General features: G+C 41.8%; 1 protein-coding gene and 1 long non-coding RNA gene across 3 annotated transcripts; one reads left to right on the forward strand and one right to left on the reverse strand.

The window, feature by feature from the left end:
• Window positions 1-5,078: 5,078 nt before the first annotated feature.
• Window positions 5,079-58,891, forward strand: MICU2 (mitochondrial calcium uptake 2). 2 transcript variants are annotated; one of them, XM_027557586.1, is made up of 12 exons: window positions 5,079-5,297; window positions 27,178-27,322; window positions 36,727-36,758; window positions 36,857-36,932; window positions 41,521-41,568; window positions 42,676-42,758; window positions 48,513-48,578; window positions 49,952-50,049; window positions 53,385-53,556; window positions 56,109-56,217; window positions 56,657-56,814; window positions 58,281-58,891. In XM_027557586.1, exons 1-12 carry the CDS (start codon window positions 5,094-5,096, stop codon window positions 58,380-58,382), a joined length of 1,293 nt encoding a protein of 430 aa, XP_027413387.1. In that variant the 5' UTR covers window positions 5,079-5,093; the 3' UTR covers window positions 58,383-58,891. The 2 variants fall into 2 exon arrangements, with proteins under 2 accessions (XP_027413387.1, XP_027413388.1); XM_027557587.1 differs by lacking the exons at window positions 36,727-36,758; window positions 36,857-36,932.
• Window positions 42,983-58,281, reverse strand: LOC113902392. The gene is made up of 2 exons (XR_003513808.1): window positions 58,124-58,281; window positions 42,983-43,431 (listed from the first exon to the last, which is right to left on the reverse strand). It is a non-coding gene; the product is annotated as an uncharacterized LOC113902392 (long non-coding RNA).
• Window positions 58,892-60,948: the final 2,057 nt, after the last annotated feature.

The raw sequence follows: 60,948 nt of genomic DNA on the forward strand, positions 1-60,948 counted from the left end.
ATAATATTAACAGTTTTAGAGAGAGCAAAACATTCACTGCATCTTTAATAACAAAATTAAAATTTTATAAGTACTATATCATGTTTAGATGATCATTTAAATTTTTATTATGTGAAACTGTTAACATTTAGTTGTAAATATGTAGATTTAGGAAACAAACATACACAAATGGGGGGAACATGCTTTCACAAGTTCTCAGCACAGGGGCACAAATCACTGTGTGGAGACCCCCGCCTGTGACAGGCACCGGGAGGGGCTGTGTCTGCATGCCTAGGGCATGGCACTCTGCTTGGCACGTATTCCACACTCAGTATTATTTGCCAAATGAAAAAGCAAAGCCACTCTGGAGTGGCATACAGTGAGAATTTTAGAACTGGAAAAATAAACGGAAAGTAATCTCCTCATTTTCCAACCAGGAGACGGAGGTCTAGGAAGGTTAAGTCGCACGGCTAATGGGAGTATGGTGAAAGAAATGTTTGAGGAAGACTGGTCTGACATAGATCTATGGGATGCTTCAGAGGAGAAAAAGAGGAGAAGGAACAGCCTCTGGAGAGACGCCGGCGAGCATCAAAGCCCGCGGTAAGGAGAGCGCGAGCTGGTGATGGGGAGGGAATGAGAAGCAGAGGAGGATCTGAAAGACGTTGAAAATGCAACTCTTGGCACAGCTTTTTCACTGTCAGGAAGATTTAATCTTGACCTATTTCTACACATGCTGGTATCAATCACGATACCCAGATATTTTTACCCACGGCCCCGAACCGCACAAAAAAGACATAATTAGCGATTCTTTTGACTCATCGAGGGCCTCTGAGGATGATTCATGCCTTCTGCTACACAATTATCTACCATAAATATAGATTAACCTCTGTCTATTCCAAGCAATCGCTCTTTATAATGTCCATTCAAATGCTGTTTACTCTATTACTATAGGACTGAGTCCAACCTCCTTCATTTATCTTTTGAGACCCTCCATATTTTTTTCTCCTCCGCCTAAGATAGTCAATCTTCACACCCATTATTCTATAATATAACAGTAAATAATCTTTCAGAATCAGGATAGCAGTTTTTGTTTATCTTCCCCACACATGCTAGGATTAAAGATGCATTTGAGTTAATAACTTCATATTTTTAAATGGAGATATGATAGAACAAATGCCTTCAATAAGAGGAGCTAGGTGATCTCTTTTGTTCAAGGCCAGCAACCCAGAGAAAATCAAAGTCTGGTTGTAGGCAGGAGGGAAGATAATTTAGAGAGGCCCATGGGACAGTGGGTGAGAAAGGCCAGGAAGAATGTGGACAGGGAGAAAACAATCTCCAGGCAGAGTGTCTGAGCTGCAGAGGAGACCAGGTGGTAGGGATACCAGAGAGGAGGCATGGATACTCTGAAGACAAACGTGTAGAGGGGTCAAGAGAGCTGACCACTGGTCTATATATTGGTGGAGATTATTGCATGACCCCCTAGCAGCTCTCAAGCCACTCCAAGGCAGCCTTAACCAGCCCCTGGGCCCCAAGCCACCCACTGTATCTACCCTACTCCCAGGCTCTCAACCTGGTACTCCTCCAGTATCGGAGGATTTGCCTATCCAAACACTCTGGCTTCCCGAGTTCCATACTGAGTCACCTAACCTACTTCCCTGGACGCCTTCCTCGCTGCTCACACCTACCATCCTCTTCCTCCTCTGCTCAGTACAAGAGTCCACGGCCACCCTGCCCTATTTAGAAATTCAGGCTTGGTCTCCTCAGTGAAAGAAACCCCCCTTGAGCACAGTTTTTCTGCCATAAAACTTTTGTTCCTCCTACCAAAAAAGGAACACAGAGGAAGTGAATTAAGAATATTTTGAGGACTTCCCTGGCAGTCCATTGGTTAAGACTCTGTGCTTCCACTGCACGGGGTGTGGGCTGGATCCTGGGTTGGGGAGCTAAGATTCCAAGTGCTGCACAGCACGCCCCGCCTACAACCACCGCCAAAATTTTTTTTTTAAAAGAATGATATTTTGAAACAATGTTTATGCTCTGTTTTTCTCCAATTTCCATTTAAAATAGTATAAACTTGATAGCTTTAGCAGCAGGCTTGTATTTGGGGATTGGTATATAAACTACATGGTTGAAAATACATCCCCGCCAAGGACTTTCTCTACAGCTGGTGAAGAAGAAATGAACAAAGCTGGAGCCTGAAAAGACCAATACATTCAATGTGTTCAGACAAATGTCGGCAGCTGCCAGGGAAGACTGCATACTTAGAATGGTTAGTCGGCTAGAGATTGGCTCTATTATAAGAACGTGTTTCCTCTGCAGAAGAAAAGTTTGAATACACTGAGTCTTAATGAGAGTTCTAGAGGTCTGGGCACATAATGCCAAAAAAAAAAAAAAATCATCATCATCATCATAATCACAAAACACAGTTTTTCAAATAAGTTGAAAGATTTTCAGCAAAAGAAAACAAAAATTAAAAATGAGGTTTTTGTCCTGGAAAATAAATTACACAAAGGGAACAATATATTTCTGTATGTTTGACCCCCAAAGAATGGAAATTGGCACAACAGAGCTTCATTTGCCCCATTCACTCATCACTCAGTCCCATATTCCTTCACTGAATGTCTAATATGTGCTGGACATTGTGCTCTGTGCTGAGGATACAGAAAAATAAGATATCCTCGCCCATGAGGATGTCAAATTATGGCAGAAATACAATGTTTTTAAACACACCAAATGCTCTAGGAAGATAAGAGCACTTACTTGGGGCTTGGGGGCATTACTATGTAACATGCCAGCTTTCACTAAATGTGTAGAGGAACTGTGAATTAGGCAGCACCTTGGAGGCTTCCCTGGTGGGGAAGAATCCCCCTGCAATTCATGAGACCCAGGTTCGATCCCAGGGTTGGGAAGATCCCCTGGAGGAGGAAATGGCAACTCCAGTCTTCTTGCTTGGCGAACTCCATGGACAGAGGAGCCTGGCAGGCCACAGTCCATGAGGTTGCAAAAGAGTCAGACATGACTGAGTGACTTTCACTCTCATACACATAACTACATTTTGTAACTGTGGCTCCTAGAAATCAAGCATAAACTTTAGTATATTCAGGATGTACAAATATATCCTAGAAATCACACAATTACCACTGGACAGAAACAAGCTAGACATCAATGATTCAGAAAAGCAGGACATATGCTTTTCTGAGAGCTACCAGAAAGCTACCAGAATTTTCAAGAGCTACCAGAATTAGCAGAAGTGAAAACCAGCCCAGAGGTCTGGTAGGAGTCAAAAGTCAGGTAGGGAAGAGCAGAAAGATCCCGGGTTAGCCAGCCCAGCCATCTGGACTCATGGACATTCGGTCAAGCTCATTTGTGATCAGAAGGCGGAAACGAGCCAAATCTTCAAGAGGGTCAGCTGACACACGTGGTGAGTCTGCAGGGCATTTGTCTAGTCGCTCCCCTGGATGGCTCATGTAACGCCCCCGTCCCAACCTCAAACCATGAGACAGTTGTTTACAGCTGAGAAAACTGAGACTCAGAGAGTTTAGGTAATTCGTCCCAAATCACAGTGATGATCCTGGCAAAGGCAGGAAGCAAACCCTGTGGTCTGGCCCACACAGCTGTGCACTGCGAGTCCCCTCCACTGCCCGCCTTGGGAAGGACACAGAAAGTGGTTCCAGCAGCTGGAAAAGTGAAGAAGCTCCAACTGCAGATCAACTGAGACAAGCTGGCAAAGGAAGAGGGAGCAAGAACCAAGGGCGGATCACGACAAGAGGATCCAAGGAATTAAGTGGTCACATTAGATTTAGTGTGACACTTGTTCTTTGTTTTTGGTTTGGGGTTTGTTTTGCATAACTTCAAGATGGCAGTGATTATGCGATGAGGAATCCTGGCACCTTTGGCTGTGGGCCAAAGTTACTGCATGCCCAAGTAAAGCTTCTGATGGCTCAGGGACATTTCAGAGGCTGAACCAAGTTTATTAAGTAAATCTACTCCCAAAAGTAAAGACCAAAGAATGGAGGATCAGAGACTACAAAACAAAGCCAAGTAATCTGCCTCAGCTAAATCATTTCTAACGAGCAGGGCCAGGACTGAGATGTTGCCCTAAGGCTGCCCTTGGACCCAGGGAAATACCTGGGTCCCTGATGAAGGACACGTGAGGTGTGCAGCGTCTGAGTCCGGGCCAGATAGGGTAATAGACATCATCAAACACTTTATTCGGAGAGTTCAAATTCAACACTCAGCAAAGAGTGATTGCCTCAAGTCAAGAGAATGACTCTGGGTGTTCATTAAAAACTACTTCATCAAAGTTACACTGCTGGGGTGGGACATGATTTAGCAAAAACCGAAAAGCAGACAAGAATGTAAGGACAAGAAGGATGAAAACAAGACGGGAAGACACTTTTTGGTTTGTTTGTCAGTTTTGCAAGATGAAAAATGTTCTGGAGATGATGGTGGTGTCAGTTGCACAACATGAATGTTCTTGATGCCACCGAACTGTGCGCTAAAAAAATAGCTCAGATGGTAGTGGCATGCATATTCCACCACAGCTGAAAAATACACGTTTTTAAAAGCTTGCTTGACTGCCACAGACAGACAACAGAACACAATGTTTCTTACAAGAAACAATGTTTCTGAGGCCCGGAGACCTGTGCGGAGCCTGCAGAGCTTGGGCGGCTTTCCGACTCAGGAGATTCTGGACAGCGGCAGGCAGGAGGTAGAGCCCACCCAGTCCCCACGACCCGCAGGGCACGCCCCTCCGCTCACAGCACCGCCTTAATCACGCCCACCGGGAAGAGGCTCAGTCTCACTGCGACCACCGCCGCCGCCCCAGACCACAGCCCCCCATCCCCAACTCGCGACCCCAGGCCCGGCTGGGTCTGCCCGGACGCGCACGGCCCTCACACGCTTCCCGCCGGGCCCTGTCCCTGCCCCGGAGGCGTGCCCAATCTATCTCGGACACGCCCCCGTCCCCGCACCGCCCAGTCCCCGCCCACAACAAGGTGCGCAGGCTCGGGGGCGGGGCGGAGACTGCCTCGGTCTCGCGACAACGCGGCCAGGCGCGAGCTTTCGGGACGCCGTGGGAAGCGGCGCGAGCGCCGCCTCAGAGCGCTTCCGCAAAGATGGCGGCGGCGGGCGGTTCGCGGCTGGCGGCCTGGGGCGAAAGGCTGCGGCGGGGTTTCGCTGCCGGCCGGCGGGCCTGGCCCGGCCCCGGGCCCGTGGCGGCGGCAGTGGCTGGCGTGGCCGTGGCAGGAGCAGGAGCGGCCTGGTATCACGGCCGCGTGAACGTGGCGGCGCCCCAGGGCAGCCTCACCGTCCTAGCTCAGGTACGGGACGGGCCCAGTCCGGCAGCCCCGCCGCGCCCCTCAGCCCTCGGGCGGCCGGAGGGTGGGGATGAGCAGTGGGCGTCTGGGGTGGCCCTGGGGCAGCCGTCTACCCGCGGGGACGTGGGGGCGTGTCCGGTGCAGGCCTCCCCGTCCCCCAGGACCGCCAGGTGGTCGAGCTGTGCCAGCAGTGAACTCTTTAATAATGAAAGCGTGCGCCCCAAAAGTTGGTCGGTTCATGATTCCTGGTTTTGTGGTCAACTGTCAGGAACATTGCTGCATGTCATAAACCTGTGTGCTTCCAGGGGCTCTAAGTACAAAGCTAAAGACGTTTCTTCTAAAACTGCGGTGTTTGAAAGTAAAGGTCATATTCCCTGGTTCCGCATTAATTTTCCACGTAAAACATTTGAAGCTTTAAGAGTAAAGTTTGTATGTGAATACTTTTGAAAATTAAAAGCAGTAATCTTTTTCTGTGGTTAGACTTACATTTTTTCTTTCTAATGGCCTTGAGTTCTGACGGACTCAACAGTCAAGATTCAACAAGAGAGGAAAGCTGGCCTTGTGACTTAAAACTAAATATTGACAGTATTTTTACTTGTATTAAGATGCCACAAAGTGAATACGTGCAATAACTCTTCCCCCATCCTCATACTATTTCTGATCCCAGGAGGAAGAATCTAACAGCGTTTTATAGCATTTTTGTTCATCCTGTGTCAAGCAATTCAGTTACTGTTCATCTTTGGTTTCTCTGCTTCTGTTTCATCCCTTTAGTTCATCCTGTTTAATTAATCTTCCCAAGAGTGTGACTTTAACCACATCTTGTACCCTTCTTCAGAAACCGTTAGTGCCTCATGCTCCTAGGATAAAATCCACATTTTTAAGTTTTGTTATTCAAAGCCCTCTGTAGTCACAGTCTGACATCGGGCTTCACCTGCCTGTTTCCTCCATCCTTGGAACAAGGGGCCTGTCCATCCCTCTGCTGCCCCAGCTGCTGCTCTGCTAGCCGCAGCACCACCACCAAAGTGACTTTGGAGTCACTTGTCTAGAACTACTGAGCTACACGTGCTTTTGACACAGCTGCTGCTGCTGCTGCTGCTAAGTCGCTTTAGTCATGTCCAACTCTGTGCGACCCCAGAGATGGCAGCCCACCAGGCTCCCCTGTCCCTGGGATTCTCCAGGCAAGAACACTGGAGTGGGTTGCCATTTCCTTCTCCAATGCATGAAAGTGAAAAGTGAAAGTGAAGTCGCTCAGTCGTGTCCAACTCTTAGCTACCCCATGGACTGCAGCCTACCAGGCTCCTCCATCCATGGGATTTTCCAGCAGTATGTATTATATAATTATTTTACTTAGTATGGCAAGGTGGTAAATCTTAACATGGTTTTAAAATAATAGTCATGATGTCCTTCATTTCTAGTCATCACACTAAGTGATTTCTCCAATAAAAATAGTGAATTTATATCCATTTGCTTATGCACTTTTCCAGTTTCCATTGTTACCCGTGCTTGCAGTTGTGAGGGTTAGTCAGGAATTCAGGCTTGAATTCGAGGTCATGAAATAGCAGATATGGAATTTCCCTTCTTTCTTCTTTCCACAATTCTTGAAGTGCTGCCTCTGTGCCAAGCAGAATGCAAGGAGCTGGAAATTCAAGACACATTTCAAGTGCTCACAGTTTAATGCAGGGGGGAACTTTAATCTAGGGTGAGGGGGTGATAAATGCTGGTGCTCTGGGGGCATCTGGAAGAGCCCCGCACACAAGCCTGGTGTCCTGAAGTGGTGGCCTGTGGGATGAACAGGGTTCGCAGGGCAGGGAGAAGGGGGTGAGCATTGCAGGCACGGGGACAGCATTGCAGCGGTCTGGAGAGAAGGATTGGACTGGTAAGACCTGGGCTGTAGATGATGAGGTTCAGAACCAGTGGCGGGGTATCAGGTCAGAAAAAAGTTTTTATCTAGAGGACAGCAGGCAGCCATCCTGGAGATTCCTAACCTTCATGGTTAGGAATGGTCCCCTGAGAATACAGGCCTAGAATTTAGGGAGTCTGGGGCTTCCCTGGTGGCTCAGACATTAAAGAATCTGCCCGCAACGCGGGAGACACGGGTTTGATCCGAGGGTCAAAAAGATCTCCTGGAGAAGGAAATGGCAACCCACTCCAGTATTCTTACCTGGAAAATCCCATGGACAGAGAAGCCTGGAGCGCTGCAGTCCTTGGGGTCACAAAGAGTCGGACACGACTAAAGCAACTTAGCACATGAACTTAAATAGAAAAAGATGACATTTTTGTTTTCAATGATCTATAAACTTAACATTTTCTTAAATTGTGAGTGTAGGCAACTAGTTGAAGAAGTATTAACAGTAGCTGACTGTCATCAATAGCAATCTCAGATATTTTCCTATTCTGATACCATTGTTACAGATATCTCAACATAACACTTCTTTGATATTAGAGTGCTTATTCAGCCTGCCACTGTCTTACGTTATTTAATGCATAAATCAAGAATTATGCACATTGCAGATTTGGCTTTCATCTTTGGAAAAAGAGTATGGAGACTATTTTGAAGGGAGTGGATTGAAAGCGAGTTCAGAAACTTGCAGTAATTCAGGAGAGAGTTGGTGATGGCTCAATTAGTGGATGACTTGGAAAGAAATTTAAAGATAAATTTGCAGAGTCTCAGTTGCTGGAATCTTGTGTGAAATGTAATTGTTTCAGCAAATAATAACAGGTTCACTCTCCACCACTATCCAAAAGTAGAGCATTCCTTTGAAACCTTTTGTAAGCTGGAATGGTGTAAAATCAAAGAGCAGTTACCTTAGACACATCTTGCTCACGGATACATGAAATAAATGGAGCTGAGTCACAGATGTTCACAGACACAGTTCGAGCTCTGGCATCTGATGCTGAGATGCTGAGTTCAGTTCCAGGGAGGAAGCTTGGCGGGACCACTCTTGCTGCCTGGGATGTGCACTGCCCCTACGATGGTTCACTGAAAAAGGCTGAGCACTACTTTGGATTTTTGCCTTTTTTTCATAAAAGCAAAAATCCTCTTCAGATTTTTTTTGATTAGCAGATACGAGTACCAGTGTAGGTCTTTGGTGAAAGTGAAGTGGCCTGAAGCAGAGGACTCCTGCAAGAATCCTGTACCAATGATGACATCTGGGCAACAACTTATTATTGGCTCTTTTAGAGATCCTCCAGAGTATGTCAGCCTACCAGTCACATTTATGTAAGCTGCTTCCTCCGAAATACTTTAGTATATTTGAAAACTGTTCTAGGTTTCTAGAAATACCCTCTTTAAGTATTGTTGTATTTGATTCTGGCATAGTAAAGTGAGATAAGACATGATAGAAGGGAGAAGACAATTATTTTATTATTCCAAGCCATTCTGTTTTAAAAGGATAGAAGTCCTTAATAAGCCTTGATATGTTTAAAAAAAAAATTCACACACCCCCGTTATATATATAGTTACCTCATGGGGAAAGCAGTTAGGAACTCTAGAGTTTTTGAGTTGCAATGGCAAAATTATTTTCTTCCTGCAGGAATTTCAATAATATATAAAAGTTTTTAGTTTTTATTGTATTTTGTTTTTGCAAACTAGAAACAATATATTGGTAAACCAGAACTGATGAAAACAAATCTCCATATCACTGAGTAAATCTCTAGTGACGTGTAAATCAGACTTAGGGTAGAACTTGTCTGAATCATTTTGATATTATAAATGCTTATAATAAGGCCTAAAACTGGAAGGGGGAGGAGAAAAAATAAAGTAAAAATTCATTACAGTTCGAAGTTGACAACAATTATGTTTTATTTGTTCTAACTGATTTTTTGATCGAATATTTCATTTATCCTCTATAAATTTTTACACTTTTTGGCCTTATAATTTTCAATTTATATGTGATATTGAATATGTTTCCCTGACTTCATAGTAGGATTTTGGGGTTTGCTTTTTAATGAAAAATTTGTCCACTATGCTTAAAGTAAAATTATTGTGTATAACAGAGTCCATTGTTGTCGTGCTTAGTTGCTCAGTCCTGTCAGACTTTTTGCAGTTCTGTGGACTGTAGTAGCCTGCCAGGCTCCTCTGTCCATGGAATTCTCCAAGCAAGAATACTGGAGTGGGTTGCCATGCCCTCCTCCAGGGGATCTTCCCAACCCAAGGATTGAACCCAGGTTTCCCACATTGCAGGCGGATTCTTTACCATCTGAGCCACCAAGGAAGCCTTACCTAGTCTGTAATACTGTATAAATGTTTTCTATTCTATGTAAATCCAAATTCCTTATTCTGTAGATTCATACGTGTCAGATTCCATTTGATATTGTTTATTTGTATTTATAAATTCTTGGAAGCTTTCCTCAACATTTAATCTGTTATTCTTTTATAGAACTTACCGCTTTCTGAAATTGTTTTATTGTTTCTTTTGTCTGTCTTAGAAGGATAGCCTCTTATCTTTTTCATCTTTGTATTCTTAAATGCATAAAACATATGAATGCATAAAACATTCACAATTATATAATGTTTGTCCAAAGAGTGAATAAATGAACTACACTTTGTAACAAAGTGACCTTGTCTAACTTTGGTTTGATTAGCCTTTGTAGAAATAATAGACAAGCAGTATCCAGAAATGTATAGATTCAGCTGAGTTACTAAATGTCATGTGTATATTCGGTTACACACTTAGGGTTATAGAGATACATGCCATGTTCCCAGTAGGAAACCTAAGTACATAGGAAACTTTGCTCTATTCTGCTAAATCCCAAGGGCCTAGAAAAGAGTCTTGTGCATAGTAGGTATGCTAAGTATTTATTGAATGGGTAAATGAGCTGATGAAATCTATGAGACAGTAATAGATATTCCTTTGTCTCAGAACATTCCACCTGTTACTGTGCATGAGATTTAATTTTTAATTCATATTGTTAATACTTAAACCTGTCTTTATACAGCAAGCTTTTGTCTGGAGCCATCACATTAAAATATCAAAATTAATTTTAGAATAAAATAAAATGCATTTCCATCCCAGTTATTGAGATCCTTCAACTTGTAAACCTCAAGCCAAATAAATTTGTTTCATTAATTTATTTTGACTGTGCTAGGTCTTTGTTGCTCCTCACAGGCTTTTTGTAGTTGTGGTGAGCAGGGGCTTCTCATTGCAGTGACTTTTCTTGTTGAGGAGTCCTGGCTCTAGGACAGGAGGGCTTCAGTAGTTGCGGGTCCCTGGCTCTAGGGCACAGGCTCAGTGGTTGTGGTGCACGGGCTTAGTTGTTCCAAGGCTTGTAGGATCTTCCCACACTAGGGATAGAACCCACGTTCCCTGGATTGACAGGTGGCTTCTTAACTACTGGACCACCAGGGAAGTCGTAAATTATTTTTAAATTTGGAAAATAACCCTGACCTAGACTAAAACCAACTTTATCAATAAACTATTTTGATGTTAAATGTATGGCACACATTTTTGTATATTATTGATTACACTGAAGATTTACATACAACAAGATCTGTATCTTAACGACTGATTCATTTCCTCTTAGGGAGAGAATGGTTTGGTTTACAAGGTCAGTGTTTCTGGAAGAGTCAGCGTCCTAAGGACCTGGTTGTGGCTTGGGCTCCACAGGTAAGGGCAGGTGGCTGGCATAAGAGAGGCACATAAGAAGTCTGGGCATAGAAACAGAAGGGGAGATGGGAGCTGGACTGGAAGGGTAAATTCCCTTACAACCTTTGATCTCCCTGCCTCCCACCCGTCTGGAGTCTGGTAGATTGTTACAGGCTCAGGCAGTCACACGCGGTTGCTGTGGCTTAGGCAGGGGCCAGTGGAAGTGATGCCCAGAGAGGAGGAAATGAGAATGCAGTTCCTCCCACTCCCAGTGTATTGGCAGCACTCCAGGAAGGGGCTTTTTGCATTATCCTTCAGTTTTAATTGAGGTGTAGTTGACATAAAAATTGTATATATTTAAGGTGTACCACTTGATGTCTTATTTGTATACACTGTGAGATGGTCAGTGCTGTCAAGCTGATTAACATCCATCACCTCACGAAGTTACCATTGTTGTGTGTGGGTGTGTGGTGAGAACACTTAGATCTACCCTCCTAATAAACCTCAAGCACACGATACAGTATTGTATGTACAGTGTAATATATGTGTATTGTCATGCTGTCCTTTAGACATCCAGGACTTAGCCTGCATAACTGACACTTCATACCCTTTGACCAACATCTCCCCATCCCCCCAGCTGCTGGCAACCACCATTCTGCTAAGTTCTATGAGTTTCACTGCTTCAGTTTCACAGATAAGTGAGCTGTGTGGTATCTGTCTGTCTGTATCTGGCTTATTTCACTGAACTTAATGCCCTCCAGGTTCGTCCATACTGTTACCCTTGGCAGGGTTCCTTATCCAAGGCTGAAGAGTGTTTGTCAGCTTGCGGTATGGGTGTGTATCAGTATCTTCTTTACCCATTATCTGTTGATGGAAACTTGGATTCTTTTCATACCTTGGCTCTTGTGAACAATGAGCAGTGACCTTGGAAGCTCGGATTTCTATTAGAGATACTGACTTTAGAAGTGAAATTGTTCATTTTTTGAGGAACCGTCTTACTTTCTCCACAGTGGCCTCACAGTTTACAGTGGTGGTCTAGGAGGGTTCCCCTTTCTCCACAGTCTCACCAGTGCTTATCTCTTGTCTTTTTGATAATAGCCATTCTGACAGATGGGAGATAGTACCTCATTTTGGTTTTGATTTGCATTTCCCTGATAGTGATTTTGAGCACTGCTTCTTATATCTGTTGGTCTTTTGTAGCTAGGTCATCTTTTCAGAAATGTTAATCAGGTCCTTTGCTTGATCAATCAGGACTTTGGTGTTTTGGTTTTTGCCATGGACCTGAGTTGCCTGTGTATGTTGGATACTAACTCATCAGATGTGTGGTTTGTAAATAATTTCTTCCCATACCATGGGTTGATTGTTTCCTTTGCTGTGCAGAAGCTTTTTACTTTGATGTAGTCCTGACAATTTTTGCTTTTATTCTCTGTGCTTTTGGTGTCATACCAAAAAAATCATTGCCCAGACCAAAGTCAAGAAGCTTTCCCTCTGTTTTCATCTCATAGTTTTCGGTTATTACATTTAAGTCTGTAACCCATTTTGAGTTAATTTCGAGTTAATTTTTGTATAAGATGCAGGATGAGGGCCCAATTTACTCTTCTGCATGTGGCCATCTGGTTTTCCCAACACTTTGTTGAAGAGACTGTCCTTTCCCCGTTTCATGTTCTTGGCTTTCTTATTGAAGATGAGTTGACTGTAAATGCGTGAATTTACATCTCTTTCTGTTCCAGTGGTTTATATGCCTGTTTTTATGCCAGTACCATACTTTTCAGCACCTGCCACTTCTGGTTTTATTACTGTAGTGTTGTAATAGATTTTGAAATCAGGAAGTGTGATGCCTCCAAGTGTGTTTATCTCACTCAAGATTGCTTTGACTTTTTCAGGGTCTTTTGTGGTTCCATAGGAATTTTAGGGTTTTTTTTTTTTTTCCTATTTCCATAAAGAATGTCACTGGGATTTTGCTGGAGAGCTCTTTGAATCTGTAAATCCCCTAGGTCTGTTGCAACTGAGAGAGTGAAGACAGACAGTTGAGCTTTGGGTGTGCTGATATAGGGGAGTTGTTGCTAACCTTGAAAAAAGGCATTTCAGTGAAATACTGGAGGCAGTTTAATTGGAGTGTGTTGAGGAGAGACTGAAGTAAGAAAGCAAAGAAAGCAAATCAGTTCAGTTCAGTTGCTCAGTCGTGTCCAACTCTTTGTGACCCCATGGACTGCAGCGCTCCAGGCCTCCCTGTCCATCACCAACTCCTGGAGTTTACTGAGCTCATGTCCATCAAGTCATTGATGCCATCCAACCATCTCATCCTCTGTCGTCCCCTTCTCTTCCTGCCTTCAATCTTTCCCAGCATCAGGGTCTTTTCCAAGGAGTCAATTCTTTGCATCAGGTGATAGAGATGCTTCTTTCTAGAAGTGTTGCTGAAAGGGTATTAAAAGAAACACTTGCTGGGACAGTGATGTAATTAGGAGGCAAAACCTGGTCCAGCTCTGACTGTGGGGGAATTAGAGGTGGACATCTTTGAGGAAGGAAAGAAGCTCCTGGAGCCCAAGCCCAGGAAGAAAGGTCAGGCTATGAGACGAATTTTCCTCCTTCATCCTAACAGGGAGGGGAAGCATAGGGTGTGGCTAACCTAGCAGCTGGCTACAGACCTGATGGTGAACTGCTCTGGAAAATCAGGAGGTAGAATCAGGGACACTGGGTGGTGGATCAGAGGGCTCGTAATGACTACTGCTGGAGAGGAAGGCTGTCCACAGCGGAGGGCGGAAGAGATGGGTTCACACACTCATGAAGAAGAGAGCTTGGGCCAGTGGCCACAGACTTCTGATGGCTTGCCTTTGGTGGATTTTTCCTTGTAGCTAAAAAATATTACCTAACATTATTTTTAAGAAGGCTTGGTATTATGAGTTTAATGTGGATAATATATTGCATCATGGCATTAAATTTTAAAATTAAATTCTAAAATAGTAATAGAACATCAAAGGTGGTTTTTCTTTGATACTATTTAGATTCACATTTTGAACTCATTTTGTGAGTAGAGCCTAAAACAAATGGTCACGCATTTTAAATAAATAAAAGCAAGGTGTGTGGATCTTCATGTTCTAATAGTCAGAAATATGTTAACTTGGAAAGCAGTTTTGCAGGTATTACTAGATGCAGGACTCCTTTTCTGTTGCATATCAATGAATATTTTAAAAACTCAAATAATGTAATTAATGAGATGGAACTATTAATATTTTAATTTGCTATAAGAGCTCTAAGCAATTTGTAAAATTAAATTGGCACATTGAAACTATCACAGTATTGTTAATTGGCTGTACTCCAATATAAAATAAAAAGAAAAATTAAATTGGCATTGCTTTATTTTATTTCAAGTTGTCTGACTATATTTGTGGTCATTATTTTTGTGAAGTGGGAGGAAAGGACATTAGTAAGATCTTAGCAAGGTAGAACAGGAATATATTGGCATCTGCTGAGACTGGGATGTATTTGTGCACAGTCCCTTGGATTTAATGATGGTGCATTTAAAACTGGTTATGCCAAGGGCGATGAACTTGATAGCAGCATACAGAGGTTTAATAACCGTGAAACACTATAAGCCTAATGAAGACGAAAGCTTTCTTGCAACAGTAAAGCAAGAATGCAAAGAAGTTTTTATACTTTATTGCCTCAGGTAAAAATGTGTCTGGAAACAGATAAGTGATGACACAGCTTTGATGTTAATAAACCCAAATGGAAGTCAGAAATCAAAGTGTGTAAGTGGCCAGATTATGAAAAGAGAGATGACAGAGTTATACCCTGTGATTAGATGTAGTTTGTGCTTTGGGCAAAGCTATTTGTCCTGCACGAATGAGAAGCTGTCTTTCCTTCCTTCCTCGTGGACACTGTCCCTGTATCCTACTGTAACTCTTTGGAGGTGCTTTTCGGGGAGATGGGGACAGAGAAGGCAAGAAAGGAAGGAAAACAAATTGTAAAAGCAGAAGCATTTTTAATCTGTCATTTTGCAGTTATGTTTATTTAGCTGAACCTGGAAGTAAAAAATTACTATTTACTCTCATTCTATGAAGCATGTGTTCTGGTAGATAATGTGTTCAAATTAATGCTTTTGCTACTGTAAGTTTTGGAGCTTTATTAATTGTACCAGTGCACAAACATATCCGAAGCCATCAATTGTAGCAGTATATGAACTTAAAAGTTACATTTTAAAAAGTAATAAATATTTGGTAGCATAAATGATAGCAAATATATTCTCTTAGTAATCTGCTCTCCATTAAAAAAAGTTGTTAAATGTTTCAGATTATAAAGAATTTCAATATAGAAATAATACTTAATGGAACCCCTGGAGGAGAAGTGGCAACCCGCTCCAGGATTCTTGCCTGGGAAATCTTGTGGACAGGGGGCTATAGTCTGAGGTCACAACGAGCTACACACAACTTAGCAACGGAACAACAGCAAATCCTATGTTTAAGCATACCCTGGTGTATATAGACATTTTTCATTGACATCTGTAGAAGTTTCATGAACATGGGGTATTGCAGAATAAAATTTGTGATTTCTGTTCATTAAGAAATACGATCTTACAAGATCTTTAGTTTGTCCGTATGTATACTGTATGGTCCAACCAGTCCATCCTAAAGGAGATCAGTTCTGGGTGTTCTTTGGAAGCACTGATGCTAAAGCTGAAACTCCAATACTTTGGCCACGTTATGGGAAGAGTTGACTCTTTGGAAAAGACTGATGCTGGAAGGGATTGGGGGCAGGAGGAGAAGGGGACGACAGAGGATGAGATGGCTGGATGGCATCACCGACTCAATGGACATGGGTTTGGGTGAACTCCGGGAGTTGGTGATGGACAGGGAGGCCTGGTGTGCTGCGATTCATGGGGTCACAAAGAGTCGGATGCGACTGGACCGAACTGAACTGAACTGATCCTGTATGGTTGGTGTGTCCTATACTAGCAATTGTGTACCTTCAGTGTTTCCTGTCACATTAAACTTTAACACAACATAGTTAAATTTTAACACAACATAGTTCCAGGCGTCTTCCTCCTAGGTCTTCATCAGGGGGCTGCTGCGTGCCCGAAATGCAGACCATTTTTAAAGTTAGAGAGAATGAACCTTAAGTAGGAAAGCACAATGTTTTTTCCACAAACTTTTGTAGATATTCCCAAGCAAAGTATGATGGGCTTAACTTCTCCGCTGTTTGGGAAGATCAGTCATGTTTCTCTTTTGCTGGTGTACACAATTAGAAGATTATGCATAATAAGAAATTACAAATGAGTTGGTTTCTATGTTTCTGAGTGTGTGCAATGTATAAATATCAAGAGATTAAATCACACTATTAGTGTTTTAAAGACGGAATCTTTTCCAGTTTACATTTGTTGCTAACTGACCAAATTAGAGCCAGTTCAGATCAGAAGCAGGTCCCTGATAGGGTTTCTGCCTCTGTTCAGACCCACGGTCCTGGGGAGTTCTGGGGCCAAAGTCAGGTCGGGAGCCTCTCTGTGGCTGCTCCTGCCCTGGGTTCCAGGCTGGGATGGACGCCCCTGAGCTGTGGCTGCTGAGGAAGAAGTGTGAAGAGCTGACACCTCCCAATGGCTCACCCAGTGACAGTTCTGCCTGCGCTGAAGTGAAAGGCTTAGCTCTTTGTAGTGCCTGCTTCACACTTACCAAGTGAGGTGCTGTAATGTGGAGCCAGGCAGGATGGTTCTAAGGAACAGTGTGCTATAACCAGGGAAGAGGATATAGGAGTTACCTACCCTCTCCCAAGCACGGACACTGTTTTCACATATAATTTCCAGGGGCCTCGTGCAGCAGGAAGCATGGTTGCAGTGTGGGGTATGAGCCTCCGCTCTAAATGTTTAGGTTACCTGCTTGTTCCTTCTAGGTTATTAGTATTTGTCCTTCTTTACATCACAGAATGCTTTGAGTGTTATATTTAAAATTACTTTCAAGTGAACTGTTTGATCCTGTCCCTGCATTCCTCTTTGGTTTTGGATGATTCTCTGCTCAGATCAAATAATTTGCATGTTAGCTCTCCTCTTTGAACAGTCCTTCAAAGTGTGCTGACTGTACATTCTCTAGCCCAGTGTACTGTCTGTTGGCCCTGTTATGCTGGCTCATCTGCTAACGTCTCTGTAAACACACAGATGCCTCTATTTCCACATCCCTCTCCTTGAAACGATAAAGACCTGTCACCCGAGAGTGTCTTCACATTTATTCTCTTTACCCTTTAGCACCCAGGTGAAGTGGGTCATTCAGGATCTCAGAGCCTGAAGAGTCTACTTTTGGTTTCATAGTAACATGTTTAATACTGGTAATAATACAACTATATAAAGTCATTAGTAAAGGAGTATCTAAATAGCAGCCATAAATATTTAGAAACTGATTTTTTCACTAAACAAAGTGGCAAAGTTATCCAAATCTTTGGATATTCAGAGCAACTCTTTGGAATTTCACTAGCAATTTGGGTTTGGCTCTTAGGGTTTCCTGAGTCTTTTCAGAACTTCAGGCCATATTTGAGCCTGTACGTATATGTCCCTTCCTTTTCTCTACTCTGTTCCCACATTTAACTAGAATTATTCTCCTGATTATGAAGAGTACAGGAGTAAGTTGACCTGCAAATAAATGTTAGAAGGGCACAATACCCTTTTTAACTACCCAGGTGCTAGTTCTCTCCATGCCTACCCTTAAAGTATGTATGTGACAATTTACAATAAACGGTAAGTTTTCATTAGTTTTGTTCCTCATGTAAGAATCTAAAAGTCTCAAGGGTCAGGATAAAGATTATTCTTTAACATGCACCCAAAGAGGGACTTCCCTGGTGTTCCAGTGCCTAAGACTCCGCACTCCCAATTCAGGGGGCCTGGATTCCATCCCTGGTCAGGGCACTAGATCCCACATGCCGCAGCTAAGAGTTTGCATGAACGAAGATCAGAGATCTTGCGTGCTACAACTAAGACCTGGCGCAGCCAAATGATAAATGTTTTTTCAAAAATAAATGATGTGTTCTATGTTTATACTTTACAGATACAAAGCAGAGTTTTAATGAACATTAAATTAATTTGCAGAACTATGTAATCACATCTGTGCATTACTTTTCCTTTTCATGTCATGTAATCTATGTATTGCTTCATTTGCTGGTGATTTAACTTATCAACAAATATAAGTGACATGTGTCTTAGTACTTCTATTGTTAAAGCAGTAACTTTACCTGTTTTGCCAGTGCTTGGTAAAATGTTCACCTCATCCCCTGCTCATTTGTTACAAATACATTTTAATCAAAACTTTATCTTAGACACATTGTATTATGTCCACTAACTCCAAGTGGAAGCTGAAAAAAATCCATTGCAGTCTAAACCAAACACAACATAAAACCTGAAGTCCACTGGATCATTCAGATTTATGGACAGAAAGTGTGCGGCAGCTGGAGCAGCCGGGTTTCAGAGCCTCTGTTTCCAAGATTCCATGACTTCTACAGCAGCACAGAAGACACATTTTAAGTCCAGTTGCCACTGCCACCAGCTGTCCACAGCTCTGCCCCTGTGCTCCTCTGATGAAGGCATCTTTAAAATCTATAGTCACTAGCAGTATGTGGTAATTTGTAGTTGTAATAAAAGGAAACAAAGGGTCTTTATTTCTGTTGTGTTCACACTTAGGTGCAGTTGTACATGATAGAGTACATACCTAGTTACCCAAGGATAGCTTAATAAATTGTTAATACCATGATGCTGGGAAAGATTGAAGGCAAAAGGAGAAGGGGGCGACAGAGGATGAGATAGTTAGACAACATCACTGATTCAGTGGACATGAATTTGAGCAAACTCCAAGAGACAGTGAAGGATGGGAAAGCCTGGCCTGCTGCAGTCCATGGGGTTGCAGAGTCAGACAGAACAGCAACTGAACAACAGCAACAGGATTTAAACTATATTAGCACAAAACCCTTTTGCCTGTTGGTTCAAGGACTGAAATCTATTTTTTAATTACTTTTTGAACATCACACTTGGAGTGTGGAATTGGTTCCCGTTCATAAAGATTCATTCATTTCTGGCACACTTTTTTTTACTATTTAACAGTATTAACCACATAGTAGACACTGGGAACACAGAAGAGAGAGAGCCTATCCTTGAAGCAGGCACACAGGGGCAGACACTCTCTGTCCACAGAGTTACCAGTCTTCAGTGAACGCTAGCTGAGTTCTGCATGCGCACTCTGAAAAATACCTCACCCACACAGGTGCTCGGGGAAGGACTCTTAAGAGGAGACAACCTGAACGCTTAACAAATAAGAGAAGGATAAGAAGCAATCACATGCTTACCTTTGTGAAGTTTCTTAATCACAATCAGAAGCCAAGTGGTTACTTCATCTGTCTCCTGGAAAGAGCTGCAGTTTAAAGGTTTTTGAAGCTCATCAGAGGGAGCCAGGTAACAACAGAAACTCGGGACGTACCAGCAGACCCAGTCAGTTTCAGGAAAGTGATGTTGGCAATGAGCAAAACTAGGGTTGATGCTTTAAATTAGTGAGGTATTTGTTTTGTTCAAGGCCAATTCATAAAAATAATAATGTCAATGGAATTTTAAGATAAAAGTGTAATTTTTGTTTTTAATAAGAAATTGCAAATCTGCCCCTTTGTTAAAGCTTTCATTATTTTTCCTTTTACCTGAAGGTTTTCCAAAAAATCTGTTCTTTTTGTTTGGAATAAATATGTATGCAAGCAACATATTGCTGTTTGAGGGGTAGTGGTGGGTGTTTTTTAATCCATTTTTTTTAATACCAAATTTTGTGTAGGGTCAGGTTATGGGCTTAAGGGACTTGGCGGTAGAAAAGCAAACTACCATTGTGTTGACCCGCAAGCTGTAGAAACCCACCCTCACTCTGTGCTGCTGTGAGCTGAGGAAGTGTGGAGCAAGACAGTCTTGCTGGGGATTAAGGGTGTGGGACTCTGAGTGGGTCAGGGAGAAAGTGGGGGCATGGTGGAGGAGACTACGAATGACTCACTTTCCTCCTGAAATCCCAAACTATAAAATACTTAGAGCTACAGACTGCAGCTATTCCCGTGAAGGGATGGGAGAGAGTCCTTCAAAGAGTCCTTTAATCCATCCTCCTTGCTCCACACTGTGTGCTGTAGGATACGGTCTCCTCAGTGTTGTCACCCTCGTGGTCACCTCTCTTTCTGACTCAGCCCTCTGATAACACTCTGCCCAGGCTTACTTAGAGTTCTCAGTTTTGAGGAGATCTTTTTGCATGAGTGTGCAAGGTTCCTGCAATTAGATCATAGCTCATATCACAAAAGGTTCCTTGTTACATGCTACTGTACTCCTCGGTTGCCCAAAGAGAGGTCACAACCCAGATAAATTTACTGATACCAGACCAACATAGTAGTCTTCTATTTAAATTTAATTAAATAATAATGAAAAATATTACTCTGGTGCATCTCTCTCTCCTTTTTTTTTTTTTTGGTTCCCTGTGCTATACAGTAAACCCTTGTGGGTTATCTGTTTTATTCATAGCAGTGTGTGTAAGTGTTAATCCTGTACTCCTAAGTTATCCCTGCCCTCTTTCCCCTTTGGTAACTATAAGTTTGTTTTCTATGTCTGTGAGTCTGTTTCTGTTTTATAAATAAGTTCCTTTGTGTCACCTTTTAGATTCCACCTATAAAGGATAGCATATGGTATTTGTTTTTCTCTGTCTGACTCACTTCACTCAGTATGACAGTCTGCAGGTCCATCCATGTTGCTGCAAATAGCATTTTTCATTCTTTTTCGTGTCTGAGTAATATTCCATTGTGTGTATGTACCACATCTTTATCCATTCCTCTGCTAGTGGGCTCTGGGTTGCTTCCATTTCTTGACTGTTGTGAATGCTGCTGCTGTGAACATTGAGCTACATGCACATCTCTCATTTGAAAAAAAGTCATAAAGTCATGGCTGATAAGTAACACTGGGAAAGTAACTATCAGAGATTGGGATTTGTCATTGTGGGGCTTTCACGTTTGCTAAACGCTCCTTTCATACTTCAGTCCAGCTCTTACCCCACTAGAAAGGGGCTGATCATTCATGTGTCACTTTATACACGGCTTGGTTGTAGGAGATGTGTGATACTTACTAAGTAAGTTGGTGTTGGAGGTTTGTAGGAAGAGTGTTTCCCTTGTGAGTGGGGCAGTGAGCTGAAGCAACACTGTCATTTCTTAGGAAGTGTCATGTCATGGCTGTACTGATAACACTGAGAAAGCTGTATATTAATCCCTTGAAACCTACTTTACACGTTTTGTTTAGAACATAAACAAAAATGATGTGCCTCCTGAAAAGCAGTTATGGAGGAAGGGAACGTGCTTTTCTGCTCGGTGATCTCATCAGGAGAGAGAAGGTGCTGGTTTATATTATTACTGTTTGTTTATTTGGCTGAGTCAGGTCTTAGTTGCAATCTGTGAACGCTTAGTTGTGGCTTGTGGCATCTAGTTCCCTGACCAGGATGATGGAACCCGTGTCCCTTGCATTTGGAGTGCTTGTCTTAGCCCCTGGACCAGGAGGGAAGCCCCGGCACTTCCTTCTTTACTCCTCAGCATCCTGACAGTCGGCCCTCCTCTTCAGGCAGACTGTGATCGTATTAGATATTTCTTTAACACATTTATTTAGGCATATGTCATTTCATTTCACCATGCTCATCTAGGAAAAGCCACACTAGCTTTCTTCTCATCTCCGGAAAGAAGTCTAGACTAGGCCATCACTAGAGTAAACAGTGGGCTTCCCAGATGATTCAGCAGTAAAGAATCTGAATGCCAATGCAGGAGACATGGATTCGATCCCTGAATCGGGAAGGTCCTCTGGAGTAGGAAATGGCAACCCACTCCAGTATTCTTGACTGGGAAATCCCATGGACAGAGGAGCCTGGTGGGCTACAGTCCATGAGATCTCTAATGGTCAGACACAACACACAGAAAACAATATCCAGAGGCCACAGAGGATAGTTCCCAGAGCTTGCAGGTTTGCCAGGAATGACCTTCATCTCCCTCACTAATACTCTGTTATTTTGTAGAATTTATTGTGAAGCATAGCTTACATAGTGAGTATTTTTAATTTAGTCCAGTAGTATTTTGTTTCATGTACAATAAAATCTCCCTGATACAGAACAAAATGGAAAAATTCTGTCTAATGACTGAAAGTTTCCAGTTGTAAAGTTTTCTCTAAGAAGAAAAGATATTCTTTAATTATACCACAGAAAGTTCAAAGACAGCAAAACAGTTACATTTTATCCAGATTATTGCAAATTCCAAAATAAAGACCCCCAAATGAATGGGTTTTAGGTCTGATGCAGTGTGTATATATTGGACATATTGAAAGCATTGTAAAGAAGGCCTGTTCTTTTCCCACCTTCTTCCTGAGAAATGCCAAAACCAAAGAATGTTCAACAAAGAACAGAGCACTTTTTCCAATTTGTCATTTCATGGATAAAAAGTAGAGACAGAATGCTGAAGCACCTGTTGCTTTAAAGGCAATAAACTCGTGAAATGTTTTAACAGAAGTCATCAGCTTTCAAAGATCTCTTTTATCCAGTCCACATCACTCATTGCTCTTAATTCCTTTGTCACATTTTTTACTGCATTACAAGTAATCCTTGAAAGCCATGGAGCGTTTTACGTTTAACCAGAACCATGTGGACGGCACTCTCGGGCTGAGGCTGGCCCCACCCCGGCTTCTCCACCCCTCCCTTCCCGTACACTTGGCTTCTGATGCAGGCTGGAGAAGCGCATCCCAGCTCCGTCACTCTCCAGCCTGGCCCGGTGGGTCTGGAAGGCTGCGCTTTGATCTCCAGCAGCACATTCCACTCACTCTTTTCTTCCCGAGACCCACCACCCGCCAGGCTCTCAGTTATTTATGTGTCAACAGTCTGCGTTGCCCAACAGGGTTGACTCCGGGTGTTTAGGAAATCTCATTCAGATAACCGTCAGGATTGGTACCATTTAGTCTGACCTACTGGAGTAGTTCTCTAAAACTGCAGTAAATTAGTTGAAGGTGAAGATGGGCAGAAAAATTCTCTCCAGCCTCTTGGGTTGAGTAGCTTGAGCATGTTTCTACCTTTCTTTTCCTCGCGGAGTACATCCACAAGCTTGATGTGTGTCTTCAAGAATTACTGCAGGAATGCGTCTTGCCTTACACATGCGTCTTACACAAAGCGTCACTTTGTGTATTACCTTCTCTGAGAACAGTTTTTAAGAGGTTCATCCCAGCAATAAGGGCATCCTGGTTCTAGCCTTATTTAAGTTTCCTGAAAGATCTAGAAGTGACCAGTCTCCTGTGCGGTCCTCATGCAGACCGTGGCAGATAGCATCCTAAATTCTAAATCTGCGGGTTTGCGTGAGGTTTCCACTCTGGTTTTGAAGTGGGCGCCCGATCTGTTCATTTTCTCCTTGAAGCGCAGTGTTTTCACGTTGAGTACTGGGTGTCTGTCACACGTGTGGATGCTCTTTTCCCTAATTGCTTTCCTCTGTGCTTTTCTCCTGCCTTCTGTGTGATTATCCCCGCATCGTTAGTTTGTGTATTTGCTGCAGTGTTGATTCTAGTCTTTACTGCTAAAGTTTTAGTTTCGTTCCACCATTTTTCTCCTGTGCTGCTTTTCTTTGTTAAGAGCTGGGCGGCTCCCTTCAGGTGTCCGTCATCTTCATCTTTGCTCTCCAGTGTTTTAAAGTCCATCATTTTTTTTTTTCTCTCTGATTTTTCTCTGCTTGCTTTCAGAATTTGATTTTTATTGTAGTTTCCTATCACTCTTCATCTTCCTATGGAATTTGGATAGGCCCAACATCAGTTTTTAAACAGATGGTCTAGCCAGATACGTTATTTGCTAAGACAGTGTGAATATATAAGCTTGACCCCTTTCTGTCCTGAGCTGAGTGCTGTTTGTCTTCACACCGGAATCTCAGCTGCAGGGTTTCGGAGGACTGTGGGTCAGTTAGCGGCCTGAGGGATTGGAGGAGAAGCAGGGCGTGTCCAGCTCTCCTCTGGCCACCCTGCCTTCCTGTCCCGCTGGGGCTTACCCCATCCCCTGGGGTGGCCTTTGGGTTTCCCATTGGGGTACCTGCCCTTTAGAGAAATACCCTCAAGACAGGGTTGCTGGCATTTTGGTCAGTGTGGTTGTGGACACAGTGTTTTCCTTGCCCAACCATGCCCGCCTGTGCTGCCACAGGATGGGAGGAAGTCCAGTGACAGGCCTGTAGTGACTGCAGCGAGTGACAGGGTTTCAGGGTTAAGTTTGCCACAGGATACAGGATGGCATGAAAGCCAGCAGAGACATAACCATCCATCCTGTTATGAGACCACTAGAGGAGGAGGATAAACAAGTAATTAGCCCCTTCAGTTGGCTGGCATTTGCAAAGAAGAATTTGGTTATGTAAAAAGGATTACCAGTCAATCCTAAAGGAAATCAACCCTGCATATTCACTGGAAGGACTGATGCTGAAGCTAAAGCTCCAATACTCTGGCCAGCTGATGCAAAGAGCCGACTCACCAAAAGACCCTGATGCTGGGAAAGATTGAAGGCAGGAGGAGAAGGGGACGAGAGGATGAGATGGTTGGATGGTATCACCAATTCAATGGACATGAGCAAACTCCAGGAGACGGTGAGGGACAGAGAGGCCTGGCATTCTGCAGTCCGTGGGGTCATAAAGAGTCAGACACGACTTGGCAACTGAACCACAGCAAGAAGAAGGACTAAGTTGTTGGTAAAAGGTGTTTTTTTAACTCATTATGAACAACTTAGGTGTTAGATAGTATAAAAGAGCTGGCGTTTATTTAAAGATTTGGAAATACACATATGTATTTCTGACACATTATTTACTTTTTAAAATTCTCTTAGTAGACTGTATATTAACATTAATATAATAAATGTAAATATTCTTTTAGCTAATAATGTGTGTGTCCACATGTAACTTCAGCTCTTCAGTATGCCATGTTGTCTTTCGTGTCTCAGACTTTGCCAGTGCTGTGATGTCTACTGACAAGACTCTTGCCCACCCTCCCTTCTGTCCCATCTGTAGACGCTCTGTGAATCACTCTAGTAGGAATTAGTGTTTGTCTTGTTTCCTACCAGTTTCCTAGAAGTACTCACTATCCACTTGATAATACATCAAATCATAACGTGTCTGCCTCACATATAAAGTGTTGAGAAAATATGAATGAAATTCAATTTTCTGATGGCTAGAATAAGAGTATGCACTTGTGTGATTAAGACATGCCTCTTGAGGTATTTTGGTAGTAGTAATTTCAGAGGGAAGAAAAGGAAAGACATGAACAGGCAAGTTCCCAAGGAGACAGGGCGCTGTCATGCAGACTCAGTGTCTCTGCGGCCAGTGTTCTAGCAGGCACCGCTATGCTGTGCTTAGTCGCTCAGTTGTGTCCGACTCTGCGGCTCCATGGACCTTAGCCCACAGGACTTCTCTATCCATGGAGATTCTCCAGGCAAGAATATTGGAGTTTTGCCAAGAAAATGCACTGGTCATAGCAAACACCCTCTTCCAACAACACAAGAGAAGACTCTATACATGGACATCACCAGATGGTCAACACCGAAATCAGATTGATTATATTCTTTGCAGCCAAAGATGGAGAAGCTCTATACAGTCAGCAAAAACAAGACCAGGAACTGACTGTGGCTCAGATCATGAACTCCTTATTGCCAAATTCAGACTGAAATTGAAGAAAGTAGGGAAAACCACTAGACCATTCAGGTGTGACCTAAATCAAATCCCTTATGATTATACAGTGGAAGTGAGAAATAGATTTAAGGGACTAGATCTGATAGATAGAGTGCCTGATGAACTATGGACAGAGGTTCGTGACATTGTACAGGAGACAGGGATCAAGACCATCCCCATGAAAAAGAGAAGCTCTAAAGAAGCATAAAACTAGCTGCTCAAAGAAACCGGTTGTCACATTGTAGGGAGAGAATTAATACTGGTCAGAGGACTGAGCTCAGCCACGAGGAGCTGTTGATGGCTTTGAATCTGGGGAGGTTTAAGCAACTGGAATCACTATTTTTTCTGTTCCAGTTGCAGTCGGCACTCAGTGAGCATGACTTGTGTGTGAGTGTGAAGAGGAAGTGATATGTCTGGGAAGACGCTGTGGTCCAGGTTAGCGCACTGCCTTCAGCAAGCATCCTGAGGGCCGTGTGCTATCGTAGTTCACAGACGACGCTTGTGAGTCAGGGTTACTGTTCTGACCTTGGCATCTGCGCTGTGCCCGCTGGTCTGTCATCCTCTTCCAGTCTGCCTGGGGGGCCCCGTGTGGGTAGGAGGGTAGTATGGTGCTGAAGAGATGGAAACACTGTTGAGTTGGACACACCTGGTTTTACTTATCTCTACCATTTTGTCCACAATTTTTATACCTACTGTGTGTCTACTGTTCAGTGACTCTGAGGGTCAAAAAAAATTCATGGAGAATATTTAATAGTTCAGTGTGAAGCACACAGCAAGTGCTCAGTGGCAGGTTAGCAGTAGCTGTCTCCTGTCTCTGTGGCCTAAGATACTGACTCTTCCAGTGAGAGTATTTTATCCGTTTCTGTTCTTGCAGCACTTTCCACGCATTGTGTGAATACACTGCTGAAGCAGGGCCCTTATCCGACAGGCTGTGCTTTGTCTTCACCCGATCTGCTGCCTTCCTGTCTCTCTGAGCCTCTCCTCCGCCATGCGGTCCTGGAGCACACACACCTGCTCCCGCCTCGGGTCTTTGTTCCTTTTTCACCTCCTGCCTGCAGAGTGCTCCCTCCATGGGGCGCTTGGCTCCCAAGCTGCCTACTTCACCTCCTGAATGTCGCCTCTCCCTCTCCATCCTGTGTGACATATTCTTCTTACCACTTATCCGGCTCTGTGTCTCCATGGTGCATCTTACTGCCTCACAGAATTTCTTGCATTTGTTCTTTGTTCCTCTCCTGTTTGGGGCTGTGGGTTCCCTTGGGTTCGCCGCATCTCTGCTCTGTCTCCAGTGCTCCAGTAAATCTCTCTTCAGTAAATGACTTCAAAGTTTGAAGGTTGTGAGACCTAAACCCTAAAATTACTCTTTAAAGATTATTCCGACTCTTTAAAGATTGTTAGTGTCCAACTCTTTGCGACTTTGTAGACTGTAGCCCTCCAGCTCCTCTTTCCATGGAATTCTCCAGGCAAGAATACTGGAATGGGTAACTGTTTCCTTCTCCAGGGGATCTTCCCAACCCGGGAATCGAACCCAGATCATTTATTCCAGAAATTCCAGAAGTAGCTAAGCTGTGGAATAATGCTGAGGGAAAAAAACCTAAAATTGCGACTTCTTTTTCTTTTAGAGAAGTGTGAACCCTGGAGAGATTACAGGGAAGCTGTCTCCTCGTAAACAGCGCTTCATGCAGTTCTCGTCCTTGGAGTATGGCGGAGAGTACTACATGACACCCCGGGACTTCCTCTTCTCTGTCATGTTCGACCACATCCAGCGTAAGTGGTTTGGTTTTTGAAGTTAAGGAATCAAATATTAGGGCTGAGAAACCTCTGTTTTTCAGAATTGGTAACAACTTTTTCTTCATTTTAATTGTCATCATTCTTTGTACCATGCATGTGCTTAAGTATTTAGACTTTTCCTCCCTTGTAGCACTAAACTTATTTATTTATTTGTCTAAAAAATAGTTGCTTGTTCATGGGTTTTCTAAAGAGAGAAAAAAGTAAGATTTTAAATGTAACTAAATAAATTATTAATAGGTAACTAATTCATCCAGGATGTTAGGTTTTAAATCAATAAAACTATTAATGTTTTAAAAGAGTAAAAAATTTTCTTTTTGGGGCAAAAAAAAAAAGTAGGCTAAAGCAATTAGGAGGGTCATATAATGGAGTCATGATGCAAAAAAATCCTGAAAAAAATAGAATTAAGAAGCAAAAGTCCAAAAGCTATAATTAAATAATTTTATTTCATAAACTCAACTCTCAGCTATCCCAAATTGTCAGAAATCCTTATTTTCATTTATCTAAATGTTGCAGAGAGTAGACATAACACCCCCTCTGTCCCCTGTATTGCCAAAGTGTTCTGTGAAAAGTTCTTGGCTTCCTGACACCTTGCAGAGTGGGCACCATCCACAGTGTTGCCCTGTGGGTAGCTGCACATGGAACAGGCGGAGTGGGCCAGGGCAGGGTGAGCTGTGAGACGTGTAGTTCGAATTGGGAGACTGAGAAGATCTGGGAAGGCATTATTGGTATATTGAGGGATGACATGAACAAGTGAGTGGTCACGGCCTGTTCTTGGGACAGTGAGTTAGTTCACCTATAGCTAGACCAGAGGATGGTGCTGGGGAGAAGTGAGAGATGAAAATGAAAAACAACAAGGGCCAGATGTAGAGACTGTGGTGACCCTGTTCACCAGCCATAGACATGTGTTTCTGGTGGGGATGGGGGTTCATCTTGAACCTGTGAGGGAGGGTGAAGTGAAGGCTTACTAGAAGGAAAATAGTGTGGTAACAGTGTATTTAAATTATTTTGGTAAGCTTCTATTCATCTAAATTGATTTTAAAAAAAACAAAAAAACAGCCAGTTATGTTACCAGCAGAATGGTTTATTTGGGAGGAGCAGAGAATTGCAGTTTGGGACATGCATCAGTAATAAATCACAAGCAACCTAAAATGAAGGAGAGAAACTGTCTTACGGAAGAAAGAGAGGGCAGCTCTGGGGAAGCTGTCTTAGAGAAGAGAGGGCAGCTCTGGGGAAGCTGTCTTAGAGAAGAGAGGGCAGCTCTGGGGAAGCTGTTAGAGAAGAGAAAGGATAGCTCTGGGAGCCTGTTATCAGTAAGGAGTCCAGGGAACTCCCTGGTGGTCCAGTGGTTAAGAATACACCTTCCAGCACACGGGACACAGATTCAGTCCCTGGTCCAGGAACTAGGAGTCCATATGTGTCAGGCCAACTAAGCCCGCCTGTCTCAACAAAGATGCAGCACAGCCAAAAATATAAATAAATAGTCTGCTGGAGGAAAGTGGGGGTTTGAAGTGCAGTGGCTTTTCATTGCCTGGCCAGGAGAAAATGTTTCTTCTTCCTGCTGGGATCTGCGTGGACATGGGTGGTGTGTGTGTGTGTGTGTGAGCACCCCTACCCCAGACTCCCGACTCAAACTTCTTTGGAGAAAGCTTGATAGTATGTATCAGAAACCTTTGCAACATTTATTAATACTTAAATGGATGCAGTAAGTTCACTCCTAGAAAATTAGTCTAAGTAAGTAATTGGAGAGAGAGAAAATTTTCTTTTAAAAAGTAGTTTAGCCTCTTCAACAGGTAAAGAGGGAGGATGTCATCATTTCCTGTTCTCACAGCAAAAAAGAAGCTGAAAGATAGAAAATCAACAGCTCTTCTTAAGTCCACAAGAGAATTGAGACCACAGGGCACACACACCTGAACACTGAAGAAGACAGACGCAGAGATGCAGAGCCCACCCAGGGTGGATGCTGCCTGGAAGCCACTGCCAGAGCCACCATCTGGCAGGAAAGTTTAAAGAGTTGCTAGAATCTGAGCATGGGCTACCATGAAAGATAGAACTTTGTAAAAATCCAGCCATGAGGGGCCCCAGCAGTCCTCACAGTGAAGATCTTAAAAAATCCTCTCCTGGATTTTTCATGATTTCCTTTTCTGTGCAAAAGCTATTAAGTTTGATTAGGTCCCATTTTTATTTTCGTTACTCTAGGATTCAAATCCAAAAAGATAATGCTGTGGTTTGTGTCAAAAAGTGCTCTGTCACCTGTATTTTCCTCTAGGAGTTTCATAGTGTCAATTTTACATTTAGATCTTTAATCCATTTTAAGTTTATTTTTGTATTCATCCTGCTTGGTATTCTGTGAACTTCTTGAATCTGTGTTGTGTGTGTGAAGACACCATGAACCATGAACAGAACAAAAAGACAACATACAACATACAGGATGGGAAAAAATATTTGCAAACAATGCAACCAACAAGGGATTAATCTCCAAAATATATAAACAGCTCAATATCAAAAAAACAACCAAATCAAAAAATGGGCAGATCTAAATAGACATTTCTCTAAAGAAGACATACAGATGGCCAAAAGGCACATAAAAAGATGCTCAATATCACTAATTATTAGGAAAATGCAAATCAAAACTGCAATAAGGTATCACCACACACCAGCCAGAAAGGCCATCATCAAAAAAGTCCACAAACAGTAAATGCTGGAGAGGGTATGGAGAGAAGGGAATACCCTACACTATTGGGGGAATGTAAATTGGTACAGCCACTATGGACAACAGTATGGGGGCACCTTTAAAAACTAAAAATAGAGCTACCATATGACACTGCAGCCCCACTCCTGAGCGTATATCCAGAGAAAAACATGATCCGAAAGGATACATGCACCCTAGTATTCATTGCAGCACTGCTTTCTATAGCCAGGACATGGAAGCAACATAAATGTCCATCAACAGAGCAATGGATAAAGAAGATGTGGTACATATAGACACTGGACTATTACACAGACATAAAAAGAATGAAATAATGCCATTTGCAGCAACATGGATGGACCTAGAGGTTGTCATACTGAGTGAAGTAAGTCAGACAAGAATATCGTATGACATCCCTTATGTATGAACTGTAAAAAGAAATGATACAAATGAACTTAAAAAACAGAAAGAGACTTACAGAGAATGAACTTACGGTTGTGGGGGAGGGATAAGTTAGGGAGTTTGGGATGGACATGTACACACTGCTGTATTTAAAATGGGTAGCCAATAAGGATGTACTGTATAGCATGTGGAACTCTGCTCAGTGTTATTTGGCAGTCTGGACAGGGGGGCAGTTTGGAGGAGAATGGATACATGTTTATGTGTGGCTGAGTCCCTTCACTGTTCACCTGAAACCATCACAACATTGTTAATCAGCTCTGAGTGCATGCGTACTCAGTCGTGTGCCACTCTTTGCAACCCTATGGACTGTAGCCCACCAGGCTCCTCTGTCCATGGGATTTTCCAGGCAATAATACTGGAGTGGTTTGCCATTTCCTACTCCAGAGGATCTTCCCAACCCAGGGACCGAACCCACATCTCCTATATGTCTTGCATTGGCAAGCGGATTATTAACCACTAAGCCACCTGGGAAGCCTTAATCTACTTAATCAGCTATACCCCAGTATAAAATAAAAAGTTTAAAAACAAAAGAATTTTCCCAAGTTTTACTTTACCTGGTTTTAGCCATAGTCCAGGTTGTTCTAATGAAGTTTAAAGTTTACATGTTTTTTTTTTTTCTTTCTTGTTGTTTTTATGCAGCCTTTGATTCAACCAACTTAGGTTTTTATAATGTTTCCACTTTATTTTTCATTGGAATGCAATTAAACTCTATCAGAAGGCATTTAACTAGATCAAGAATTGAGTAATTTTGAAGGCTGAATAAAACATCCTTTAAGCATATGATGTACTTCATCTTCATTTTTCATCGTGGATAAGAAGGAGAATAATCTCTGTTGCATTCCTGTGGATCATGGTGAACAGAAAAACAAGGAAACACAGAGCCAACCCAGTGACCCATGATCCTCATGTATAAACAGAAAGAAATACACCAATCTGAAATGTATTAGCCCCTAAACTTATTTTTACCTGGTGTTTATCTTTCTGGACTCTGTACACTTTGTGCCTTTACTTATACTTCAACATAGATTTTGTTGCACATAAATATGTAAGGGTATAAATAATCCAAATTAAGATTAGCCCATTGGCATTAACAGTTTACTCTGAAAAGGGCTGTAATTAGGGCAACCATAGGATTTATTATGGTGCATGTGCCAGAGTTGCTGGGTGAGTGTGTGTCTTGGTGGATTTATCTTAAGACTTCTGAAATTCTACAAATGAATCTTAAATTTTAAAATTGTTGCAGGTAAAAGAGATCCGTTTTATCTTTGCCACTATTGTAGCTATTTGATTTGGGGCTGAGTTTCCACATCTCTGAGGTTGTTTCCCACTCTGTAATTTTGGGTATCATTTCATTCTCTCTAATCAGAGGTGATGACAGAATTCCCCAAGCTTACTTTATAGTAAATTCAGAGAGAGCCTTTTGCTAAAATTTCAAGTCCTTCCCCTGTCTCCCCTCATGATTTTGATTCAGAAGGTCTGAGATAGGGCCATGGAATCAGTAATACCCTCTTGTCCTTATCTGGCTGCCTGTCCTGTATTCCCATATTTTTAACAAACACTCCCAGGTGATCATTTTGATCAGCAAGTTTGAGAAATAGTTAACGGACAAATGTGAAAGTGCCGTGAAAGATGTCACGTCCTTGTAGTAGAGGCAAAGGGCGCTGAGCACTGAGCCCGCACTCCTCCCGCACTGCTCCGAGGTCTGCCTGCTGACGCACGCGGCAGCACACGTGAACCTTGAGCAGGTTATGCTGGATGGGAGAAGCCAGTCTCAAAGACCACACATTGCTTGATTTCATGTGTATGAAGTGTCCAGAACAGGCAAGTCTACAGAGACAGGAAGTAGGTTAGTGGTTACCCAGAAGTAGGGGCAGGAGAGTGACTGCTGATGAGTTTTCATTCTTTTGGGGGCCTGATGAAAACATTCTGAAATTAGAAGGTGGTGATGGTTGTACCACTCTGAATATACTATATTCCAATATACTCTGTATACTAAACACCACTGAGCTATACAGTTTCAATAGATGGATTCGGTGGTATGTAAAATGTCACAGTAAAGCATAAAAAATACATATATAAAAAAACTAATCCTTGTTGCCAGTTTAAAATATTAATTTTAAAATTATTATACTTTACAAAAAATGGAGAGACTAAAATAATAAAAACGTGGCTCTCTATATGCTTCCCTCATGTTGGTTCTAAAGCAAAATATTTTCACCTAGTGCAATTCTATCAGAAAAGTGAGCTGATTTGTAAGAGCCAATGCAGAAGTCTTAAATACGTAAAGCTTCTGATAAATTCACTTTCCAAACAGTGGCTTTTTGGTCTTCCAAGGCCTCACTGAGAAGTCTCCTTCCCTACCCTGCAGTGGAGCAGAGTCAGCACGTGGGCGAGACTGGGCGGTGAGCGCTCTCTGCCCTGGCGGCATCGAGCACCGTGCCATCCGCCCACGGAAACACGCTCTCCCCTGCAGGCCTTCTTGTGGACACATGTACACACCCGTCCCCCAGATGGGCCCGAGAAGCATGTCCATAGGTGTCAAGCTGCAGGAGGGCAAAACTTTCATCTGTCCCCTGGCACACGACCACCCCCCACCCCAGCCTCACTGGAAAGGAGGCATTTTCCAGTGTGAGAAGAGCAGGTTTAAAGCCCATCGACCATGGTTTTTTGGTTGTTTTTTTTTTCTTTAAAGACAGATTTCTCCTCCTTGGGAGAATATTCAAGAAGGTCAGTTTCCCTCCACCCTTACAGTTGTTTAGACACTCTTAGGCTTTTCATCAGCTTTCTTATTGTTCTCTGAATGATGTAAAAAGGAATCATTAAAAAGAGATGAGTGTGAAATGAAATAAATGAAATGAAATCTTTAAAACATGACTCTTTTTATAATCTAAGCCCAAAGCACGTTTCTATTCTTCTGATAACCTTTGTAAAAGCATTCTAAGTATGAGATTCTGTGAAATTGGATGCAATGCAATGATTTCCATCATTGCTGGGACTGAATTCAAGCAAGTATTGGAGTAATCAGCTCTTAACGCCAATCCTGATATTGATGGCAGAGCTCTTCCATGTATTTATGCAAAAAATATGAAACGATGTAAGTGTCTTTATTGTCTGATTTTTATGTGTCGAGAGTCCGCTGATCTCTAGCAAAATGAAGTTGAATTAGATACCATTAGCAATGCAGCAGCAATGTTTTTATAGTTATGGCTATCAAATAACTTTATTTTGGCAAAGATTTATTTGACCTGTAACTGTACTTAATATGTAGTAATGCAGTTTTACTTATTTTAAGTATTAAAATGGCTGTTTGCCTGTAACATGGTGTGCTTGTTCCTGGTTTTCAACTTCAGAAGTCCTCTGTAAACAGTGAAAACCACGTGCTGGAATCTCCAGAATAGGTGGAGGCTTTTAGAACATTCTGCTTCTTGAGCCAAAATTCCATCGTGGTGCTTAAAGATTTATCCCTCCCTGCCCAGAAAAGCCACCGTGGACTTTCCATCCTTTCACACTCGCACCACAAAGCACGACAGCCTCACCTCTAAATCTGCCTTTTTGGCTGTTGTTTTATATGAGAACATGAATATGTATGAAATAGCTATGGAAACAGTAAGCGTGAATTTCGTATGTGTGTGAAAACATTAACAAATAATATGACTGATTAGGGGTTAATATCAAAAATATATAAATAGCTCATTCAGCTCAATCTCAAGGGAAAAAAAAAAAAAGCACAGGAGACCTAAATAGACATTTTTCCAGAGAAGACATGCAGATGGCCAACAGGCATATGAAAAGATGCTCAACATTGCTCATCATTACAGAAATGCAAATCAAAACCACAATTAGGTATCACCTCCCACCAGAGTGGCCATCCTCAAAAAGAACACAAATAACGAATGCTGTCAAGGAAAGGGAAACCTCATATGCTGTTGGTGGGAATGTAAGTTGATGCAGACACTGTGGAAAACAGTAGAGACTCCTCAAAAAAAAAATAAATAAAAATAGAACTGCCATATGATCCACCAACCTCCCCTCCTCCTGGGCATGTATCCAAAGAAGAAAGAAACTAATTTGAAAAGATCTGTGCATATGTAGCAGCACTATTTACAATAGCCAGGACATGGAAGCAACCCAATGGACAACGAATGAAAGGATGAAGATATGGCATATACATACAGTGAAGTACTACTCAGCTATAAAAACGATGAACTTTTGCCTTTTGCAATAGTATCGATGGACCTGGAGGGTATTGTGCTTAGTGAAATAAATCAGAGAACGACAAATACTGTTATGTTATCACTTATATGAAGATTTAAAAAATAAAGCAATATAACAAAAAAGGAACAGGCTCACAGGCACAGAGAACACACTAGTGGTTACCAGTGGGGCAAGGGGCAGTGGGGAGGGGGCAAGATGGGGGTAGGGGATTAAGAGGTCCAAAGTACTCTGTATAAAATAAGCTACAAGGACATATACTGTGCAGCACAGGGAATATAGCTTATGAATATCTTATGAAAATTATTAATCACTGTGGTATATATCTGAGACTAATACTGTGCATGAACTCTACCTCCATTTTTAAAAAGTAGGGGAAGAGGACTGCCAGAAAAGGAATCCTTGTATTGCAGTGAATTTCCTGTGTCCCTGTGTTGTTGCTGTTGTCACATGGAGAGTGGTCATGCCCCTCATGTACATCAGACGTTGCATCTCTTACTCTGATGCCCAGTCTCTCTCCTGGGGGAGCCCATAAAGAAAGGGTGTAAAACCCAGCAGCCTGGGTGAGAGATGCTAAAGAAACCCCAGCAGAGCATCCTGGGTGTGAAACACCACAGTCCCTTCTCTGACTCAGAGAAGTGTTTATGACTTAAGAGAAAGGAACTGAGGCTACGTGTTCTACTAGGAGCTCTGCCTTTTCTTTTTAACCTGAAAATGAATTTTTTGTAACAGAATGTACCCCAAACTTTTTATCAGCCAAGATAATTTCCTTAGCATTTTCTAATTAGTGATACCGTTTTGAAAAAATTTTTGCAAGAGAAGTTCATTAAGTACCTGGTTTCTCCATTTTTGATAATCATATACCTATACAAGTACCAAGCAGAACTTGTAGTCAACATGAAGTAACGGGGAGCGTTTTATGTGTTTGATGATCTCATGTTATAATAGACCTAGCATTAAAATCTGGTTGTCATTGGGTAACACTTACTAGTTTATCAGCAACAAACAATCATTCCAAAATAGTGGTTCCTAAGCTTACCAACATGCTCATAGATGTTTCTGAAATTTATATAATCATATTCACAACTAGTGTTTTTTGGTTGTTAATGCAAAAATAAAATCTTGGTAATTTATTAACAATAGATAATAGAATTTGTCCCCAGTAGATTTATAATCCAAATGTAAGCATCCCAAACTGCAAAAAGGCACGTCTAAAGGTATTATTTTTTTTAACCTGTCTTGTGAATTCTCATACACTTGTAATTGTACTGAAGGACCTTTATAGATAAGATAATTTTGAGAACAAGAAGGGAAGTTAGTGATACACATAGCTTACAGAAGAAATAAAATAAACAATGTACTTTTCAGTGTTCTGGATGTGTAAAATGGCTTGAGGCTGTCTTCAGAAAAAGTTTCAACCAAACAAGCAATGTGATTGCTTTAGAATTTACAGTAAATGAGAGAAAATGAGGTCAGTATAAAGAAGATGCTTAAAAGCCTGAGTTTTAATCTGTTACCCAGTAGGAAACTGTTAACAGTAACATCACTTTAGAATGAACAGCCGTGTTGGCCAGCCTTTAGATCTGACTGGGGAGCTGTGAACTTAAGAACTTTTCAGGGTTTAAAAGGTAGCATTCTGAAACGTGTGTGTATATGTTTATAATCAATTAAAGCAGAAGAAGACAGATTTTAATAATCATGTAAGGAAAGAATTTGTGTTTGGCACAAATTTATTTCTCTCTTGGACAGCTATGATGGGTCAGAGGCAGTTAGAAGACCCCATGTGTCTGGAGTGGAGTGACAGTGAGGATGAGCCTGACACACAACTGCAGTGTTTGTGTTTAGACTTAGAGTTCTCTGGCTTGTAACTTCTGTTTAAAGATCTTAGCTAAAATTGCCAGACTTATATTTTTTATAAACTTGTTTTGTCTTTCAAGCAGTTTTCTATCTTAATGGAAGATGAGTTTTACCAAGGTATTATAATATATGGGCACTCAATAATATTTCCTCTATGCTATAGGTAAAAGTTCTGTCAAGAGGCTGACAGATAAGGTAAGCAATGGAGGGGAGATCTCTCTTTTTTTTAAGATGGAAAATTAACTTTTATAAATTATTTAATTTATAAAAGATTTTAATATGTGTATTTAAAGGATATCGAGGACACACTAGCAGGAATCAAAAAAGCTGGTTGTGGATCAACTTTTTTTAGAGACCTCGGCGATAAAGGTAACTTTGGTTTGTTGTTAAAATTCCAGTTGCATTTTATTTAACATTATTAAGGAGTTATGAGGTTTGCAGACCTCATAACTCATATTGGAGACTATATATTAGAGAATCTACAGAGAGGATGTTATAACACTGTTATTTAATAGATTTTTAAAAATCATAATAAAGTACTCATTACATTGGAAGTAATTTTCACAAACTCTTTGAGCAATTACAGAAAAAGTATTTAAACATCAATTTTATTAAGCTTGGGGGAAGGATGAGGCAGAGCATCTGAAGTATGGAGAGAAGGCCTCGGAGAGAATGTGGAGACCTTGTCAGAGAACCCACCCAAGCCGGAGCCAGGAAGGGTCGTCATTGAGAGTAGGCTGGGGTGTGGTCCTAGGGGGGCAGCGAGGGCAGGTCTAGTGCTGGGTCAGGTCCTGGTGGCAGAACACGGAGAATGGTGTCTGGTGTGAACAGGAGGCCCTGGGGGATGGAGGCCAAGGGGGCCTTGCTCTGTGTTGAATGAAGGGACTGGAGGCCTCTCTGGGTGTGTGGGGTTCTGTGGAGTGGGCAGGGGTTGGGGGGTGGTCTGCAGAGCTCAGAAGAGGGTGGTCCTTCTTGGCGGAGGACCAGCTCTCGTTCCGTGCAGGGTGGGCCTGCCACTGTCTTTAGCGGAGGACCAGCTCACAGGTGCATCAGGGCTCAGCTGAAGGTGTTTCCTGAGGAGGGGGATTCTGGAGCATCCACAGCGGCGTTTTGGTGGAAGCAGGGCGTGTGGTGGGTTGAGTCAGGAAGCGGGAAGAAAGACCAGCTGCAGGCGTATCAGCAGAGGACAGGCTGTTTGGCAAGTGGGCTGTGGTCATGAGGGCAGCTGGGTGTGAGCCAGAGTGAGCGGACCTGACCCACTCCAGGGATGAGAGGGAGGGAGTCTGGGCCTGTCCTGAGAGCAGTGTGGTGTGGGTGGGGTGTTGTGAGAAAGCCCTCTGGGCGGAGGGAGCTAAGGGGCTTTAAAGGGAGGGGGAGGACTAGGTGACGGTAGAATAAGATGACAGCACTCACGTCAGAGTGGGAGAGGAGGTGCGCTGGGCAGTGGCCGGAGGTGCGCTGGGCAGTGGCCGGAGGTGCGCTGGGCAGTGGCCGGAGGTGCGCTGGGCAGTGGCCGGAGGCGCAGAAACCTCACTTCCTGCCGTCCACACGGGTGTGTCTTAAAACAGCCAACAGTAAGGAATAGAACTGGCTGCTGACAAGGAAGGTAAGCAGAGCTGCATGGTGGTGAGGAATGGGAAGGAGCATGAACAGGCCTAGTGAGAACAACTGCCCTCGCCAAGTGCTGCCACTTCTCCAGGAGTGAGCGCCCTTAGCCCAGGCTCTGTTGACCGTTGCCTTCCCTGGTGGCTCAGACAGTAAAGAATCTGCCCACGGTGCGGGAGATCTGGGTTCAATCCCTGGACTGGGAATATCCTCTGGAGAAGGGAATGGCCACCCACTCCAGCATTCTTGCCTGGAGAATTCCATGGACAGAGGAGCCTTGCATGCTACAGTCCGTGGGGTCACAGAGAGACAGACATGACTGAGCTACTTTCACTCCTGGCCACTAGTGCTTCTCACCCATCTCACTGGAACCCAGAAACAGCTTTGAGCTCTCTTTGTCCTCCCATCCTTCATAGGCAGTCAAACAGACATCTTTCTAATTTTGCCTCTTAAATATTGATTGAATTCATCCTCTGCTATCCCATCTCTTAGAGAAGCTAACAGGAAACAAAACAAGAAAAAGTCATGAGAGAAGGACTTTAACCAGTTTTTTGTTGTTGTTTTTCTCTGAAATACATGAGTTGAAATGCACATTCCAACTTAAAGAAAAAGCACTGAACATTTTATAGGAAGGATTCAACAGATACACTTTTTTCTGGATATACCCCTTTGTTTGATATGAATGAAGTCATTTGAAAATCAGAATGTAAAATTTATCTACATTTGGAGCAATTTGAAATATTCTATTTTACCACCTAAAAAAACTATCAAAATGTTTATTATACTGTAACTAGCAAAAGGTTATGTACTTTTGCTGCTGCTGCTTCTGCTGCTAAGTCGCTTCAGTCGTGTCTGACTCTGTGCGACCCCATAGAGGGCAGCCCACCAGGCTCCCCCATCCCAGGGATTCTCCAGGCAAGAATACTGGAGTGTATACTACAGTTTTTTGAAGTAAGAAAAAAGTCCACCTCCAGACATTATTATAAAGAAAAGTAAATTATAAGTTATAATTATTATGTATTTTTTAAAACTGAGCAGAATTCTTAACATAATGCCATCCTCAGGGATATACTGAATATAAATTACAAGGTATATTGTAAGATACAAATATGTTCCTATGATTCACGTAGTAATTTCTCTTCGGGGAACAGAGTTCTCAAAATTGCTTTCAGTAGCAGGTCATATTTTTCAATGATTCCACATTTAAAATGTTTGTAGAAAGGCATGGTAACTAATAGAACTTAATCACCTTTTGAGACTAGTGGCCCTTAAAGATTCTTTAATAAATTTTTTAATGTAAATTATTTAAAATTTCTATTTGACATGCAGTTTTGAAACATTGCCATTTAACAGCATTTATTTTACCATTCAGTATAACAAACATATATTAAACTGTTTCTCCTATAAATATTCAGAAGTGTCAGTTTTCCTTAAAAGCATTTTCAGAGGCAGCTGCCTAGAATGCTGTTGGAGAGCTGTGTTGTCTATAATCTGTCTTGAGAGTGTAGGCTGCTATTTTTACACTGTCTCAACTGTGTTTATTCAAGCATTTTATTTAAGTCAGTATTTCAAAGAAAGACTCTGGAAGTTTCTTTTTCAAAAAGCCCCCTCCCCAACAAACACAGGACACATACCTGTGTCTCAAGAAAAGAAAGCTGAGGTTCCCCTTTGGCACCAAGCCCAGCTCACTCCATCAGTCTGGTCTTTTTTTCACATTGCTGTATTCCTTTGAAAATCAAAAAAAAAAAACTGTTCACTTTTTTTGAGGCTGCCAAGGGATGGAATACTTTGATCCTTCAACTAAGATTAGAGCATTTCTCTCAGGTATGAGATATGACAAAACACACTTAATTTATTCTCCATTCATGTAAACACTGAATGTTTTTAGGAAAAAATACCTGGAGACTTACTGTGGGCTTTTTTATTAAAGGGAAGTACACCTGCTTCAGAATAAAAACGTCAGAAAAGTTGGTGATGTAAAAACCTGTAAGTCATTAAGAGCATTTAAAATACATACCTGAAGTTGACTATGAGCTGAAGCGGTGGACCACCTGAGTGGTCAGACCCTCAGCCACCTTGCTCTGCACGGCTCTAGCCCTGCGTCAGCTGTGCTTTCTGGAGCCCTCGGGGACAGTCCCCCTTCACAGCAGGATGTGCCGGACTGTCACCCTCTCCCCACTCCCTTCCTCATCTCCAAGCCACCAGGCCGCCGCTGCACCTCCTGGGGACTCTTCGGCAGGCACACGCTTGCAGACAAGCCCTCGCTTCTCCCGGCTCACTTAGCTGCATCTCCCCTGTGCACACGCCTCCGCTTCCCCCATCCTGGCATGCAGGTCTACCCGTCTCAAAGGCCACCATTAGAACTACTTCCTCTGTGACTCTCCCATCATCTCAACTCTGGAAATGACTTCACCTTTTGTTTAAACCCTGTATAACTCTTACTGTCTGCGTCTCTTGGTGGCTTTTAGTATTTCCTGTAAACATTTGCCTTCTGGCCTCCTGGTGAAAGTTCACAGCACTCTATAGAATTCTGCCAAAGAATTTCTGCCAAACTTGAATCTCAGCTCAGCTCTGGATCTGAATACCAGTTTGTCGAGAATACAGACGTTAGAGGAACATGTGAAATGACACCAAAAAGTTGCAGTTCACAGTCTTCTAGACACTTAAACTTTACACGACAAAGGACCAGGCTTCTTTAACAGTTAAGCTGAAACTGAAGGGGAAAAATGGTGAGGGAGAACCTATAGATGAAAATGAAGTTATGGCTATAGAGATGAGTTTCTTCACTTTAAAAAATAGTTTGACTTCTGGTGTATTGAAATCTGGCATTCTCCTAAATTTGTGAATTTGCTTCCCTTGAAATGCTGTTAATAGTAAAAGTAGAAATTACACAAAGTGACATGCAGACGAAACCTCCAGTGGACACATTTACCTGTTGGCCAGCGACCATTCCCCTCCTTCCTAGTAACAGTGACCTAATAAACCTCGGTGGCTCAGAGGTTAAAGCGTCTGCCCGCAATGAGGGAGACCTGGGTTCGATCCCTGGGTTGGGAAGATCCCCTGGAGAAGGAAATGGCAACCCACTCCAGTATTCTTGCCTGGAGAATCCCATGGAGGGAAGAGCCTTGTGGGCTACAGTCCTCGGGGTTGTAAAGAGTTGGACATGACTAAGCGATTTCACTTCACTTCACTATATTTAACCCTCAAGAAAACTTTCCACTGTAGGAAAGAGAGGTAGTTTAAGTAAAAATGTGTGTGTTTTGATCAGGTGGAGGCTCCAAGAGGCATGTGTTTGGTTACTTCTAAACCGTCTAAAGTTGATTATCTGATGTTGGTGTTTTCTCCCTTTCAGGGCTGATCTCCTACACTGAGTATCTCTTCCTGCTCACGATTCTCACCAGTAAGTGCCCCACAGTTTTGCTTATCGATCATGTGAATCCTCTCTCCCCGTGTGGGAGGTTTGGATTCACCTTTCTATTGTTAAGGATGTCGCTGGTGCTGCAGTTTCTGTGCCTGCAAGGTGGCACTGCTGTGAGGTTACCACCCACTGCTGTCTCAGAGTCAGATGCAGCCTTCTTGTAGGAATATGGAACATGCCTCCTCTGACATTCTGCAGAATCCCTGACCAGTAACTCTCCTGTAACTGCCAAGGTCATGAAAATCAAGGAAAGATTAGGAAACTTTCTGAGCTCAGAGGAGATAAGGGGACATAGCAGCTAAATGCAACAGGCTTTCTTGGGTTTGATCCTAGAATAGAAAAAACATGAAGTCCAAATAAAGTCTGTAGTTTAGTTTAAAAATGCTACACCAGTGTGAATTTCTTAGTTTTCATGAATATCCTGTGGTTACATAAGATGCTAACTTTAGAGGAAGCTGGGTGAAGGGCCCCTGAGAGCTCCCTGGACCAGTTTTGCAGTATTTCTGTGAGTCTAAAGTTATTTCAAAATAGTTCTTGCAAAACCCTCCTCTGAGAAAGGGAAATAAAGAGTAGTAATCAAGATGTGGGTTCGATCCTGGCTTAGGAAGATCCCCTGGAGGAGGAAATGGCAGCCCACTCCGGTGCACTTGCCTTTAGAATCCCATGGACAGAGGGGCCTGGCGGGCTACAGTCCACAGGGTTGCAAACAGTCAAACAAGACTGAGCACATGGCACAAATGTCAATCAGTGTGAAAATAGCCCAGGTATATTAGAACATAGGAAAGCCTCTAGCAGAGCTGAAGAAATAAATGAAGTTCTCAGTTGGATTTTGCTTTTGAAGGGCAGAACACTTAACAGCAGAATAGCACACCATGGACACATACCAGCCTTTGAGAATTGTCATCCATCCTGAGAAGGGATTGTTGTTTACTTTAGGTGCTTACTTGTGTTGTTTCTGGTGGCTTATTTCAAGTTAGAGGACCTGTAGATCTTCAGATACTTGGATTCCACCAACATGTATGTAATGACATGCTCACTTTAGCAGCACATACACCAGCGTTTATGTGATGATTCATTTTTCATTTTCAGAACCCCATTCTGGGTTTCATGTTGCATTTAAAATGCTGGATGCAGATGGTGACGAGATGGTTGAGAAAAAGGAATTTTTTAAGGTAAGTAGGTTCTAGTTATTTTTGGTTTATCATAAAACACCTGAAGGCTTGTGTGGTAATTCTACATTTCTATTAAGATGAAAATTATATCCACTGCCAATATATGAAGTGTCAAAAACTTCTATATACATTCAAAAATACTAAAATTGCTATAATACAGCCTTGAGGAAACAGTTACAGAACAGGAGTAGGATTCTGGAAGGGGAAATGAGCTGAAGCGCCTGCATTTTGTAGCATTTTATTTTTATGATTTCAGCAAATGATAATACAACAGAAAGGGCTTCATAGATAAGTAAAAAATTGTTGTTACATCCCACCAAAAAACAGAATAAGAAAAATAAAACCTTAAACCTTCATGAAGAATATGAGGGAAAATGAAAAAGCCACAATAGGTATAAATTGGTGCGAATTTTCTAGGGATCTGTGCAGGCTCGTAATTGAAAAGCTGAAAATATGCTTAAATTATGTTTCTCAATACATAACTCTGTAACATGGCCGCAGTAAATCTCACTCCACTCCAAGGAAGTTGGCAGTAACGTTCAGAAGTGCGTCAGTGCATGTAAACAGTAGGGAGAATGCTAGGCAGAGCTCGGTGTTCTTCATCTAGAGGAGCACTTTATGGAGAAAACACCTCAGCTCTTTCATCTGTGCTTTTCTTCCAGTCTCCAGTGTACTGGGAAGAGAGAGAACAAAGCTTGTTGAAATTATATATAAAAGTGGGAGTCTGTACTTAACTTACATTCAGTTAAGTAGCCAGTAGCACATGGGACTGTTAAACCCTTGAAATAATAACTGTGACTAAGAAACCTGAGTTTCTAAGTTTTAGTTCATCTAAAACTTACATTGAAAAACTGACATTCACTTCAGGTATTGGCAGATTCTCAAGTATGTTTGAAACAGCTTGAGTATGTGAATCTACTTTTTAATTTTTACCTTTATTTACTTTTTATTTGCTTTTATATGAAACCTAAATGCAGATCAAGTACAGGTACACCCTGGAGAAATTGTGGGTTTTGGAGAAATTGGATTGTGGGCCAGACCATCTCAGTAAAATAAAGCAAGTCACACAAATGTTTCAGTTTTTTAGGGAAGGTGGAAATTATACTGTGGTCTATTAAGTGTGGAATAGCATTATATCTCAAAAAAAAATGCACATGCCTTAATTTAAACATTTTATTGCTAATAAATGCTAACATCTGACAATGTTGCCACAAATCTTCAATTTGTAAAGAAACACAAAATCAACAAAGCACACTAAAACAAGGTGTGCCTGTCTTTCCTATGCATATATTACCTGAATGTCTTGTGTAAAATACACACTGGATTTTGAAGAAAAAAGAAAGGAATGTAAAGTACCTTGATTTTTATATGGAATACATGGTAAAGTCATAATTCTGAGAGATTAATTTCACCTGTTTTTCTTTGTATTTTTGCTGCACTTTAATGAAAATGAAACTAAAAACTGCAGATGATAAATTATCTTTTATATACAAGAATAATAACAATTTCAATCACTGGAAGAAAAGGTTCTAAAATGGATGTAGATAAGTAAAATTTGCACCAATTTATACCTATTGTGGTTTTTTCATTTTCCCTTATATTCTTCATGAAGGCTTAAGGTTTTATTTTTCTTTATTTTGGTGGGATGTAACAACAATTTTTTACTTACCTACTTATCTTTGGTTCTAAAATGGATGTTACTTACTTAAGTATCTGTTATGTTGGTATCTTTATTTTTTCAAATGATTCCCCAGGTTAATAGACTTTTTAAAGTAACTGAGCAGCTACTGACACTGGCTGCACGTGCGACTGAAACACGGAGCTGTTCACCTCGGCTTCACTCCCTGCCCACTCACACGTTCATGGCGTTCACTTTATTCACCTACTGTACACCCTCTCCCACATGGTTTCTAAAGACGTTAAATGTTTGTAAACCTAATTTTTACAGGATCCCAACTGATTTATCAGTGCATTTCCTGCTTAAGAGCTTTCTGGCTATATCCTTTGTTTCTAATCTTTGAGAGTTTCTTATACATAAAATCAGTTATTTTAGTAAATTTGCAAAGCCTGTGGATGGCTCTTATTACAGGGATTTCCTGAGGGATCCCGTCTGCACCTGTTTGAAGCATCCAGTTGCTTGTATCACCATATCTCATCTTGAGCACACTCACCTTGAAAGCTTTTCAAGTACTTTTTTTTTTAACATAATAGTTGAACACTCTAAATTTACAGAACCACTTTCTGAACACTACATTTTTTTCTTAGATGTTTGGGAAATTCTTAGCATTTCCATGAATTAAGAAAACAAGAAAAAGAATTATGTTAGAATACATCACTGATTTTTTTTTTTTTTTTCAGTTTATAAAGCTCAACCTTCTAAGCCCGTAAAAGGTTCTTTGTGCTGATCCCAGGAATAAAACACTAAACTTGATAACCCATGGAGCATGATAGTTTGTTGACTTAAACAGTGTAGAGGAGAAAAAAACTATGCTTACATTAATTATTTGAATAATTATTTCATTTCCATGATGATTGTATTAGGAAGCCTAGGTATATAGCATCTTCTGCTTGAAATTTTATTGAAAGAACCAACAACTCTTTCCAGGTCAAAAAAGTAGAGTTTAAAAGGCAGGATTTTGTGTGTTTGTTCCTTCTTCCAACTTATCTGAATGTTTCTCCAGTGAATTTTACTTGTTGCTCTTCCCACCATAAGTGCTAGAAAAGTAATGAAAATTACTTTAATACCCTAAAGATCAATATAACAGATTGACTTGGAACAGCAGATGGAAAGTGATAGATTTCTATGAAGTCTTGTGAAAATATCCCCAAATATAAAATTCTTAGTTTATGACTTCTGTGTGATGTGGTACACCCCTTTCTTATTACCATCCTGATCTCTTGGCTGTGTTGGTTGGTGTATTGTTCACATCTTCATCCCAAGAGTAAGTAAAATAGCCACTTTGTGTATAAGCCAGTATAGCCAGTATCCACTCTGTCAGATAGTAACAAACACCACCACCAATGATCAAAGCCGGTAATAGTAAAGCAATTTATTAGTCTTTTGCCTTGATAGATGGTGCATCTGCTTATTGGGATGAGTGCCAGGATTTTAGTGCAATTTCTTTAAACAATAGGTTGATGACAAGTCTGTTTACTAGTGTGAATTTCTCCTTAGGTGGTCCTCTGACTTCACATTTCTCCCACACTGGTGGGAAGGGCTGTGCTTTTAATGCAGTGAGGTTATCATTTTAGAATGCTACATATTCCTGCTCGAGATATTATTAAATGCAAAGACCTTCAGTAGAATTCACTCTTCTTAATTCTGGAATAGTGTTCTTACTCCAGAATTTAAATTCTCATGATCCATCCTGAAAGCAAAAATCAGTTAAATTGACCTATGTGTTACACTTTTCTTCATTTTCAGCCTGAAATTGAAAATATGGATCAGTATGAAGTTGGTCATTTTGGCTGTATTTTCTTAGACATTCAAAATGTATGTTTGAATGTGTCCTCCTGGCTTTTTTCACCACTAATGTTAAAAAAACGTACTCTTTTTTGGTCTAACAAAGCACCTCTGTTTCTACCAGAAACAGTTCTTCCTCTGCCTAGAGGGCCTTGCCCTACTCCTTTCATAGCTAGTTACTCAGAGCTCCACCCAGATGCCCTGTCCTCACAGAGAACTCTCCAGAAGAAGCCAGTCTTAATAGAAGCCCCTGCCCAGTATCTCCGAGTCCTGTTACCCTACTTCATTTTTCTGGTCACAGCACTTGACACTGTCTGAAATTCTCCTGTTTGTTCGTTCGCTTGTTGGTTACCTCTGGCCCATTAGAACTTAAGCTCAGTGAGAGCAGGGACACTCTCTGTCCATGACCACTGTGTTCCAGCACTTAGAACAGTCGTTTGAGCAGTACCTAGTCCTCTGCGGTCATGACCCACATCAAGAACAAATCCAATGACTCTCTCCTCTTGACTTTAAGATACTTCAGAGCTACAGTGACACCGACACTATGACATTGCCCAAAGGAAGGACAGTTTGACAGTGGAGCGTAGAGTCCACACTTATATGATCACTTGATTTTCAGTAAAGACACCAGATCAGTTAATGGGAAAAGCAAAGTCTTTTCAACAGATGACAGAAGAACAAATGGATAGGATATATACGTGGAAAACATTAGCCACAACCCCTCCCTCACACCATACACAAAAATATATTTGAGATACACATGTAAACTGAAACCAGAAGCTTCTGGGAAAGCTCATAAGAGAGTATCTTCAGGATGGATAGGGCAAGGGGTGGGTGGGGCAGGGAGTGGGTAGGAGAAGTGCAGCTGGACCAGGAATGGCTGGATGCAGCTAACTGTGGAGGCTGCGTAATGCATGTATGTTGGGTTGTTACAGGAGTCTCTGCTGTGTCTGAAATTCTCCATGAAAAAGTGAAAGTTGTTCTGTTGTGTCTGACTCTTTGTGACCCCATAGACTATACAGTCCATGGGATTCTCCAGGCCAGAATACTGGAGTGGGTAGCCTTTCCCTTCTCCAGGGGATGTTCCCAACTCAGGGATCGAACCCAGGTCTCCCACATTGCAGAATTCTTTACCAGCTGAGCCACAAAGGAAGCCCAAGAATACTGGAATGGGTAGCCTATCCCTTCTCCAAGGGATCTTCCCAACCCAGAAATCGAACTGGGGTCTCCTGCCTTGTAGATGGATTCTTTACCAACTGAGCTATCAGGAAAGCCATAATAAAAACCTTAGGAGGTGTGGGAAACAAAGCAAGAAATGTTTGGGTATTGAACTTGGCAGTATGTTAGTTGTCAATTTAAAAATAAAGGATAAAACAAAAGTTTTTCAGCTTTATTCCCTGAAATAAGTGGGGTTGGGGGGAATAAAGGGGAGAATAATAATAAATAAGGGGAGAATGTTGAAAAGTTTGAGGGCTTTAGAGAACTAGAGATACACCATATGCCTAAAACAAATCTCATAGAAGCAGCTGCATTTGAAATAATTTGTAATTTAGTGGCAGTATTTTTCAATACTAACAAAGAAATAGCCTAGGAAAAAATGGGCAAAGGTTTGTCACCTAATGGAATTGGATCCATAGTATGAGATTTTGTCTACATTTAATTTAAAAAAAAAAAATTTTTTTTTTTTAAATTTGCTTTCCATGTGAGGATTGGTACAAATGATTCTGAAAGGTAGGTAGGTTTTTTTAAAATGTATTCGGTATGAAGGTACTATTGATAGTTTCATAATTAGTAGAAAGATGTAGGCCTTTAAATTGTTTTAATGCTTTATAAATGCATTAAGAGACAATGGAAGAACATTTATAGGATATGAATATCTGGGTACTTAAAATGTGTCCATGAGGCATCAGAGATAGAAAAAGAAGAGAGGAGATAGAGAAAAGATAGAGGAGATAGGAAGAGAAGAGAATAAAAATTCTCATGGAGATGAGGATAATCATGATGTTTTTATACCTTAATGTGACGCTTTTAGACTGTATTAAGTGAGCCAGCTTTCTTAGGAGAAAAGATGACCCAAATTGGAATAAATGTAATAATACTTGCATATCCATTTTCATTTTTGATTCTTGTGTGATCTAAGGGGAAAAAACTATTAGTCATAAGGCAAAAATAATTTATTATTTAACAAATAACTAGTATACATTTTATAATAGAAACTTAGCATTTGTCTTTTAGGTTGCTTTTAAAAATCCAGTAGACCTGCACCTGAATTCTTGTTTGCCCTCTTCTAGCTGCAGAAGATCATAAGTAAACAGGATGACTTGAAGACAGCAATAACGGATGAAACGGAATGCCAGGTATTTGCAAATAAATTGAGTATTTCCAAGCAGATGTTGTTAAGAGTAGCTTCTCCATCCCATTTTTTCAAATAAGTATTCCCAGATAGTTGTGAAAATTACCAGTAACTTAATTTTTCTATTTTAAATAGATTTGCCATATTCACATGATCCAGAGCTCAGAAGATTCACCCAGACTATGTGTACAGGGCAGAACCCTCCTCCAGTGACCCTGGTCTATGTCCCCGCTTCAGGCTCTTCTCAGCACCTGCTGCCACTTCCCCTGGGCCAACCCTGGGAGCCAAGGGCACCTAGCAGCCTGCATCGTGTGGTCTCTGCCATGGGGACAGCGCACCCTGGGCTGGAAGACAGGCCCAGCGCTTGCCTGGCTGACTGACTCTCTGCCTGGCGGAGCATTGGTGAACTTGTCCTTGTGCCCACCCTGTCTGAACCCAGTTACCTTTCTGGCTCTGAGCTGCAGGTGTAGGGTTGTGACCCCTGTCCTGCAGTGCTCGCTAGAGGACACAGTGCACTTGCTCTCCTGGGTTCCCATTTAAGGCCCTGGACCACAGCCCCGTCCACCCTCCAAGCACATTTTTCTCTCTGGGTCCCGACTATCCCTCAGCTGAATGGTGCCCGAATATGTGAAGTCGCGGGAGCTGGCCCATCCTCTGCCCCAGCCCCCATGCCAGCTGCCTGCCCCTCTACAGCCCAGGTTCTCATGAGTTCTCCCACTCCCACACAATAGTCACCTGCCTGCCACTGATTCTGGGCGGTGGGGACAGGATTGGGGAACACCTGTATCCAGCCTGTCTTTCTCTAGCTGTTCTTTTTCAGATGATTTGGTTTACATGTGTACCCCCTTTGTTGTTTAGTTGCTGCTGATCATCTTTTTAGCTGTTCTGATTTTGTTTGTTTGTTTGATTGATATTGTGAAGGAGGAAGTCTCTGAACCTGCTTCTCACTGTCTTGAATGGACTCCTCACCTGGGGACCTTGTAATTAGGAAAAGCTAGTGTTTTTCAGATTTCTAGCATCCTGCAAAAGGTTCCAGACTTCCCTGCTTTAATTCTCTCAGTCCTGCTTCATTAGAAAGTGCCCAGGGGGCACGTTTTGAAATAACTAATCTTCTGCTGTAAGCTCTCTTGTTGGCCTGATCCAGAGTTTGTTCTCTGCAGAGATCTCCTGAGTCCTCTCAGTGTTTAGCCATGGGTGTTCTCCTCCTCTTGAGCACAGGTGTAGAGTGATGGACAGAAGGGTTGCATCTATTTTATGCACTTTGTTGTTGTTACAGAAATCTTTTGTAGGTATTGTCCTAGAAATTGTCCAGGCTCCAGGATCCATTTCTGTTCTTGGTTATAATTTACTTCAAATTATTCTATCATTTTTTTATAGGAACAAACGGTACAAGAACCTGAAATTAACACAACACTTCAGATACGTTTCTTTGGAAAAAGAGGAGAAAGAAAACTTCATTATAAAGAATTTCGAAGGTAAATGCAAATATTTAGGGGAATTTTATAGCTAAGAAGTAAAGAAACAACTGAATACATGTATTTATGTCCCAGAACTGCATACCATAAGACCAGATACTATGTATGGGTCTCTATAGTATCTCTGAGAGCAGAACCTATGAAGTGTAAACTAAAGTTACTATGCTCAAAATACATCAGTTAACCAGATAGAAATGGTTTGTGCAGGGAGAGACCAAGGGACAGAGAACAGCAAGGAAGGACACAGAGGCGTGAGAACATGTGCTTTGTGCAGGAATCAGAGAGGCTGGGTCTGGTAGAAATAAAAGGGAAGGATGGAGGTGAGGGCGGAGGCCCTGTGTCCTGAGGCTTGAGTTACACCCATGAGGGAGGCCCTGAAGGGGGCTGTGGAAGGTGCTGGTCAGATGGGCTTACTCTGGCAGGACAGGGGTAACAGCAAAGGAGGGATCCTGTGAGAGACAAGACGCAGTTAGGAGATAAAATCATTGGGCTTGGTGATTGTTTAAAGGGAATAATTTCACTTAGAATTCTTTAAACTTTTGTTTTTTGCAGGAGAAAAATATTTTATTTCTCTTTTTTTCTGTTTTATAACAGCGAAAGATGACATGGCATCATTAAGCTAGACTAGGCAAACAAGAAACCAACAAAACTCCTTCAAATTGAGGAGTAAATGAAAATAATCATAGCTAATACATATAAACGTGTATTATATCTAATACAAACGTATGTAGTATGTAAATTCCTGAGCCACAGAGAAATCACATTATTTTTTACTTTTTTTTTTTTAATAAATCTGAAGTATTTAATAAACTTTCTTTTTTTTTTTGAGAACCAGGAAATGTGGTTTTATTTTTTTATTTTGTTTTAATTTAAATTTATTTATTTTCTTTAAACTTTTTGAATTAGAGTTTCTGTAAGTAGTGGGCCCTGTGAAATGTGTTATACCATTATGCAGTTTTTAAAAAAGATGCAGTAAACAGAGAATGCTTTAAATGCACTTTTACAGGAACTTGTCTGTTAGATGGAGTAGGGTACCCTAAAGTTAAAATTATGGGTGTACTGAGTTAGAATTCAATAATCTTTAAAATTTAAGCCTTTAAAATTTTTCATAAGTTGTAAAGTAACAGAAAATAGCTCCCATATATTGTATGTTTTATATATATGCATGTATAATATATTATAAACACATAATTTTTTAACTGCCCAAATTAATCCTAGAAATTCCACAAGAAGCTCTTCATGTGAGTGTGGAGATTTTAGTTTGGTTTCTATAGGACTGTGATGTTTCTATAGAACATCTTCCTTAGAAAGATGTTGCCTTTTCTGCCCTTTGTCTCAGCCTCCTCCTTACAGCCTATCTGATAAAGGATCAGATCAGATCAGATCAGTCGCTTACTCGTGTCCGACTCTTTGCGACCCCATGAATCACAGCATGCCAGGTCTCCCTGTCCATCACCAACTCCCGGAGCCCACCCAGACTCACGTCCATCGAGTCAATGATGCCATCCAGCCATCTCATCCTCTGTCGTCCCCTTCTCCTCTTGCCCCCAATCCCTCCCAGCATCAGAGTCTTTTCCAATGAATCAACTCTTGGCATGAGGTGGCCAAAGTACTGGAGTTTCAGCTTTAGCATCATTCCTTCCAAAGAAATCCCAGGGCTGATCTCCTTCAGAATGGACTGGTTGGCTCTCCTTGCAGTCCAAGGGACTCTCAAGAGTCTTCTCCAACACCACAGTTCAAAAGCATCAATTCTTCAGCACTCAGCCTTCTTCACAGTCCAACTCTCACATCCATACATGACCACAGGAAAAACCATAGCCTTGACTAGACAGACCTTTGTTGGCAAAGTAATGTCTCTGCTTTTGAATATGCTATCTAGGTTGGTCATAACTTTCCTTCCAAGGAGGAAGCATCTTTTAATTTCATGGCTGCAGTCACCAACTGCAGTCAGTGATTTTGGAGCCCAGAAAAATAAAGTCTGACACTGTTTCCACTGTTTCCCCATCTATTTCCCATGAAGTGATGGGACCGGATGCCATGATCTTCATTTTCTGAATGTTGAGCTTTAAGCCAACTTTTTCACTCTCCACTTTCACCTTCATCAAGAGGCTTTTTGGTTTCTCTTCACTTTCTGCCATAAGGGTGGTGTCATCTGCATATCTGAGGTTATTGATATTTCTCCCAGCAATCTTGATTCCAGCTTGTGTTTCTTCCAGTCCAACGTTTCTCATGATGTACTCTGCATATAAGTTAAATAAACAGGGTGACAATATACAGCCTTGACGTACTCCTTTTCCTATTTGGAACCAGTCTCTTGTTCCATGTCCAGTTCTAACTGTGGCTTCCTGACCTGCATACAGATTTCTCAAGAGGCAGATCAGGTGGTCTGGTATTCCCATCTCTTTCGGAATTTTCCACAGTTTCTTGTGATCCACACAGTCAAAGGCTTTGGCATAGTCAAGAAAGCAGAAATAGATGCTTTTCTGGAACTCTCTTGCTTTTTCCATGATCCAGCGGATGTTGGCAATTTGATCTCTGGTTCCTCTGCCTTTTCTAAAACCAGCTTGAACATCAGGAAGTTCACAGTTCACATATTGCTGAAGCCTGGCTTGGAGAATTTTGAGCATTACTTTACTAGCATGTGAGATGAGTGCAACTGTGCGGTAGTTTGCGCATTCTTTGGCATTGCCTTTCTTTGGGATTGGAATGAAAACTGACCTTTTCCAGTCCTGTGGTCACTGCTGAGTTTTCCAAATGTGCTGGCATATTGAGTGCAGCACTTTCACCGCATCGTCTTTCAGGATTTGGAATAGCTCAACTGGAATTCCATCGCCTCCACTAGCTTTGTTCGTAGTGATGCTTTCTAAGGCCCACTTGACTGAAGATTCCAAGATGTCTGGCTCTAGGTCAGTGATCACACCATCGTGATTATTTGGGTCGTGAAGATCTTTTTTGTAGATCTTCATGAAGATGAAGGATACTATTTCATAAAGACATAGAGCTTGTGTGTCTCCAGGAAAGACAAGGAAGGTGATACCAAGAGACACTGTTGTGGTACCTAATTATGGTATTAGTGTAGATATTAGTATTCTCATTTAAAGAAACAGTATTGTATTTTGAAAAAGTATCTGTGATTTAGACAAACCTGGGTTCCAACACTGAATCTGACAGTTTGCTAAGTGTGATCTGGTGGACAAATGGTTGGAGACCTGCAGTATATTGAAACTCGTGGGATACTGCTCAGGGTGCCCATGCTCCTGAGTGGGCACACGCTTAGTTACAGCACTAAGGTGAAGCCACAAGTCCTGACGTCCATCTCGTATTCCAACATTTAGGTTTATGGAAAACTTACAGGCGGAAGTCCAAGAAATGGAGTTCCTTCAGTTCTCAAAAGGTTTGAGTTTCATGAGAAAAGAAGACTTTGCAGAGTGGCTCCTTTTTTTCACTAACACTGAAAATAAAGATGTTTATTGGAAAAATGTGAGAGAGAAGCTGTCAGCAGGAGAGGTTGGTGTGCCTTTTTATAATGCTTCTGATGAAGATGAAATGATAAGTTAGACATTGATAGAATTCAGTAAAGTAGCTTCCAAATTAATCAAGACTGAGCAACTCTCTGTTATGTAATTATATGATGCATGAAATGATGATTGCCAAACTGCTAGTAATGATTAATGAACAGTGGTAAGATTTCAAGTGATTTTTTTTTAATATTTATTTTTATTTATTTATTTGGCTGTGCCAGGTCTTAGTTGCCACACGTGGAATCTTTAGTTGCGGCATGTGGAACTTAGTTCCCAGACCAGGGATCAATCCCAGGCCCAGAACATGGAATCTTAGCTACGGGATTATCAGGGGACCCTCAAGTGATTTTTTTTTTTAACTTTATTGTGCCAAAAAAATTTTTTTTGACATGGGGATGTGTTTTTATATAATTTTTTTAAAGCTATCTCTGTGATGAGGGAAAATATAATGAAATACAATGAAGGTTTCATTTATAATTACAATAGAGATACATAACAATTAGAAATATATTTAATAAGAAATATATAGAAAAACCTTTAAACCTTGGTTAGAAGAAATAACTCATCTAACAGTAGAGACATCCCCTGCTTTTGAACAGAACCTCTTAGTATTACAAACATGGCAGTTGTCCCTTGAATAACCCCTAAGTATAGTGTCATGTCAGTCTGCACGGCCTTGGTTTGCTGCACCAAAACATCAGCCCTGGACACCCCATGGCCGACACAGAACAGCAACCTTCTCAGTCATGCTGCTCGTCCGTGGTGGGCCGGGGGTAGAACTGCCCACATCTTTGCTTGGGGACCAGACTCTCCAAGGCTCTGCCCCCAAGGAGCACCACCATCTGCCAGAAACCATCCAGAAAAGAAAGGAGTGAACCACGTTCCAGCAAACAAATGTTTAGGCCTGGAGATGTCACACTGAGCTACTGCTCGACTGATGGCCTGAAGGCCCTAGCTAACTGAAGGGAGGCAGAGCTGTGTGGTCCTGAGTGCACAGGGCTCAGGGGTGTACCAGGTACCATGACCACCAACTGACATCCATAAAACAGTCTCGAATTCTTGGGAGGGAGCCAGACAAGCCACAAGTCTGTGTGACACTGCTGAGGGGGCTAAAGGACAGGGAAACCTCTGCACCTTCCCTATACTTTTGCTGTGAACCCAAAACTGCTCTAAAAAAAAATTAAGTCTTTTTAAAAAGAAAGCTGAGATATTAAAATACAGCACCAAACATCAGAACTAAAACAGTGTGACTGACAATGAATTTGACAAATAAGTTGAACAGAAAATAAAGTCAGAGATAGATACAAATACAGAAATTTAGTATGTGTAAACTCAGATTATAAATTGGTTGCATAAAAAAACTGTGAATTAAATGGAACTGGGGTAATTCACTGGGCATCTGAGGGAGAAATGAAGGTGACCTCTGCCTCCCTCATGACTCAGAAATAAACTTGAGGTGGATCAAAGAACTAAAGTTAAAGAGAAAACTGAATAAGTATGGAAGAAAACTTGGAAACAATCTCTGAGAGTGGGTATACATACTAAGTAAAACCCAAAAGCCTTATTTTGAAATTGATTAAATTACTGCATAAAATACAGAAATCTGTTGCCTTCCTCACTCCCCCTAAATTATCAAAATCAAAAGGAAAAATTAACAAAATGGAGGAATTAGTGGCATCACAAGTAATAGACCAATTTCTTTAATTTATATGATGAGATCTTTAAAAATCAAGACCCTGGAAGGGTCTGACATTCTACCGTATTTAATGTAGAAAATGGGATCTCAGATACCTGTGTGTTAATTACTAATGGAGATTTTGTCTCTGCAAGTTAGCCTGTGTCACTTTCTGGGTGCCAACAGAAGACCCAAACCTGCCAGGTCAGAGCCAGAAAAGGTTATTGTCTAGTCTGAAGGCCGCCCAGGCACCACATCTGTCCCCCAGGGCCCATGAGGTGGGTTTGCGCCACAGCTGAGGAGCCCAAATCCTTCATGAAGGATAGTAGGTGCGGTCGCCCCTGCTCTGAAGGAGACAACTGTGTCTGCTCCAGGCTGTTCACTGTGCAGATATCCTGGAAAGACCCTGGAGTAGAATAGTGGCTGGGCCTCTGTCTACGAGATGTGAGAAGCTCAGAAGACCCACTGAGAATTGCCCCCCAGCATCAGGTCACCTGGCAGCCCTTCAGACACCGGAGCAGAGACAGCAGGGACACGAGAAATCCACAAGTGCCCGATGAACATAGATGTGCAGAGGGTTTAATTCACTCAGGACCTTTGAGGGGAGATAGTGGGCCTGTGACACACGCCCCCAGCCTTGCAGTGTTCAGTCTGCACTGGCACATCCAGGGCCCTGCACTTAATCTGAGGGTTCCTCCTAATCTCTAAAATCCACACATTTGTGCTCAGTTGGGTCCATCCCAGACTTTGATAGACTACATTCATAGACTTCATGATAGAAAAGAGGACTCACAGTTATTGTCATAACATTGTTGAATAAGTTTACAAAGTTGTAATAAAAACTCACTTTGTTGTTCTTTTAGAACATTAGTTTGGAAGAGTTCAAGTCATTTTGTCATTTTGCAACCCACTTGGAAGACTTCGCTATTGCCATGCAGATGTTTAGTTTAGCTCATCGTCCTGTCAGACTAGGTAAGTTATGTGAGTCACTTAATTTTTACTGTCTATGAATACTGTCACCCTGTTCTTTAACTGATTGATACCAGTCCAGGGACCACTTACCAGAAGAACAATTGATTGGCCTTTCAGTTAATTCAGTGTGGTTATTCTAGATTTACAACCATTTGCCAAACAATTTATTAACAATTAATTTTGCTTTTGCTTTCTTATTTTTCTCCCTGAGAAGGAGAAGGAAATATTTAAATGTATATTCAAAACACTGATTAGATTAAAATAGCCTGCTGATGTTTCTCAGCCAGATTTATTATTTGAACACATTCATGATGAGTATTTGTGTTGTTTTACTTCCCAAATGATAAATAAATAGAGTTGTTTTTACTTCTCAAATAATAAAAATTTAAACTTAGACTATTTTATGTGGTTGATGAGTTTTTATGTTTTCTCCCTTCAGCGGAGTTCAAGAGAGCAGTCAAAGTAGCAACAGGACAGGAGCTGTCCAACAATATTCTGGACACCGTCTTCAAGATCTTCGATTTAGATGGTGATGAGTGTCTGAGTCATGAAGAGTTTCTTGGGGTGTTAAAAAACAGGATGCATCGAGGTTTATGGGTAACAGATTTTGAGTCTTTAAATGCATGTTTATATGTAGTTAAATGAATGGAACTAAACCGAGAATTTGATTTAATGTATAGTCTTAAATGGAGTTTTCAACATTTTTAAAGAGATTGTAAGCAGTAATTACAACAAAAGTATCTCCTACAGATGGGACCACCATTTTTGTTTTCTTTTTTAAAAAAATCTGAATCAGGAACCACAATCCAAATTTTAATTTGGATGTTGTAGTTAGATACCAAGACCCAAGCTCTAGCCCTATCATGTATTAACTACCAGATCTTGAAAAGCTACATAATTTTTCTGACCCTCAGATTCCTCATCTGTACAACAAGGAACCAATACAATCTACTGGAGAGAATTATTATGATACTTAATGTAGTGACTGAAACACTTGAAGTAAATGTTCACTATTAACAAGATTCACTCACATTCACATATTAGTCTATAACTGAGGGACAGATCAAACTTAGAATTTTGTTTAGATTTGAATCTGTTAGAAACACTCATGAAAGCAAGTTGAAACATCGGCAAGCTGAAGACAAGGGTCCAGGGGGTAAGTAGGAATTTAGTCCAGAGGAGGCAGGAGTGAGAACAGGAGAGACCGTGGTGAGCTCACATCAACAGTGCTGTTCGTTTACAACTGAGAAGAGAATATTGATCTTCCTGCTACAAACATTATTTATAGAAAATGAACAGATATTATTTCTACTAGTGATTTACAGGCAGCACCTCATAGTTAATAATCATACTTGTAGAAATTAAACCAGCCTTTCCAATTAGCTTGTAACATACCCCACGGCCTCTTTGCCATTTCTCAAAAACATACTGAAGAGAAGAGATTCAAGTCAGTGAGCAGAAAAGGCCATAAATATAATCTGAAACCACCTGCCGCTTCCAGTGGTGGGTTTCCAGCAGTGCTGCGCTCTGTGGGCACAAGGAGCCAAGTATTTTCTAACCTTTGCTTTCTCATTTAACTGAGATAAATAGTAAACACAAAGTACTTGTGTGAGTTATTTCTTCCTAAGGCTTCTCATCAAGTATATGGTGACCTCAGTTTCTTTCTTTTTTAATTTTAGCCAAGGTTAAGTCAAAGTCTAGGTTTATCGTTTTTATTCCACGTAGCTAAGTGAAGTTCACCAAAAAAACAGAAACATTATAAAGTATGGTGAAAAGAACACATTATGAAATAATTTCATTGTAAAACCAACATATGAAAGTCACCACAGTCTTTGTTCCCTTCTTGGGGAGGAAACTCCATTCTGTGGTTCCCCTGAGGCCACCCTTGCCTCACTTCATGTCTCACCTTTTCCCTTTGGTTTTCACCTGTGCTGCAGGCACTTTCTGTGTCATCACTTCCAGGCCTTTCTGGAGGTGGCTGGGGAACAGGCACCACAAGTACATGGAGACGACAGGGCAGAAGGTTGCAGACACTGACCCCGAGTTTTCATTTTGGTTGACAGGTGCCACAGCATCTTGGCATACAAGAATACTGGAAATGTGTGAAGAAAGAAAGCATTAAAGGAGTGAAAGAAGTCTGGAAACAAGCAGGAAAAGATCTTTAATAGAAAAAAGAGTGTGGGAATTCTGTTGCTCTGAGCAATCAGAATCGGGCATTTCTTAGAATGCTAGATGTTTATCCTTCTAAGTCTTCATTGATTTCGTTTGTAATATAAAGATGCCTTGTATTGCTTTCTGATCCAGTCATTTCTTAGTAAACTTTCATTGCAGAACTTCCTAAAAAGAAAAAAGTATTCTTTAACGAAAAGAGATGTTGGCATCTGTCAGAAGGCCTAGGATTAAAGGCTTTGACTTTGGTAAGATGGACAACCTGGTCATGCAGTGTCTGACCTGACTCGAGGTCAGATCAACCTGCGAGCCCCAAAGCTCCTGGAGGTAGATTAAGTGACAGCATTTCAGGTTTCCTACCTGTCCCTTATGTCTCACAGACTTCTTGTATATTTTATTTCAAATGAGCTGTAAATTAGTTGTCTTCAAAGTAATATGTAAATTTCAGTATTCCACCTGGAAACTATGAAGTATTTATAAACATAAAAAAAATTACTGAGGTGCATTTTATGTTGTTGATTGGTTGGTCAGTCACTAAGTCATGTCTGACTCTTTGCGACCCCATGGACTGTAGCCCACCAGGCTCCTCTGTCCATGGGATTCTCCAGGCAGGAATACTGGGGTGGGCTGCTATTTCCTTCTTCAGGGGATCTTCCCAACCCAGGGATCAAGGCTGTGTCTCTTAGGTCTCCTGCATTGGCAGGAGGGTTCTTTACCACTCGCCCCACCTGAGAAGCCGCATTTTGTTTTATATGTGTTGTTTAAAACAATGTTTGTTTTTTTTTTAATGTAAGTACTTTTAAATGTAAATACTCCTAAGCCAAAGGTATTTCCCACTGAATTGTAATGGTTATGTGGATTTTTAAAGAAATTTTCCAGCTCTTCCCTGAGGAGGTACACAGCAAACAGCAAAGTCAGGGTTTGACGTGAAGAGGAGACAGGAGACAAGGCAACCCAGGGTAGACGAGGGGTCAGCTGTGTGTGTAAGGGAAACCTCTCATCCTCAGAAGGTGGAGCAGACCGACACCAGTCCATCCCCCTGCCTACAGAACGTCATCGGTCCAGATGAGCTGCAGGGAGAACTCCCCAGCTTCTTTAAATTAAAAGCACTGCAGCGCGGATGCTCCACAAGATGGCACTCTCACTTTTCCAAAATACTTTATCTTCCTCACGCACCAAGCATGATCTTTAACAGAAAAACCAACAGGAATACTCAGAAAATCACAGAACATTTCAAAAATGACTGACTTGTTGAAGGAGCAAGGTAGGAGGCTCTGTGCGGACATACCTTAGTTAAACATTTAGCAGCTCCTAGGGAAATGGAGAAGGCAATGGCACCCCACTCCAGTACTCTTGCCTGGAAAATCCCATGGGCGGAGGAGTCTGGTAGGCTGCAGTCCATGGGGTTGCTAAGAGTCGGACACGACTGAGCGACTTCAATTTCACTTTTCACTTTCATGCATTGGAGAAGGAAATGGCAACCCACTCCAGTGTTCTTGCCTGGAGAATCCCAAGGATGGCAGTGCCTGGTGGGCTGCCGTGTATGGGGTCACACAGAGACTGACACGACTGAAGCGACTTAGCAGTAGCAGCAGCAGCAGGGAAATGAACACAGGTGCTACCATGGTAACCATTCACTTGCAGTCTGTGGTTGTGTCCAGTGTTGAAGGAAGTTAATTTGCAGAATCTCCAGGTAACATGTAGTTGGGTGGGTTATGTCCTCAGCAGCATCAGGACCAAACCTCGGCCAAGCTTGTGCTGTCCCACACCCTCTCCCAGGCACTGGTCCTCCTGTGGGCGAGCTTTCTTTCCAAGAGGATGAAATGGGAGCAGGTACTTTGCTTATGTTGTTTATGAAGTCCGGATTTACATATATTTAGACATTCAGTCTTGGCAGAAATGGTGTTCATAAATAACTCCTTTATGGTTTATAGAATATCATATAAGCTCTCCCCAATGACAACATTTTTCAATCCAGACAGAATTGAAGGAATTTTCATTGCAGCATCAATCATTTCAAATCATGCAAATCTGGAAGTAGCTTGAACATGCCACACCATGGAAGTGGATAAATCAGTTGTGCTCGATTGCACCATGGAGTTCAACAGCGCTTACCATCATGAATGCACCCGATTAAGTTTGGTGATTTTGCTAGTTGCTAAGCTGTTGTCTCTGTTCCAACTCCCCACCACACACACACTGCACACACACACACACACACACACACAATTTTGCTAGTTGCTAAGCTGTTATCTCTGTTCCAGTTCCCCACCACACACACACTGCACACACACACACACACAATTTTGCTAGTTGCTATTATCTCTGTTCCAATTCCCCACTACACACACACACACAGGACAGGCCCTGCTCCATTTGCTGCTATCCTGCCAGTGTCCCCAGACCCCAGCCCAGCAGCGTGGCAGCCGTCGGTCCCAATCTTGTGCTGTTCTGGCTGTTGTGAACATTCTCGTGCTCCCAGAACAAACTCCTTGAGTCCTGCAGAGCCAGCACTGCTGGCCAGTGCCCCTCCCTGGGCAGCCCAGGCCTTTCCTTCAAGCT

The sequence above is a fragment of the Bos indicus x Bos taurus genome, chromosome 12 (assembly GCF_003369695.1).
Source record: "Bos indicus x Bos taurus breed Angus x Brahman F1 hybrid chromosome 12, Bos_hybrid_MaternalHap_v2.0, whole genome shotgun sequence".
Lineage (NCBI taxonomy): Eukaryota > Metazoa > Chordata > Mammalia > Artiodactyla > Bovidae > Bos > Bos indicus x Bos taurus.

Excerpts from the sequence above, each read along its gene's own strand:
- MICU2 (XM_027557586.1), top strand. The coding sequence starts at position 5,094 with ATGGCGGCGGCGGGCGGTTCGCGGCTGGCGGCCTGGGGCGAAAGGCTG. Across the intron at positions 5,298-27,177 it reads GCCTCACCGTCCTAGCTCAG|AGAAGTGTGAACCCTGGAGA; the intron begins GTACGGGACGGG and ends TTTTTCTTTTAG. Across the intron at positions 48,579-49,951 it reads CGGATGAAACGGAATGCCAG|GAACAAACGGTACAAGAACC; the intron begins GTATTTGCAAAT and ends ATTTTTTTATAG.